The sequence below is a fragment of the Cryptomeria japonica genome, chromosome 6 (genome assembly GCF_030272615.1).
Source record: "Cryptomeria japonica chromosome 6, Sugi_1.0, whole genome shotgun sequence".
NCBI lineage: Eukaryota > Viridiplantae > Streptophyta > Pinopsida > Cupressales > Cupressaceae > Cryptomeria > Cryptomeria japonica.
In genome coordinates, this window is record NC_081410.1 from 574,558,334 (window position 1) to 574,630,422 (window position 72,089).

At 36.4% G+C, this 72,089-nt stretch overlaps 2 protein-coding genes across 2 annotated transcripts; both read left to right on the forward strand.

The window, feature by feature from the left end:
- The first annotated feature begins 35,298 nt into the window (after positions 1 to 35,298).
- On the forward strand, positions 35,299 to 36,002 carry LOC131062920 (uncharacterized). Its single transcript, XM_057996664.2, has 2 exons — positions 35,299 to 35,452; positions 35,545 to 36,002. Exons 1-2 carry the CDS (start codon positions 35,299 to 35,301, stop codon positions 36,000 to 36,002), a joined length of 612 nt encoding a protein of 203 aa, XP_057852647.2.
- A 7,698-nt stretch (positions 36,003 to 43,700) lies between these two features.
- LOC131062929 (uncharacterized) lies at positions 43,701 to 45,737 on the forward strand. Its single transcript, XM_057996670.2, has 3 exons — positions 43,701 to 43,812; positions 44,823 to 44,987; positions 45,072 to 45,737. Exons 1-3 carry the CDS (start codon positions 43,713 to 43,715, stop codon positions 45,539 to 45,541), a joined length of 735 nt encoding a protein of 244 aa, XP_057852653.1. The 5' UTR covers positions 43,701 to 43,712; the 3' UTR covers positions 45,542 to 45,737.
- The last annotated feature ends 26,352 nt before the right edge of the window (positions 45,738 to 72,089 follow it).

Sequence of the window (72,089 nt, forward strand, 5' to 3'; positions counted from 1 at the left end):
ATCAAGACTGATCAGACAAGTATGATAGAGATCTGAAAAGGCACGCATAAACACAGGTTTCCAGAGTGGTGAAAACAGATATTTGTATGACAAAAGACAAGGACTATACGACAATGAATAGGTTACCAGACGATAAATTGGATTACTTGTATGAGATATTGTTTTAAGTTGTCAAAAGTTGCAGTAAATGGCACAGACTCGTATGACAATTTAGGTGTTATCAAATGAGAATTCTCACAAGACAGTATGACAAACAAGCATAAATAGGACATTAGGATTCTGACTCGTACGACACAAGACTGGACAAAGGACACATTTTTGACAGGAATAGGGTTTTGACTAGTGAGTTTTGATGTTTTGATTATTTTTCTAATTTTAGTTGATTGTTCAGGGTTTCAGTTTCAATTTCAAGGACAAAGACATAGTAAACACGCAAGATGCAAAATAAATTCAAGCACAGCACACTAATCCTAAGGAAGTTGGCTGAGAGAGAAAACCTTTTCTTGGAAACTTAGGTACATACCCAATAGATAATCAGAATACGGATGATGAGTCTCACATAATGGATTCTCAATGTCATATTAGCCGACTCCAAATGCTAATGGGAGCATGATATGGCAAGTATCTTAGGAGAGTTACTATCTCTCTTGCACAAAGATTATCCCCCTTTCGAAGGTGAGGTAGGTAGCTTTTATCCTAGAGTTCTTAGCAATGGTTTTCATTCAAAGTTACCCCTTAAAGTCGTGCAAGCATGATTGAGGCCTATAGCCCAATAAGGTACCAAGCAATATGTAGTCACACAAGCATGATTGAGATCATGAGGCCCTACAAAATGCCCAATATGAGAAATCTCAAAGAGAAAACTCAAATAACTCCGTCCTCTGAGACTTTAATCTCAAAGAGGCCTATTTATTATAGTCAGTCGGAATGCTTCGATCTAGATATACTCACTTGGGTCATTCTCACAAGGTGATTACTTTTTCCCACTGTGATAGGCCTAATAAAGGAATACAAATCTCAAACTAGAAAAGCTTCAAGGTTCTGGATTTCTGATTGTCTATGCAAACAAGAGAATACTCTCCTACCTTTTAGACTTTTCTCAAACAAGAAAAACATATTTTTTCATTTATCACATCTCAATTTAGGTGCCTAGAAAACAATTAAGAACACACAGAGTTTGCATGAATCTCCTTAGGCAACCTGCAAAAACAACGGATCAGTAGTCATATTGATTTTTGAGAAATAGATTATTTGACAAGTGTAAGTTTGCATGATAGATTCTTTTACGAGCGTTCTGCAAAAACTTGTTAGGTTGTCCAAACCATGAGATAAATAGAGAACATAGAAGGGTTAGCGTTAGCATCAGCAAATTCATGTCAGAAAACCCCTAAAAACCCCCTTTGTTTTTCATACGAGAGAGCAGAAAATCGTACGAGTTTTCTCACCTAACCATACGATAATTCTCACTGGACCATATGACAAAAGATAAATACTCGTATGAACTTTTGCAAAGAATTGTACGGATAGAATTCAAAAGATGAGAATTTGATGTTTTGCGAGCTGGCCAAAAAATTGAGTTTCCTGCCCCATGGTGGGCGCCAAAAATGTGTGTGTGAAATTTGGAATCTGTATTTGAAACACAAACACTCAATAAGTCATTGCATGCATGGTTAGTTGATCAAAATCAATAAATGTAAAACCATAACAAATCGACCTATTACCTCCTAAAAGATGCGAGTATAGACTTTCTCTCAGATTTATCTAAGCAATACCAGCTACTAGACTACACCAAGAAGGAGGATTTAATCTATATGAATGTAGGATTAAGAAAATTAAGCTAGATGTATGCAAGATTAAGCAAATTAAGTTAGATGGATGCAAGATTAAGCAAATTAAGCTAGATGGATGCAAGATTAAGAAAATTAAGCTAACATGATTAAGCAAATATGCAATAAACTAAGAGGCAATATTCTCAATGTGCGATATTCTTAATGACTAGAACAAAACTAGCATGATAACAATAAAATCTTTAGAATACTTTAATTCAGAGATGAGAGCCTGAATTTATAAAAAAAATCCAGAGAGAAAGCGACAGTCGAGATTGATTCATGATGAGCGGTCAAGATTCTCCAAGAGGAAGCACAATCCAGGTGATTTGATGTGATTAGCTACTTTCTTCAGTTTTGAAGGAAATAAGATTGAGCTAAAATTGAAATAAAATCAGAAAAACTGGTTTATTCCATTTTCCTTTCTTAAAGAAAGCTTTCTTTGATTTATCCCCTTTTATTCAATTTTGCTCCCTTTTTTGAAATTTATTTTTCAAATTATCTCAAATTAATTCCTTTTTGATGATTAATTCCTTTTTTTAAAATTCATTCATTTTTGATGATTTAATGACAAATTGATTTATTAATTAAATATGCTAGGATATTTAATTAAATAAATAGGATAATTGATTAAAGAGATTTCGATGATTTATTTAATTGAAGTGATTAATTTTCCATGTAACATTGATGATTTAGAAATAAATTAATTAGGTGCTCAAAATTGATTTAATTGCCTTTGGTTAGGACCTTAGTGATGTAGTTGAGATTAGGGGCTCATGGTTTAGATGAACATTTTTAGGGTATTACAATAGGCACCTAGATGGTCTCAAGAATTTTTTTTTAAATGGTGATTTTTTTTACAATTTATAGATATAAAATATAAATAATTATTTTTTATTAAATATTATTTTTTTGTTGTTAACTTCTAAAATATTATAAACTAATAGATGAAAAATATATATATTATTAATTATTTGAATCACAGTCTCTTATATTTTACCTATTTCATGTTTTCAATAGATTAAAATTATCTCTAATATGATTAAAAACTATATTCATTAGTCCACAATATTTTAAATAAAAATGAAATCATGTATCAAATAGGAACATGAGAGTAACTTTGCACTATTTAATTTTTTATAATCAAAATAAATTAAAAAAGTCATATAATTCCATACTTACATCACATTAATAAAACAATAGAATGATAGATATTTTAATATTTAGACAAACAATTTTAATTCTAAGACCTCAAAAGTTCATTTATCAATTGTATGTCTAAATAATGTGAAAAGAAATTAAACAAAACATAAATGAGACAAGTATTGAAACAAAAATAAAATTAAGATTTAGAAATGCAAACTTTGCCCTCTTTGTGATGTCACATCTTCCTCTAATCCCAAGGATTTTGAAGATCAATAGATGTGGCTCTCAACAAGAAGAATCACCATCAAAATGACTACCTAAGATATGGGCACCTACATGATTTATGATAAATGCAAGATTGATATGATATGATGCTAAGATTATGCTAAAAATGATATTCTAAATGCTAATTACTAGAAATGATAAATGCAGATTTGAAGAGAGTAACAATGAAAAATTAAGCTAAGTACCAAGTCTTGATTAATTGAAAATGAGGTGCTTTTATAGGATTTCAAGGGCCAAAGCTGAGGTGGTAGAAATCAACAGTCAGGATCTGATCTAGAGATATCAAGGGATAAGAATAGAGAAGTTGGAAGAGAGGTTGGAAGGAGGGACACATGTCATCCCTAGGGTGACAAGTGTCCAAGGATTTTCAAAAAATTTCCCATGAGAGGGCAAGTGTCAAGGGGTAGAAGACATGTGGTCAAAATGTCATGTGTCCTTAAGAGCAGGTAAATGCTCCAAAGGGATTGGAAAGAGGTTAGGATGTGCAAGTTGGAGGGGATAGGGTTGGTTAGACCGTAGGTTAGATTGAATGGGTTAGGTTAGAGGGTGATTAGGCTATGTGGTTAAAGTTAGAAGCCATGTGATTATTTGAATTAAAAATTTAAATAATTGGGAATGGATAATTTAATTCAACAAATGATTCAATTCAACAAATGATTTAATTTGTTTATTTAATTATAGGAATAGGAGAAATGAATTTAATGGGGGGGATTAATTAATTAAGATTAATTAATCAAATGGGATTTATTGAAATGAACTATATAAATAAATCCTTAGATTTATTTACAAGTAGAAGAATAAAAGGGGAATTAATTAAATCAATGTGTATTTAATTAATTATAAAGGTTTATCAATTAAATCATTGCATATTTAATTAATTATGACCGATTTTAGGTGTATACTTCAACTAATAAAACTAATGAATACTTTAGCATTCAAATAACAACTATTATATTCCTCACCAAGGTTCTAAAGTATATCCACAATGATGTGCAAAGGTAGGATGACCTGCTTAAGTGGCTTTTTGAGCAATGAATGTTGCTATTAGGAAGATTAACAAGCAAGAGGCACTTGTAGAAGCCAAAGATAAGGCTAATAACTAGGTTGAGAATGTAGAGGAGGACAGAGTCTGGAAGGTGGCCAATGATTTTGTTGGCCTTGTGGACAATTGGGACAAGATGAAAGGGAGAATCGATGACCTAGATGCTAAGATGAGAATGACTAGAATGAAAGCTAAGTTGGATGAAATTTGGTGTGCCCAGGAGGCCTTGAAATCTAAAATTGAGGTCGCTAACTTGGCCTGTAAAAATACGGCCAACAAGCATAACTCCTTTCTTCAGGCTATCCATACCATCCAAGTTGAGTGAAAGGAAACTTGCAGCCATCTTTATGACAATTTCCACATAACCCAGTATAGATCTTAATCAAATCAACACATAGAGTCCACATGCAAAGAATAGACAACATACCCATGAAAAAGACAGAAGACATACCTTGGGAAAACCCTCATGAGGTAAAAACCTAGCCTCCAAAAGCATCATCCACCATGTGTCCATTACAATACAACTATGTCCAAAGCTTCTGAAACCCAGCCATAACAAGCCATCAATAAGCACTCCATGTGACCAAGCATGAATCCACACATCCTATGCCACGCTTCCTTCACAAATACTAACCTAGCTAACTGACCAACCCAAACAACTACCCTTGTGGTTGCTTTTATAAACACAAGCTCCCACAAAACCACCAAGTGGTATTACATCAAAACCATGTGCCCAAAACCATGTGACAATAAAATAATAATATTTTTCCTACCTACCCTTGACGCACATTTAATATTGAGTACTTCATCACAATTACACTCCCCAATATTAAATAAGTACAATATAACAATACCAATGTGTCAATACAACTCATCAAGTGGTTACAAGAATATTCCAAGGAAATCTCTACATGTTGCACGTCCATCTAGGTGCTCCTAGGTGCAACAATACAATATGATATTATAATATAATTCCATGTCCACCTCACACAATAATAAAACATTATTATGAAAGGTGTACAATACCATTTTCCCAACGGTCTCCCACTTGTTGTATACATTGCATAAGGGCCAAAAAGTAATTTGTCACATGAACAAGAGACTGGTCTCTCCAAGCACATATACCATCATGTAATCTAAGTGCTCAATGTGCTCCATCAAGATACCTGCAACAAGAACAAAGTAACCACCATCTCATACATGAATTCTCTCACCCTCCATCATGCCACTGCCATTGGCCACAAAAAAGGCCATCCAAAGAGAAAGCGACACAATTTGTCGCAACAAATGATAAGTCCTACACCAACTGATATCCGAACACAAGCACTAATCCAAAGCTATCCAATGCAAAGGTAGTTGTTTACATAGATGAAATAACACCCACAGCAAGTACTAACACATCAACTATACATGCCTCCAAGGCATACAAACCAAGTGAATAACATCTCATCAACATATGCAACATGTAACATGTAACCATAAGCCCCAAGTGCAATACCTGCCACGCATGTACACAAAGGAACTCGAGCACTACACATGTAATGTCAATATCATAAATGAATCCACTAATAGCGTATCATAGAAGTGTAACCATGTAGTATCAAGAACATCCACATCCATATGAACATGATGTAAACTGATAACCTACAAGTACCACTCTTACACCATGTCTCCAACATTCTCCCATGTTCTCCACACAAACAAAGGAAGGAGATGAAGGAACCACCATGTCAACTCCCACATGGCATATCCTAAATACAAACTAATTAGCACATATCTCCAAACAACCTCAAACCAACTTAATATGAATACGAACATCCAAGAAGATAACTGAAACAAAGAGAGTAACACTACAAATCAAATCATGTAGTATGTCCTTCTACACACACCTCTAGATGCTAACTGTGTCAAGTATGATCTCCTCCATAAAACCCCACATGAAAAGAATAACAACACCCAAACACCATTCATTCCCTTGGACCAAACAAATATATATAACATGTAATCAATCATGGATGTAAGCCTCATAACCAAGAAGATCAAACTAAATATCCATTCCCAATCTCAAGGGAATATGCCCAATAAACTACCTCCCAAACTAATATCAATGACTGCCACCATTATAATAATAACTCAAATGCACAAGGAGATAACCAATGCCATGCATCTCTCAAACTGAATCATCTAGAACTAACCATCTATTTGTAGCTCAAGGTCCATATCCATGAAAGATAAGCATAAATGTAATGCACCTGAATGGAAGAATGGGAAGTACCTCTCAAGTAGTAAACCGCCGAGTAGACCAAAAGTAGGGAATGAGAATGATCATCAAGCTATCCAAGTCATCATGACTCACATTCAAAACAATCTCCTCTCAATCCATAAACCAGGTGAATGCTCCTCGGACTTCTTGTTGAAATAACAACCTGCCTCAACACATGCCTCTAATCACAAAAGGCCACTAGCATCACCAACATCCTCCAAGTATCCATGAGTACCTGTAACCGATAAACCCATGCCAAACTCCAAATGCAACCCAACAATATCATGAAATATCAAGCAAAAGATCATGTACCCCATACAACAGAATAATCTAAGATCAATGTCAAAGCTCCAACGGCCGAATCAGGAACATGCATGACAACATATCTAATCCATCTCAAAGAGATAACATACCTCATAAGAACATATCAAATAACCATATCATGCCAAAACTGTAAATGTGCATCAAGAGTGTACCATGACATAATATAATCCATCCAAACAAGGATAAACATGTCAAATGAAAGCATAAAACCACATCTATACCAAGAGCTCTGTGAGTCCTCAAGATGCAAACATCTCTTAATAGTGTTCCCGCAAATGCAAGAGAACCCTTTTGCAACAACGGAATCTAAGGCATACTCCAACATCTGCACACAAAGAAGATCATCCACCAACCAATATGGTGAATACACATCACTGCTACAAGCTCCCACTGAACCGTGATACCAAGCTCTCCATAGCATCGTGATAAACCATCTCCTAAATGAAGAACATCCAAGTCTACACACATCAACTAAAATGTCAATAGTAACAAGTAAACCATGAACTCCATATCAAGAAGATACAACAACTGCCAATCAAGAATCTATCCTACACCACCAACTCATCACTGTCAAAAGCTCCCACTAAAAGTGCATCAATAAATAACAAAACTATCATGACATCATGATCAAATACATGCTACAAGTCCCAATCCAACTATCCAAGTACCATAATAGCATCCATCCTCTCATCTCAAAACAACCATACCAATGCACAAATGACCACAGACAAGTTCAACTAAGAAGTATGCACCACAATGATTCAAACCTGGTGGATATAGATAGTCCACATTTAAGCCATCCCACTGCAACTAGAAGGTTGGTCGTAACCTACCAATCACATAGCTTGTAGATCCAATCACTAAATATGCAAACTCATTATCACATTAGTAAACTGCAAATTGAGATATCAAAGAGAATAATCCATGTAGACAACCATGACTCAAACACCAAATCACCATCCGATCTAATTTTCCAAACATGTCCACAAACTAGTACCATAGTCAAAGAAACTAAATAAGCATCAAGGGAGACAAGAACAACCTCCTAATATCAAACCAAAACACCATAATCATGACAATGTCGTGTCAATGCAAAACATGTACTTGCATACCAATGACACCATAATCATCACCTATATCCAAACTGTCACCCATATGAAACTCCAAGTCTCAAACCGAGTCCAATCATGTCCTCAAACCAAGAACAACCTATGCACCTATAGCCATCAAAGTCCAACTCTAAAACACGCATGTAAACCTCTCCATACCCATCAAACTAATACAATAATAGCACCAAACTGAATTACACTAAACACCCTCTCCAACACCTATTCAAAAATTAAAAATCGATTCCGCATGTAAAAGATATGACCAAAACTGCATCAAGGAGGGTATCAGGCTTCCAGGATCCCAAAACATGTCAAAACAACAAAATCACTAAACCAAACTTGTACCAAACGGTAGTGCTCAAAATTACCTCTCCAATGAGTATAAGAAGCCGAAAAACGGACTCCCCGGGTGAAAGTTATGCCAGTTGGAAGAAAATGTCCAATTTCGCTATATGAGAACACATGGACTTAAAAAAAATTCCAATATCCCAAAGTCCAAAAATATTTTCCAATTGGACTTAATTTAATTTTTTGATTTTTAATATATATCTCTGAGTGGGGCCCGCTGGCCAGACCCCACACACATCTCCCAACTGGTGACTTTATAAAATTATTTATATTGCAAATATTAATAAAATGGCGGATTTTTATTTAATTTAAATTTTATTAAAAACATTAAATTCAGTGGTTTAAATTTTAATAGCAGGCAATTCTTTGTTTTGCGCCCAAAGGGCGGCTCATGGTGGTGGGGCCACCGATAAGAGGGCTTGGCCCTGTTGGCACCCACCACCAGTGGTACCCCGACCATCGTTTGGTGGGGGCAGGGTACTGACCGATACCCCACTGTTGATACCATACGGTTCCGACAGTGTGGCACCTGTCGATACCACTATCTATCTATACAGACAGTGCGGTAGGGGTACAGAAGTTGGGGGTGGTGTCCTGACCCCTCCCAAAATATAATTTTATTTTTTTTTAATATGCTTTTAAAAAGCACCCCCCCCTCCCCTATCATTATTTTTTTTTAATTTTCTGTAGGGAATTTTTTTAATAATTCGATGGGATTTTTTTTTTTCTGAGACCCCTTTACAGACAATATGGTCATATGGTTGTACCATCTAAAAAAAAATTCAAACTTGGGCCTTCGACACCAAAATAGGACAAATTATATATCATTTTCATCTCTCGGCCAACCTGAATCCATCCATGAAGTCTATTTTGTCTCACGGATCCATTTATGAAAGCTCACCCCCAAAACCCTCATTCAAAGCATTTTTCAATGATGCCCTAGATTGACTAAAATTCTTCCAACCCCAAATCTGCAAACAACCCATCATAATAGCAAACCCAAATAACATAGATCTGCAATAACAACCTACAAAACCATATATGTTTCCTTGTCTTTTCATTCTTTCATGCATTCATGGTTCCAACTAGGGTTATAAACACCATTAAACCAATAGCTCTGATACCACTTGAAAGGAAACTTGCAGCCATCTTTATGACAATTTCCACATTACCCAATATAGATCTTAATCAAATCAACACATAGAGTCCACATGCAAAGAATAGACAACATACCCATGAAAAAGTGACACAAGATATACCCTAGGAAAACCCTCATGAGGGAAAACCCCAACCTCCAAAAGTGTCATCCACCATGTATTATCCACAATGCATTCATTACAATACAACTATGGAAAGCTTCTAAAACCCAGCCCTCAACAAGCACTCTATGTGACCAAGCATGATTCCACACATCACATGTCATGCTTCCTTCACAAATGCTAACCTAGCTAACTGACCAACCCAGACAACTACCTTTGTGGTTTCTTTTATAAACACAAGCTCCCACAAAACCACTAAGTGGTATTACATCAAAACCATGTGTCCAAAACCATTTGACAATAAAATATAATATTTTTCCTACCTACCCTTGACCTGGACATTTAATATTGAGTACTTCATCATAACTACATTCCCCAATATTAAATAAATACAATATAACAATACCAATGTGTCAATACAACTCATCAAGTGGTTACAAAAATATTCCAAGGGAATCTCTACATGTTGCACGTCCATCTAGGTGCTCCTAGGTGCAACAATATAATATGATATTACAATATAATTCCATGTCCACCTCACACAATAATAAAATAATACAACAATAAAACATTATTATGCAAGGTGTACAGTTCACCATTTTCCCAACACTGAGCTCAAAAAGAAAAGAGAGAAGAAGTGCAAGCGGATGAAATCCTTGATCGTTGGTGTTGGTCCTTTAGATTCTATGGTGAATGCCACCCTAGATCCCGCTCTCGTTTCTTAAAACTTTGGGTTTGGGCCTTCTAAAAAGGTGTCCTTTTCTAATAGTCTTAAATTTATGTCAAGATTAGCAGGATAAAAGTTTCCCCATGTAATTGGCCATCCCTTTGTGCCTTTAATGGGTGGTTTGCTGGTTTTGGGTGTTCTCTGGGTTTTGTTTTTTGTTTTATTTATCCTAGTATATTAGTTTCTTTGTTGGTTCTCTAGTGGCTCTGCTAGTTTTTCTTTGTTTTTGTGGGGGTTTTTGACTGGTTGCACATCCCTCATGCCCCCCAGGTGTCGCTTTGTAGTTATGTAATGGTACAGACCTATCATGTTTTTATTAATGAAAACAATTACTGATGCAAGAGAATGCCCGGTTCTTGGCAATCTTGCATCAACCAAAAATATTTATTTTCTGTTTGTTTTATGTTTTATAGTTTCAACATTTCATTCTGCATTTTCTTGCATTGGCTCATTAGATCTTGTGGAGTTGGATTTTTCTTGAGGACATGATCATAGCCCTTGTTCCTGAACCATGGAGCATTTGGATCATTTTCAGGCAAGTTATCAATTCTGAATTCCGAGACAGTTTTCTAGCACCAGAACCATTTGGACTTATTTGCATTGGTGAATCTACCAGATCCCTTCCATAGCTTATGGAGCCTTGTGCGTTTATTCTGATGTTCCTTGGCGTGTGGTCGACCTTCCTTTTGATCTGCACTTCATCCTTTGGATTTTTTGGAGGAATCTCTTTGGCGAAGACCAACCTATTGGTTTTACACGTTTGGTCTTGTTCTTCGGAATTTGATTCCTTTTGGGCCAACCAGATCCCCTTGGATCGTATAAATCATTGTGATTGAAAATTAGAATTCAGTGAGAAGGAAATAAGATGGAATATAGTAGACAGATCTTAGGTTTGCAGGTCTGGGAGTGACCTGTTCTGTAATTAAGCATGTTTTTAGCAAGCCAATGAGCCGAATCTTGTAAGCTGGATGTTATCGGTTATCTATAATCAGTTTTCATGATCTAATTCATTTAGTTCTGCATTGCCTCCATCATAGTCTCTTGTTTCCATTGTGTTTACTCTTGTTGCCCGGTCCAGATTGATCTCTTTGAGGTCCCTCCTAACCAGTTACTGCACCAATTACTAATAACAATTTTCATGAAATAATATTCCTATAATTAAATATGAAAAATATATTGTAATAAATAAATAAATATGAAAAAATTATTGTAATAGATAGAAATTTAAACCAATAAGAATTGTTTGTAGAAATATAAACCATGTATGTAGAGAAGCACAAAATTGCTTCATAATTTCAAACGTCTTTCATAAATTTTCAGTCTAATCCATCCTCCATTTGATCGACACATGAGAAACAACACATTGCAAATCCCCTAGAACTTCACAGCTAACATTGAAGATGCCAACATCGTAATAGCTCCTTGCTCTCTTTTCTAAAGTGCATAAAATCAGTTAAGATGCATGAATATTAGGCTCAAAGATCGGATTAAATCTAAACATTCCTCTATATATATTCCCAAAACCATCAAACTTATTGAAATAACCACGAAGAAGGAAAATATCACATCATCCTATCAAATTCTAATTACAACCAGGTCTAAAATTTAATTGTATCTATTTGGATCAAAAATTTTACAATCTTATTGTCGAGTTTCACGGATCCACTATTTAAATGCAATGTTTAAGAGAGTTTTATAAATTTCCTTTTTAAATTAATTGCTCAATTTTTTAATAAAAATATACCATTTCATTTATGTAAAAGTACTAAATAATATTTTTATTAAAATTATTCATATTTAAGCATTGAATGAATAAAATTAAAAGATATTTATTTTTTAAATAAGTGACATTTTTATAATATATATTAAATATTATAATTTTTTTTTATTAAAGTTTGCTCTAGCCAAATACCAAATAAACCTTCAATCCTCTTGTACAGTTAAACCCTATGCTCCCTCCATACCCATATACACAAAATTATTCTCTATTCAATCCATGGCTGATTGGTTCATATTCATCTTCTTCATGAAGAAACATTAGACATATATTTGTGTCATTTTTGTCTTACTTTATATTTAATATTATATAATTACTATCTTTGTAGGATATCTCCAAAGTTCCCCTCCTAGTGTGGTATCCCTCTTAGTGCCTTTTATTATTAAATATTATTTTTTTAAGAGAGAGCACTCCAAAATAGGCTTAAAATGAGCTAAGAGAGAGCATTCTAAAGAAGGGCCCAAATAGATTATGAAATTGTATTTGAGGATGCAATTTACAACACTACATTAGGAAATATAATAAAAAGGATCTTTGTTGATTGTTTTTTCCTTGTATAATTTAACCAGGATTTTTACCTAAATCTATTTGTTTATTGCTTATTGTTTATTGTTTATTGTTTATTGTTTATTGTTTATTGTTTATTGTTTATTGTTTATTGTTTATTGTTTATTGTTTATTGTTTATTGTTTATTGTTTATCGTTTATCATTTATCATTTATTGTTTTGTTTTCTACATAATTTGCACTAGAATATTTCATAACAATCTTTCCATATATTTTTTCTATAATATGAAAGCTTAACCCTAAACTAAACCACCCAATTCATTTCTTTTATTTTGAGGTTTCTTAAAGTTTTCTAACCAAACTTTTAAATCATTGTTCTTAACATTTTACTATTTCCTCCTTAGTTTTTATCATCTTCCATGCTTTTGTTCATACATTAGGTGAGTGGAAAGTTATAAAAAATATTCAATGAGTTCTTTCCATGTTTTATCATGCTTGATCATTCTTTAATGTAGCAACTTAGTGGCTTATCATTGGCAATCTCCAAAAAAATATATAATCAAGTCCATTCATCATTAATTTCAATTCCACTCCAATGAAATCCAAGGTTAAAGAGATGTTTACTAGCATCTTTGGTGTGTTTACCAAAAATAGGGAACTTAATCATATGTGCATCCATATTTGGAGTAGCTAAATATGTTTTTTATTTATTTTGTATGGTTAGGGAGTTGCTATCTATCTTAATTTAGTCTCTAGTCTTGGATCTATTTCTATCTTTTTATAATGACTTCTTTGTGTATTTTCGCTCCTTTTTTACTTGAATAAAATCATTTCTCGACCATTATCTCTTGTCAATTGAACATATAAGAAACCACTTCCTAATATATGTTGCAAATATCATATACCATTGCTTATTGATCTTGCTTTCTTAATCCCAATTAAAGATTCATTATTTATATGGACTCACTCAAAATTCTTCTTGAACAAGATGGTCAAAAATAACCAAGCAAGATGTCAACTAAGATGCTATTCTTACAACTATATCCATGGATCTTGTTGTGGGTGAGATATCTAGTACTACACTACTTGTGTTTTTTTAACAATCTCGTTGTCTCGCTTTATTTGTTTGAAACGATCAACTAGCATACTACATCTCTTATAATAAGAATTGTTTGTAGAAATTTAAACTATGTGCGTACAAAGTACATAATTGCTTCCTCATGTCTAATGTCTTTCACACAAAGAGTTGGTCATCCATCCTCCATTTGACTAACACACAAAAAATAACACAGTTTAAATTCCCTATAACTTCACAGATAGGGAAGAGGGAACAATACATGTGCACCCTAACTTCACACTTCTCAAAAACTTATATAGATATTTCAAATTGCTATCAACTTTTTACAATAATTTACTTGTCAAGTCCCCTACATACAAAGTTTTTTTTCAAGTCCACATGGTCAAATATTCTCAAATATTCTGAGTAATCATCAGATGGGAATATCCCAGTTACCTATTCGGCAGAAGAGGTTGCTCCTGCACTAGCAGTGAGCTCATCTGGTAACTAAGGCAGATGCCTTAGGGGTAGGCAAATTTCATGGAAGATGATGCATATGCCCCAGGAGGAGATTCTGGAAGATGTTCTAGATATTGGAGAGGATTATCTAGCATTAATATATTCAGAGTGAGATTCGGGTTTTCTTGATGGATAAAAGGTCGATTACACTTCATTATTATTCACCCAGCATTTAGAGCGAATTCAAAGTGATTCAAAGCATCGTAGTGCAATCAAAAGATATTCAGAGGTGATCAGATTTCATCTTGAGCGATCACACCGGCATGTGGAAAGATTTGTTAGAGGTTTTTCATTGGCAATATTCTAAAGATATTTTTCTTGAATCTTGGAATCAGGATCATCTTCTGCTCCTATTTTTCATTACAAATCCAACTATAGTAGAAGTTAAGGACCGCCCTAGGCCAATTTTCAAATGGTATCCCCATGTGGCTACCAAGGAAAATTCAGTTAGAGCATTTTCTTGCGTCCCAGAGGGAGTGGTATATGTAGAAGATGTTAGGGCCTATATTCATTATCATATAGAGGACTTAGGCACTTTGGAGATCAAGGGGATGTATATGAATGAACTCATTGGAGAATCTGGTAAAATCAAACCGGCATATAAACACATCAAAGATCTAGGGTTCACTGATATTTTGGATATTCCAGCATTCAAGGATGAGATTGTCAGATATGTACTAAGCATAGTACATGGGGAATTCATATGGCTGGACCGACCTTATAAAATCACTAAGGAAGCCATTCGGGCATTTACTGGTTTTCCATCAAAAGGGCAACATCCGGATAAGAAAGTATCAAATGAATTCATAAGGAAGATCACCAGTGCTACATTAGACAAGATATCGCTGAAGGTGAGCACCATCACCGACACCAACATCAAATTTGGCAGCATGATCATAGGCTACAAGGTAACTCAGTCTAACCAAATGAATTCAGTTTCAAGTTCATGTATTTTGGCCGCATATAGGATGATGAAAGAAAATATCAAGTTAGATCTTTGTGGAGTTATTGATTAATTTAGGGAAGATTAAAGGTGAGAAGAAGGGCACCTTCTGATATGGAAATCTGTTAGTATGCTTAATGTTATACTTTTTAAATGATACCCCCAGTTCTGGAAGGAAGCAATGGGCTTTTGACATCCTGGTAGGAAGACAACATAAGCAATCAATTTCTGCATTAGGAAGTCTTAGAGATGATAAGGCACGGGGTTACTTTAAGGATTTTCAGAAATCTATGAGGTCTAGAATAAGGATACTTGAGCAAATAGTAGAGAAATACTCTATTGACATTTGTTTCATGGTTAAGAAGGATGTGACTCTCATGGAAGCAGTCAAGCCCCAGAAGATTTGGATAGAGGAAATAGGATATGAGGTGGATGCATTAATCCTTGATGCATATGCAAATATTCTACTTGATGCAGATATAGATGAAGCAGAAAAACCTTGTGGAATAGCACAACAAAAGACTCTTGAGGTTGAAACTGAGTTCAATCAGAAGAAGAGGGAAAAACAAGAAGGTAAGGCAAGCAAGTTTGTACAGGAAGTTTCTAAGGACATTAAGGCACTCATTGATGCTATCCCAAAGAAAGGGAGAAAGAGGAAGGATCTGGTAGTTCACATTGAACCTGTGACTATTGAATCTGAACCTGAAGATGAGACACCATTAGTATTCAAAAGGGTTATGAGGAAGAAACCAGAAGAACCTAAAGTGGAAGCAAAGAAACAATTGGTTAGGAAGGTCACCATCAAATTACTGGCACAGAAGTAGTCACCCAAGGCTACACCATCAAGTACATCCGGTACTACCAGAAGGAGGAAGAAGAGTGACATTGATTTGGCACTAGAGACTTGTAATGTAACAATTATTCCACCTAATACTTGTGCTGAAATTGTTGATGAAATTACTAAGGATGGGATGCTGAAAAATGTTAAGTCTTATTATGTTACATTTGAAGATGAAGAACATAGAGAGATAGAGGAAGAAATTCTTCTTTATTTATATATCTATAAGAAAGCATTAATTGAAATAGAAAATCAAATACCGGTAGAGCTATACAACATGTTAGATGCTAGAAGGTTATCTGCAATGCAAGAATACAAACACATTAAGATGCAAGAACTCTTAGCTATATGTGTTGCTATAAATCCTAATGAGGTGGAGAAGACAATAGAAGCTACAGATAGGAAGGTTTTTAATAGAAAACTTAGAATAACTAGCCTGATATTAGGAAGGATAAATGAGATAGTAAAGGAAACATAGAAGGGTTGGATAAAAATTTTGGGAGAGCGTAGAGGATTCTTCACTTCATCGGGGACAAAGACTGATACTATAGATACACCGGTTCAAAGGGAAAGGTAAAGGAATTATGGGTACTCCACCCTCAGTTTTGAAGAATATCAAGATAGTGGAAATTGTGCCACCGGTTAACACTAATATACAGACTCATATAGAGACACAGGTTAATAAGAGAACATTGTACATGATACTAACATTGAGGACACTTGTCCTCTGGATATTAATGTACAGGTTGAGAATATTGTTCTTATAAAGGAACTAACAGTTGTATAGACTGCACCAAGTGGCGAAGCCACTTGTGCAAGTGAGGAGGAAATAAAAGTTAAATCACCAGAGAAAACAGGGGAATCCGATAAGGATCCAGTTGTTGGGACATCATTATGGACAATTGACACTTCTCTAGTGGAAAATAAAAACATCACAGAGATGATTCCCATAGAACTAATGATGAGGGCTACTCAGAAACTGATGAAGGAGGGAACCATGGACAAAGGGATTATAGATCAATCCATAACTATTTTGCACAGATTGGTCCCAGAATGTAAGATTGAGAATGAAGCGAGCCCTTCTGGCAAGCTTAAGATAATAACAGAAGACATCTCTAAATATTTTCAATCATTACAGCAGATCTCTAACTAGCTAGCACTTGAAAAATCCACTTTGGCTAAGAGAGGCACTTTTGATCAGATCATTGACAGAGAGAAGAAAAAGATTGAGGAGAAGTTAATTTTGATGGACTAATTTCACTGACCACATCTATTGATGGACAAATTTTGTCCTTGGAAAATCAAACTTCTACTCTTGAAAAGGAAAGAGATAAGATCATTCAGAGAGCCAGAAGTCTCAGAGGTTTGATCAGTCCAATGTTGGACTCACTTGGTGTACATAAGAGGGAATGCATGGATATGCTTGGTAAGCCCACACTGGCAGAAGTTAATGAGAAAGAATCACTTTCATATTAACTGAGTGGACTTCTATCTATTTCTGGCACACTCAAAACTGGCTCGGATACTTATGTGCACTTATTAGAGAAAGCTTACCCGGAAATCTTGAAATTGGTCAAGCTCCAGTAAGACATTTTTTGAGATATTCAGTGTACAGTTATCATTCTTTGACACTCTTTTTACAATTTTTGGGCATTGATGTTAAAGGGGGAGTAGTATAAATGTGAAAAAGAATGAAGGGTTGCATACATTAGGGGGAGTTACAGAGTTTTTGGAGTATTGGATCATTTTGCATATTCAACTTAGGGGGAGCAGGGCAAGATGAATTGATATTGTGGGTCACAAATCCCACCATATTTTTTCCTCATTAAGTTTTTCCACGTATAAATCTGTGTGTTATGTTTCTCATTCATGTGTTTGGCTTATTGTTTTCATTACTTCTTTCAATTGTGTTTATACCGATATACCAATTGGTGTATGAATGTTTTGTTAAGGCTAAAATCTTCTATTCTAGTATAACATTGATTCACCCCCCCTCTCAGTGTTATTGGTTTCCAACAGGAACACCTAAACTATTCAGCACACATCCCAACCTACCTCATGCACATCTTCAGCAGATGGGAGTCTTCTGCATCTGCACTTTGTCAGCATTACCAGTGGATGTACTTACCGGTAAACACCTTGCTGACACCATGTCATCAGCCTTCAAATGCCTCCATATGTCTACATCTATGGTAACACCTTTCTTTACCACTGGACCAGTTCTGCTATTAACATGTTTGTAAAGGTGACAAACATATCCTTCCTTCTTTGTACCAGCAACTCATCATGTCTACTCAGTTTATCTGGTGCGTATCCCTGATGGCATGCACCTAAGGCAGCTTAGTGCTTCACCAGTTCATTCGGTGGGAGCCTTCAATCACCTGCCTTTAACCTTTTGTCTTATCTTGGAGGACTATGATGCATTCCATGCATAATAGGAGATAAGCTCATTTTACTAATGGGAGTGGTTCCTTTCCATCTGCATCCTGCACTTCACCAATGTGGCTTCTCTGTTTGAGCAGCATATCTTCAAACAGACACATATGATCCAACTGGGACACATTCACTGTCAGTCATCTCTTCAAATGGTGACTGCATCTTTATTCGGTGGGAGTCTTGTTGTTTCACATCCACACAATATATCGGTGGCATGCATATACTTCACCTCTAGTGTTGATGTGATTTTGGTAACATTCCCCCTCTTCATCACAATCAATAGCCCAACATCTTTCTCTCTTGTTGGCTAGCCATAGTGCATTGCCAACATGTCACTTACCGGTCTGCAGTCCTTATGTCTTCAACACAAATCAACTCTAACTCGTGTACAGGTGACTCCAATGGGCATTATGCTAGATGACCTTCTCTTCCTTATCGGTGACCTGCTATGCTAGGTGACAATAGGGACATCACATCCTATATGCATCAATGACAGTGATGCACATACATCTCTTATACCGGTTTCCACCCTATACTAGTTGACATCAATGAAAACAAAATGCCAACAATCTCCCCCTTTGGCATTGATGTCAACACATGTAGTATCCAGCATACTACAGATTCTCTCTCCCCTTTTGTGTGATCCATGGATTCTCACATATGTAGTATGCAACATACTACAAAATCTCTCTCCCTCTTTGATAACAATGGCAAAGGGCACTGACGAGGTTTCTCTCCTCCTTGTATTTACCAGGCAATTTCAGAGTTTTCTCTCCACTTTTCCTCTACCAGATGCTTCTTTTCCTTCAACCATCATTCATTACATCTTCTCAAGTCACATCACTTGAGATGGAGGGCACAACCACGAACTGAAAACAATTACTCAGCAACCAAGTGTATATGCAAAAAGGAACCACGTGCATATACTATTCTGAAACCAATTGAAGGCATATGTGTCAATGAATACAATATACCTGTCGATCAGACTATATCATCTCCCCTTGATATGAAGAAGCTATTATGACCCCAAAATGCTAATACCAAGTGTTGAAGTTAACAATAATACCAATTGTATCTCTTCTAATACCAAATGCATGTTCTCTTGTGCAAATAACTCTCCTTCTTTTCAGATAACACTCCCGGTGGTCCAGTTATGATTTCAATTTGATAGACATTAAGATATCTCACAACCCCAGACACTTCCAAAAATACCATCACAGTCATAGATACTTTCACAGCCTCTTTGTCCAACAAGTCGAATAACCGTTAGAAAAACATGGTTGTCAACTCCCCCTGAGTCATGCATCACAGGTCCACATTGTCGATTGAGTCCAAAAATGAAGCCAACCTACCTCATATACCAGTTGAGCTATGCATATGTGATCAATCTAATGATCTATGATTCTATCATCTCCATTATATCCACCATAGCATATGACATGATCCTAGATGTACACAATGCCATACAACATCACTATCATGTCATAAATCAAACCGGCTAGCCCAAAAAGATGCATGTATACATGATCAACTATCAGGCCATCATATGTCATTCAGGTCTTTTCCAATACCACCTGAGATATAAACACTTCTACATATCACATCGACGGAGTTATTGCAATGATCCTAGACCTCATTGACTTAAATAACCTGGAATACTGGTTAGCATACATATTGGTAACCTACTACACAAACTGGTTACCTGCACTGGTCCATCAACACTATTGAAGCATCTTCCTCTAACTCCATTCCTCTTGTGCTAATTAGCATATGATCCCAATTGTGAATTATCCATCCATTGACACATTCAGTAGTGATTCATCTTTCTTTTGTAGGTGTGTAGACAAGGTAGCCATTACACACACTTATCCTCTCATTTCCTTCCTTCATACTGCCAGCAGCTTGTTCCTCCATTTTTCCTCTTCCACTGAGGAGGTGAATGATAATTTTAGTGTACTACTCCCCCTAAGGTCCTCCATCTCCTTTATGCCTTAGGAGATATCACTTGTGCATTGAATGGACAGTGTCAATCCATGGTCCTACTCTCTTCCTTCTTCCTCCAAACCTTCTTGGTTTCACTCTTCTTCCCATTTTCAGCCCTGGGAGCAGCTCTTACCCTCTTCTGCTAATTTGGCTTTGCATTACCAAAATTTGTAGCATGATCGAATGCATTGCTATAGAAGCACACTGTGTTCATGCCAATCAAGTGATTGGGGGGACCTTCTATTAAACCGGTTTGACCATCTTCTTCTAGTCAAGTTATTGTGGCCAGCTACCAGAACCGATGGACCTCTTGATCCTATAGAGAGATTTCTCCTTTGGTTCCATGTAGGTATTTGTCTCTCTTATCTCCTATTACTGCTTTCATACTTCGCATGTTTGTTCCACTGGTTGTGATAGGACAGAGTGTTCTTCATCTTGCACTAATAACTTCTATGGCCAAAACCATTGCAATTGTAACATGCAACATTTACAAAACCAAGAGAGGGGATATGCATATTTCTACTCTTTGAACCTTTATGCTCATCTACATGATATCTATGGAAACCCATATTGTTTCTCCTAGATCCCTTTTTATATTCTTCTGCTCTATGACCATAACCATTACATGCAAAGCAGTAACCGGTGAATGAAGATTTATAACTTACAAACTTGTTTTGCCATGCATGAGGAGATCTTTCTAGTTCGGCACCTACATTTCTACTTCTTCAGGGATGGACCCTAGGTTTTCTATTTTTTGCATTTCTTTGTCCTCTGGTGGTAGGTGATCTTCTAGACTATCCTCTCAAGTTATTTCTACCAATAAAGTTGTCTCCTCTGAGCTCCCATTTTCCTTTTGCATCTCCATTGTTCCTCCTTTTAGTACCGGTCTTCTTCTTCATGTCTTCACCAGTTGAATTAAGACCAATCATCTTCCTTGGAGCATTTCTAACTATGAAGGTCTAACCCTTATTCTTTCCATTTGAGGAGACAAAAAGAATATCTTTGTTGGGGCCAGCCTTGCTTGTGGAGCATTCATCGGCAGCATATCCTAATCCTCTGGTGTCCTTGGAATGTTTTTGATGATTCAACATTTTGTCCAAGGCATTAGTGTTGTCCTCATACCGGTTTCTTACCTTGAGTTCATTTTTGCGCTTCTCAAGGTCTTTCCTCAAATCCTCCATTTCCTCTTTCTGCTTCCGACACTAACTGTCTTTTGTCTTCACTTCTAGTTGCAACTCCTCACATCTTCTTTCATCGGCATCAAGGACTGATTTCAATTTATTAGTCATACCTTTGGCATCTTCAAGTTGAGTTGTCAACATGTAGGCATTTTTGTTTTACTCTTCAAGGTATGTTCTCAACTGATTACATTCTTTATGAACTAATTTTGTGTAACTCTTAAATTCATTTCTAACAGATTTCAATTCACCAAGGGCACTTAGCAACTCACCTTCTAGATCAATTTTAGCTTCTTCTTCTTCTTCAAATTCTTCATCACTGCCAAACACATCTTACCAGTGGGGTCTGTCTGCCTTGTCACATTCTAATGTGTGCACTCCACTTTATGTCTCTTGTGCCATGAAGAGATGAGTTTCTTCTTCATCATTGTTGTTGCAGTTGTTGACAGGTCTTCCTTTGTTGTTTGCACCATCATTCATCTTGTTTTTGCAGACTGATCCAGTAGTGGTAGGCTCATTTCCATAGAGCCTCTTTAATCTATCCCACAAACTCTTTGCTAACTTGCACTTGTTCACTTGTGAATAAACATCACCAGTAAGTCCATTGAATATGGCCTTCATTTCTTTAACATTGCACATAGATTTTCTTTCTTCCTTAGGACTAGTGGGAGGATTGACATGACTAGGGAGACCATTTATAACTAACATCCACACTTCAAACCCTAGGGAGGATAGGTAGACTTCCATTCTACAACTCCAAATAGAATAGTTTGAACCATCAAACACCGGAGCTAGGATGGACTCAAATTTGACCATCTTGTCCACAAACCAGAATCTACCCAAGTTGGAGAAAGCTTTTCTAAATTGGAACCTATGCTCTGATACCAATTGTTGGACACAAGATGCCACTGAGAGGGGGGGTGAGTCGGTGATTTCTAAATCCTTTAATCTTTTTACCTCCAAGAGAGATTGTTGGTTACCAACCTGAGGATCATGCAAACCTATCGGTAAGATAAAACTAGAAAACATAAATAAACCACACAAGGGGCACATCACATAACACCGGTACATATGAGGAAAACCCAAGATGGGAAAAACCTTAGTGAGAAGTGTTGCTAGAGTCTACTGCTCCAATCCAGCCTCACAATGATAACCTTCGGTTACAACATTTAGGGCACCAAACCAAGGAGTACCACTCCTTCTTTAGGGCACCAACCCAAGGAGCACCAACCCCTGTAGCGAGCTCCAACTCAGTGATCTATCTTGTACATAAGCAATTACAAAAGTAATAGTCTGATTACAAGTGAATCTTGTAACCACTGCATACACTTTATCCTAACAGTTTCTCACCTCCTCTACCTCACCGGTTTACTTATACTCTGCTTTCTATCTCCTTCTCAGTCTCTCTACTCACTGTTACCTTGTCATTTGTCCCTCATAACAAGAGTGAGTCGCCTTGCAAGAATTTTAGTTGAGTCCTTTTCTTTTCCAAAATCTTGTTAAAAGTTTGTTGGTTCAATCCCTAATCCTCCTGTAAATCATTTCTAAATCCTTAGCATTACGTTTCAATGGTTATTTTGAACCTCATGAACCCCTCGAACCATCCTGAAAAGCATTCATAGTGTTCATTTAGGTACCGCGGGTTCTAAGTTGTGTCTAAGTCATTTTCAAGATAACATTCATATTAAGTGTTTTGCAGCAGCTCTATTTCACGGTCGTGGATGATGTTTCATATACTCTTTCTCCAGACTATGAACCGTTTGAACCTAGTTCAAACAGTTCACCAGCTCGGCAATCAACAAAGTTAATCTTTTCCAAATGAAAATCTCCTTGGCGTAGCATATGCTTTGAACTACCTAAACCCTCATGAAGTCAGTTCAAATGGTTCATGAATGTTCAAATCAGGTGGGTCCCATAGAAAAGACTAAATGACATGATGGTGCATTTATTGCTAAGTGTGATGAAGATCTGATCATATCTCGGGTGACGTCAACCAGCCAATTTTTGAAGGCAAGTAATCATTTTTGGGAATTGGCAGTTATGCTAACGAGTGCTATCATGCATTCAATACACACGCGTGATGTCAAATCCCAATGCTTTGGCTCATTTGAGTTGATGGGAAAAATTAATGCACTAAATGAGCTTTTGGCGCTTCATTTGTTATAAGGTATGAAGTGATTTATTTTTGAAACCTGTTCTTCATTGCTGCGGAGTGTTTGGTTGAAGGTTTTTCTATTGGTAGTCGTTCGATTGGTTTCAGCCGTGAAGGTGAGTTTTGATTCCTATCTTCTTCAGTGATTTTTAGTTGTTTTTCTCTCTCATAATAAAATTGCTTGGAGAGATAAGGGTTGTTGGTTATAAATTATGAAGTCCACTCTGCATCTTTTCAGAAATATTTTTAGTCTTGCTTGCACAGAACCCATTGTCAGTGACACATACCTAAAAGGGGAGAATTTGGAAGCCTTGAAGGAAAGGACGTTTAAAGGTATTGATGGTTCTTTTGGTCTAGAAATTCTAAGTAGTGCCCTGATAGAGGCAGCAGCTTTCCCACCTGCTATTCCTTGCCCAGAATTAGTTAGGGAATGCATTGTGCGATATGACCCTATTTCTGAAACTATCAAGAGGGACAATGGTGAAACCCTCCTTGCAATAAATAGGGAAGTCATTTCTTCTGTTTTCAAATAGCCAGATTACAAGTTCTCAAATTTTTCCCCTACCTAATCAATCACCGAGTTCAATGCAGACAAGAGTGGACACCAGAACAATATAGCAAAGCATTGGTTGATAGTTCCTCAGAAAGGTGGCTCTAAGCTACCTAAACACCCCAACAAAAATCACATGCTTCCCCATATTCATGATGTTATGTTGTTGTTACACCGAGTCAGAGGTTCAGCTGAAGCCTACAGCTTTGATGATTAGATTTACTATTATGTGCAACTGGTGTTGGAGGGAAAGCAGTTCCTTGACTGGGCAAAGCTTATTACTGACTCTATGAGAGAACAGTTGAGCATGGCAAAGAAGTTCAAACAAAATTTCTTCATGTCTTCTTATTTGATATATTGTTTGGCATGTACCAAAGAGATCATGGGAATTCCTAGGCAACTTGCTGAAGGGGATGTTTATGTATATAACTTTTACCCCATGCTGCAAAGAGATAATGCATTACAAGATTTCAGAAGAGTGCATAATGCTTTTCTGGGGGACCTGTGCTATGAATTGAAGAATATGAAATCAAAAAGAATGTCTAAAGAAACCCAGGCTTTGGTGAAAAGATATGGTAGCTTCTTTGTTCAATTTCCTTGTTTCTGTTATATAAGGGTAGGTGGTTTCGAAGAAGAACCTTTCAGACTTCCTCATTTTTCTTTAGATTGCTTTGTCCTTGCTAAGATTTGTAGACACTTGTCTATTGTAATTAAGAAATCTCTACCCAAAGATAAATGGGAAGATCATTTCCCTATTCAATTGGGCGCTTTATCTTGTAGTTCAATGTTAGATGCGTTGAGCATAGGAGCTGACTTGAAGAATTTTAATTTCAAATTGTATCAAGGAAGGAATGGCTTTGACAATAAAGGTTTTTCACGGGGCCTTGGTTTGATGGTGCACCTTCCTATCTCACACTTGGAAGACTTTTGGGAGGATTGTTGTGATGAACTTGAAGTGTTCAGGAGAGAAAATATGAGAATGGTTCTTGGACAGATAGTTTCACTACAGGTAAAAATTGATATAAGTGGGATCAAAGAAGATAATCTAGAGCTATTTGAACCTGGGTATCTAGATCAAACTGAACCTGAAACATTCTCTATTAATTGGGATGTGGAAGAAGAAAATGATATACATCTCAGAACAAAAAGAGTCTTGGAGAGAACTGCAGATTGGGTTAATAAAAAAAGAGCAATGAAATCAAGCAGGATCAGTCCTGCATGAGATAGTGTGGTTTCTCTACGTTCTCCAAAAAGCTTTTCTAACCCCACTTCTATGCCTGTTCATGTAGGTAAAAATAAGAAGTCATCTCACACCAAGCACGAGCCTAATCCTGCTTTGAATTGTCCTGCTCCCCGATTTACAAGGTTACGGAGCGTTGTACGGAAGAAAATGGACCTGGTCAGAGACACAGAGGTGAAAGACAAGACCCTCGACCCTCATATTTTTGAGGTCGAAGACCTTGATAGTAATATTGTCAACACCACTGATTCCCATGCAATCATTGTAACCATGATACCGCCACCTAAAGTAACTGGAGGAACAGCTAGCTCAAGCACAACTCCCAAATGGTTAACTACTTCAGTAAGTAAGAAATGGAGCTCGATCCCAGTGTCTATCTCCATTCAAGACATGGTGGTAAAATACATGGAAAAAGGTCCTAAACATAATAAGTTCAAAACAACCACCAGGTTGGACGCTGATGAAAAGACTAGGAGATGGGTTGCTGAAATTGCTTCCTATAAACCCAAGGATGAAAGTAAAGAAATAAATGCAGAAGATTTAGAAGTCACCAAAGTAGATCTGGGAAACATGAGTAGGGACTCTGATAACCACCTTTTCAATGTGATGGCTAAGAAAATTCTCACCAGGTTAGAGAAAGACGGACAAGAGAAAAAGGAACTAAAATGGCACATCAAAGTTTTAGCGCAATTCATTGATAGCCTAGGCTGTTTTGGAGCACTCCCTATATCACAAGCTTCAGAAAAATTTGATCCCACCTCACCAAGGAACAAGAAACTGATGAATCAAGTCCAGTGAGCCAAGAGCATCGTAGGGGCCGTAGAAAAATGGATTAAAGGGGCAATCAAGGATGGCGAAAAATATATTACAGATTCCAAGAAGTTATGCGATGAAATTAAAAACCTCTTTGTGGAGATCCAAAATCAGGTTTTGCAATGGGAAAAGGAGGAGCATAAGTGGGAAAACATATTACCCATGTTCGCCAAGATATAAAAATATGGAGCCACTGAGTTTTTAATAGAAAACTCAATAAAATTGGTAACTAATGAGTGTCAGCTCTTTGTGTTGAAGAAAACCATAGTGTGGCGGGTAATTACATTCAAGGTTGCAATCTCTTATGCCAAAGCCTCCGTTTACGAGCTCGAGGAACTTCAATATAGCTTGGTCAATGATAATAAAGTGGTTAACCCAGATCATGATTGACAACTAGGACTTTATGGGCTGAATACACAGGATGTGATAAAGGCATTTAAATTGCACATGGAGAAAAATAGGGCCAAAGGAAACTTTACTTCTGAAGATATAACACAAATTGCCCGAATTGAATCCATGACGTTCATTGGCAATGATCAATTACCTAAATATGCCGAGAAAATGGTAAAACATAGGTGGGAAAAGGAAGCTGCAAAGGCGAAAACTAATGCCATGAAGAATCCGAGTCAGTCTATGATTCAGGAGCTTACAACTGCCCATGATGCCTGGAAAAGTGGAAGAGAAGATGATGTTGGAGACGAAGCATAATTTGATGCTTATGCTTTATTTTTGTTTTTAAAGGCTTTTCAAAAACCCTTGCAATTACTTCGGGACATTTGTCCCCTAAATACTCTGTTAGTTTTATAACTATTTCAGAGGAGGTCGGGTTTTTAGGGAGACCTCCTCTGTTCTTGAAAAAGACTACTATAAGTTAGATGAGAAATATTTAGAAGGGGTTAGAACAGTAGACTTAGAGATTAGAAAATTTTATTTGTGGGAAGGAAGTGATCAATTTTTCCAGAATCTGAAATTGGAAGGAACTTATGTGTGTATCTTTATGTCTTTGTTGCATGGAATATACATATAAAGATCATATGCATTTTGAGGTTTTAAATCTTCGAGTTTGAATCTATGGAGTAATGTTTCTTTGCAAATATTAATCTAGTCAAATTGTCTGTGATTATCTTTTTGATGGTGAATGTTATTATTAATCTGGAGCTTCTTTTCATGTTGTTTAGAAAGATATTTGTTTGAAAAGAGACTTTGTTTCTCTATTTATTTTTATGAAGTGCTGAAATCAGTGTTATTGAACTTTGCATTGATTACTTCTGATTTTCATGGTGAAGCATCTTGAAGAAAGGTTTTTCTGAAATATTCATATAGTACCAGCCTCTCATCTAAGAATGAAGTAGGCAGCCTTACGTGCTTTTAGGTTAAAAGCATATCAGTTTTATTTAGTTAGATTATTCTCTAAATAACTAATGGAGGGAGTTATACCTATCTAAAATTCAGAGGGAAGTGATGCATGTCACACTTACCCAACTATTTAGTTGAACTTTTGTTTTTCAAACAGGGTAATAGAGCTTTGAATCAATTCAATTAAAAGAAAGACAAAACCTGTTCACTAACACTCACCTTCACCTGTTGTTGGTGATACTGGTTCTACTTCTGCCTATTGGATGAACAGTCAAAACATACACCTATTGTTGGTTACTCTTCTCACCGGTTTATCCTTTCTCTACTCACTACTTGTAAGATATTCTCTCCATACCCATGAAGCTGCTTCACTCTCAACTACCTTCTAGTTGGCATGAACACTGTCTGTTCCTACCTATGCAACTCACTTTGCAGTTTTTTTGTTTTATCTGATCTTGTCGGTTAAGCCTCTATTAAACCCTCTCACCGATTTAACCTTCCCTGCTAGCTCTTTTCTTCAGACTATGAGTTCCTTGACTCTTCTCAATCTTATCTCCTCTTTACTATGCTCAAGATCACTCTCCTTCAACATTCAATGTCTTTTGCCTTCATTCTTATTGCTTACCTTTCTTGCCAAAATGCAACTTCAAACTCTTAGCACGCAAGGTTTCCTACACTGAACACGAGGTATATTAGATCTGATCTGATCTCATTCTACATGAAGATAAGCAACCTGCAATCAATCAAGCATCATCTACCATATCTTCTTCCTTCCAAGGCACATTTGCTAAACTTAGCAAACACAGACAGTCAGTCGGTGAGGCACCAGATCAATCACCATATATGGTTCTGCAAATTGCATCACCATCCTCATTCTACACCTGGTCACTCTGCATCGATTGATGCATCTCATCAATCACCTCTATTCGACCTTCCTCGAGCCACACACCTCTGCAACACCTCCCATGATTTACGAGGTCTATAATTAATGTCGACCAACTCTGCAACAACCTCATCGATGCACACTCCATCTACCACTGCATGCATGTCTACCACCTTGACTCCATGTGGCACCTTTGTCTGCATTCACCTTAGCTCACCAAGTTGGTCTGACTTGATCACCAACAAATTATACACAATAGGTGTGTGCATCATACCAGTTCACAGACCTTGTCGGTTATACCCTAACCGATATGCCTTCAACCTTTCTCTTTGCTTCTCTTCTGGTGGAACACCTAAATTGGTCAGCACACATGCCAACCTACCTCATGCACATCTTCATCAGATGGGAGTGTTCTGCATTTGCACTTTGTTAGCATTATCGGTGGACATACTTACCGGTAAACACCTTAATGACACCATATCATTAACCTTCAACTACCTCCATCTGTCTGCATATGTGGTAACACCTTTCTTCACCACTAGACCGATTCTACCATTAACACATTTGTCAAGGTGACAAACATATCCTTCCTTCTTTGTACCGGCAACTCATCATGTCTACCCGACTGATCTAGTGCATATCCCTAATCTCATGCACCTAAGGCATCTTAGTGTTTCACCAGTTCACTCGGTGGGAGCCTTCAATCACCTGCCTTTAACCTTTTGTCTTATCTCAGAGGACTATGATACATTCCATGCATAATAGGAGATAATCTCATCTTACCAGTGGGAGTAGATCCTTGTCATTTGCATCCTAGATTTCACCAATGTGGATTCCCTGTTTGAGCAACATATCTTCAAACATGCACATGTGATCCGGTTGGGACACATTCACTGTCAGTCATCTCTTCAAATGGTGACTACATCTTTATTCAGTGGGAGTCCTGATGTTTCACATCCACACAGCATATCGGTGGCCTACACATACTTCACCTCTAGTGTTGATGTGATTTTGGTTAACAGTCTCCCTCTTCATCGCAATCAACAACTCAACATCTTGCTCTCTTGTTGGTTGGCCACAGTGCATTGCCAGCATGTCACTTACCGGTTTGCAATCCTTATGTCTTCAACACAAGTCAACACTATCTTATGTATCGGTGACTCCAATGGCCATTATGCTAGATGACCTTCTCTTCCTTATCGGTGACCTGCTATGATATGTGACATCAGAGACATCACATCTAGTATGCATCAATGGCAGTGTTGCACATACATCTCTTATACCGGTTGCCATCCTATACCGGTTGACATGAATGACAACACAATGTCAACAATAAATTTTACCCAAGGATATTGAATAGGATGTAAAATATTCAAATTACATAAATATGCTTCCAAGAAGAAGTTATGTAAATTAAACAAGAGATCCTACATAAAGCACTTACATTTGACAAGAATTTTACAAGTTAAAATATTAATTAAAAACTATATTACACATCAGAAGAACACAAGAAAAAAATTCATACATAATGAACACACAAAAATAAATAGTTAGTGTAGTGTATTAAATCCTATCCCTCTATAATTTCACACTATTTGGGCCCCTTCTTTAGTGTACCTTTACCTAGATCATTTTAATCCTATTTGGGCCCTATCATACCCTATAATTTAACTATCATCAAACACTCAAACCCAAACCTAATTTAACATCACAAACCTCAACATTAATGAATCCCTTCTAGAGGTCCTATTTTGATGGCACTAGCATTCCCAACAACCCTATAAATTCCTTGAAATTGCAGCCAGTGCAAGTGTTAGCCTTCACTATTTAAAATCTAGTTTTGAATTTTATAGTTGACCATTTAATGTTATCCTAAAACTCAAAAATACCTCATGAACCCTATAAAAAGAACCTTTAGTACCTAATATGGCTCTAGCTATGGCAATGGTACAAATAGTGGTGATTTTTTAAAATGGAATGTAAAACAATACACATGACCATAGGAGATTTTATTTGTTCTCCATGGGTATGGGCCACAAGGGCTACTTCAAATTCTAGAGGTTATTGGTGGTATGTTCTATAGTTTGGATGATGTGGAAAATACATATGTGTTTATGTAAATCTTTATGTTATATTTTTATTTTTTATGCTTTTTGTTGTAGCTTTTTGTACCCTTTATAAAGTATTTTATGTAGGTATATTGTTTTATAGATTGTATATTTTAATTATAGTTGTAGGTTGCTCCTTTATAGAACACATTGTCTTAATCTATGTTTTAAAATCATAAACTTTACAAAGATTAATTATAATAGATCATAAATATTTATTTTAGATTAATATTTTAAATATGATTAAATATTTATTAGCATCTTAATCTATAAGAATAGTAAATAGGGTAAGTAGTTTTTAGTATCCTACTTAGCTAACATGAATTAAAATTATATTTCAATAATATCATTACAAGTGTATTTCAAGTTATTTTGGGTGGTTACAATTAGAATTTAAAGCATAAATTTTATTTTACAATATCTATAGACTAAATCTCATCATGCTATTGTAATTTATGCATAAAATTTGATTCATTATTTTTTCAACTCATGATAAAAAAACATGTACCCATTATTATGAAATAAATATAATACTACTATAAAATGCAATGCTTGATAAAAATATAATACTACTATAAAATGCAATGCTTGATGATTTAAATGACGAAATGTATAGAGGAGAAATTGAATCTGAAGGTGATAGGGGCAGGCATTTCCACAACTGGCATATCCTCTTTGAGAAATGGTGTGTTGATTTTTATGTGCAAACATTTAAACCATAAGTTATATGAGCATAATATTTCACAATACTTTCACATTTTGTATTTTCATTCAATGACATTTGATAAATATAAGTTGATGTTCATTGTGTTGGATGTGTTGTACAATTTGAAGTGTTCCACAACCCTTTTCTTTCAAATCTGAACTTCAAGATGGAATGCCCATTCAAAATGATAAAATTTGGATATCACATTCAATTTTATAAATCATCATGTAATTTTAAATTATTTTCAATTCTTTTTCTTATTGATTTTAAAAATCACAATACACTTAAAACTCTATTATCCTCCACTAACCCCAATATTTTCAATTCTTTTTCTTATTGATTTTAAAAATCACAATACACTTAAAACTCTGTTATCCTCCACTAACCCCAATAGCATAGTTTGGCATAGATTAGAAAGTTTGAAATATAATGATCTACATAATATTGTGCAAATCTTTATTATCAACGAATGTAAATTGTTCATGATTGCTAGATATAAGCATAGATTTGTGTATAATTCCTTCTATATGTTAAGTTCATTGAATTCTCTAAAGAACTATCTCGCCCAGATCTTTATCTTTTTGAAAAATCTCAACAGTTGAGAATTGTTGTAATATTAAATATATAATAGACATAGCTTTAAGTGGTTCATCTCAAGGAAACCATTTTCTTATTTTCTATTAAATAAATTTTTATATTATTTTTGAAAGTGGTACTTACACATTTAACAATATTGTCAAAAGGTTCATTTCTAATAGGCTTATATTTGCATGTTTGCTAGTACACTTGATCTAAGACATTGTTATCGCATAACCCCTTATCATCAAGACACATAACTCTTTTGTATTAAAGTATAAGAAAATAATAGTATTATCTACATGTTTTACTAATTGAATTTTGAATCTATTAGTACTTGTCGTTAGGCTAGTACTATTGCAATAGATTTTTCTTAACTGGTTATTATTCAATTGTTCCTTCACATTGTAAATTTTTTATCTTACATTTTATTAAGAAACTATTGTCTTATTACTAACCTTTACAATATATTAGTAATATTGCAATCAGTTTTTCTTAACTGAGTTATTATTCTAATTCAATTACAATTATGCATGCATTTATAATCTGATGCATAAATTTTACATAAGAAATATTAATTCCACTTTTTTTTTTTTTTCATATAATAAATAAAATTTTCTATTATATTTAGTAATAATAAAGATTTTTAATTTTAAATATTCAAATTGTAACTTTTTAATTTATATACCTTCTCATCCATACAAATATATACATACATGTATTAAAGTCATTCTATTTGTTTTCTTTATTTGTAATTTTATTTATAATATTGATAATGATATACTTTTAATTTTATAAAATCAACAAACTATTTAAAATTTTATCATTATTACATATTTATAATTTAATATTAATATAATAGTTTAAATACTATATCAAATATTTATAATATTATTTAATTAAGTTAAATTAACTTATAGTTAATATCATCCCTACTTTCACTTTGTAGTAAATACTTTTAATTTTACTTATTTTAAATTTTATTTTTATTACAAATTTATAATTCAAAATTAATATAATATTATAAATACTATATTAAATACTCATAATATTTTTTAACCAAATAAAAATTAACTTATGATTAATATCAACTATACTTTCACTTTGCTAACCATCAAATAATACAAAAGCAACAGAGTTTGTCATCCTGAAAAATTAGACACAGTATGGTCAAGTGCTATTCACAAAGTTTTTAGCATGTGGCAGAAGTTACATAAATACCATTGGATTAAATGAGTTTGGAGATAGTTTTGCAAACAACACAGAAATGTCCAATGTTTTGGGAGATCTACAGAGGCAAATAGAGGAATAAATCAATTTAGATACATGAATATTAGGCTCAATGATCAGGATCAAATCTTAACATTCCTCTATATCCCATTCTAAAAAACATCAAACTTATTTTTTCAAATAATCTCGTTGAATCGGTCAACCTGATCATGGAGAAGGAAAATCTCACATTATCCTATCAAATCTGACCCTGACTACAACCCGGTCTAAAATTTGATGGTATGTGGACTTTTTTTTTTTTTTTAACAGTATTTTAGAATTTTAAAAGTTAATGGACTGTGCAGTTGGACTGGCCGCCATGATTGATATCCCCCGTAGCATATAATCATAGGTATACCATTATGGCTTCTTAAATTTCATTGGATGATTAGCAACTTTGAATGGGCTTCTAGTGGTTGTTGTAATGGTGCAGCAGAGTGGAATTAGGGTTCCACATCACCAGGGCATGTTTTTGATCATCGTGTAACTTGAATCTACACAATCTTTTCTTCTATCTCGTCGTTTTGCACTAACTAATCTTTTATCTTATCATCTACAATCTACACTAGCATATCTTCTATCTTATCAATCTGCACTACCATATCTTCTATCTTACTAGTCTGCACTACCTTATATTATATCTCATCATCTCTGAATCTACACCTTAATATTTGCTCTCCTTCAAGCTATAATGGAGATGGAGAAAACTAATGGAGATGGAGAAAACTAATGGTATGATGTCTTTTCAATTCTTTTATGCATAGATTCTGCATTTGGTATTGACCTTATCTAGATTATTTGATTGACAGAATATACTGGTCTGAATTATTTTGTCAATTCAGAGGACAATACCCAAAGCAGAATTTGTGGTATTGTAAACACATAACAAATCATATAAAATTTCATTTCACTGAAAATATGTAAGAACCATACAATTTTTTTGGCAAACTCTATGAAAGAGAGTTGTGTGCCCTTGAATTTATCCCATTTGGACAAACTCTGTAAAAGAAAGTTGTATGCCTGGAATGTATCCAATTTGGGCAAACTCTGTAAAAGAGAGTTGTATACCTGAGCCTGTACAATTTAGGCAATCTTGTGAAGGAGTGTATGCCTATAACTCCATAACTCTCCAACTCCTTGCAATTGGATTCGAATTGGGCTTATTTATAAGCTTTCAAAGAAGCTGAACAGCCACCACATTTATGTCTTCATTGGAAGTCGAAAAGACAATCCAGTATTGAAAGGTTATTACATTTATATGAGGACAAAAATTAATTAAAGATTAAAATATTTAATACTCTCACTTATTTATGATCATTACTCCCTTCTTGAAAGGCAATGGGCCCCATTGCTCGATCATCTTCCAAATAAAATTCTGCAATGTAACTTGAAAGTGCTAATGAGACTCTGAAGAGAATAATCGCTTCTTCTTTGATCTATTGTAGCAGCAGGAGCCTGGTTAGTTTGAGGCGTAGCAGCTACTAGTTCCTTGGTAGATGTTGCAGTAGCTTCCTCATTTCCTTCTGCTGAAGACGAAGACAAGAAAGAGTTTGGCATAGTATGGGTAGTGGCTCATTGGCTATAGATGCACCTGCAGCAATCGAAAATGGCTCTGATACCACTGATCTGAATTATTTTGTCAATTCAAAGGACAATACCCAAAGCAGAATTTGTGGTATTGTAAACACATAACAAATCATATAAAATTTCATTTCACTGAAAATATGTAAGAACCATACAAAAAAAATTTGGCAAACTCTTGAAAGAGAGTTGTGTGCCCTTGAATTTATCCCATTTGGGAAAAGAGAGTTGTATGCTTAGAATGTATCCAATTTGGGCAAACTTTGTAAAAAAGAGTTGTATGCCTGATCCTATACAATTTAGGCAATCTTGTGAAGGAGCATATGCCTATAACTCTGTAACTCCATAACTCTCCAACTTCTTGCAATTGGATTTGAATTGGGCTTATTTATAAGCTTTCAAAGAAGCTGAACAACCACCACATTTATGTCCTCATTGGGAGTCGAAAAGACAATCCAAGATTGAAAGGTTATTACATTTATATGAGGACAAAAATTAATGAAACTGAATCTGAAGGTTATAGCTGCAAGCCTTTCCAGAACTGAAACATCCTCTTTGAAAGTGGCTCTGAACATGTTAGGCTTTCCCTGTTACCACTATTGCGAAGTGATAATGAATAATCAATTCGATCTATGGCACAATATTTTGTCTGGTAAGCCAATCACAAATGATTGTTAATTTTCATTCCTATCTCATACCTACAATCATGTAACCTTAAGTAGTATTATGTTGCACTGTTATCAGGGAAGTCTGAAGATTATAAGAGTGTATTTAGTGGGTACACTGCAACAGTGGACGTCCCCTCTGTTACAATGTATCACAAATTGATGGAATTGTGTCCTGAGGCAAAGGTAATCCTTACTGTGCGTGATCTGCAAACGTGGTATGAGAGTTTAAAAGATACTTCTTACCATGATCAAATTGCAGCACATTTAGCCCTGAATAAGTTGACACTGTGGGATGGTATGTTCGGCGGGAGGTTCGAGGACAGAGAATACGCCATCAGTGTGTATGAAGTGCATATGGAAGCTGTGAAGAGTTATGTGTCTTCTCACAAATTACTTGTATTCAATGTAAAGGAAGGATGGCCTCCCCTCTGTAATTTCTTGGGCACTCCTCTGCCTCCCGCTAATACACCATTTCCCCACTTAAATGATAGAGCGAAATTCATCGAACGTCTTTCTACATTTAAGAAAAATTAGTAGAAAAAATTGTGAGGGAGTTTAAGTACAGTATAAGTAAAGAAGTTTAAGGAGACATAATGTGGATGGGTTACTGCATTTATTAAGTATAAATATGAATGAGGTTTTCTTATTGTAAAAACATATATTTTGTTTTGATTAAAGGGGAAAACTGGTTTTATAAGGACCAGAAACCTAGAGTTAACATAAAACAAGAAAGATTAGAAACAATTAGGACATCCACAAAAAGGACACCAACAAGTCCAATAGAGCAGGGCAATGAAGTCCGAACGACAAAAAAAAAAAAAAACAACCTAACAAAATTATAGAAGCTTGCCTAATTTCTCGTTCTTCAGAATGACCTCTTTGTTAATCAACAGAACTTTCTTACTGACACTATCTATAGGGGTCATACCCTTGTCGCAGGACCTAGTTGGGGCACCTCGATGTCCTCTACACTCTTCGAAGGCACCCTAAGAATATTTCTTGTCCCTACAACCGTTGCTTTAGCCTTCTTCACCGTCTTTGTGCTACCCAAAGGGAAATTACCCTAGGAAATGGCATGCAAGACTTCGGGCTGATCATTCAACTTGTGGAGACCTTCGTTAGTGTTATCCATTACTACCTTGCTAACTGCCACCACCGCAGTCAAACTCTGTTTGAGTTTCTAAAAATCATCCTCCAAAGATTTGATTCGCCTTTCATGGTCCTTGAGGACTTCTGAATCTCCCTTCGGCTGATCAACCCTTTCCCTCAAGTAATTAATCTCCTGTAAAATCCCAGAGAACAAGGCATGTTGATGCTCTTGTAAATTTCATAGGCTAAGATTAGAGACTGTGGCCTCTGGGACAGAGGAACCCATCTCCTTTGGTGTAGCCCTACCCCCATTAGTAGGCATATTGAAATTAACATCTTGTTCCTTCTCTCGACCACCCGAATCAATATGGGGTGCCTTTCTCTTTTTCGCAGACACAATAGAAGCATTAGCAACCGGGGACCCATAAATCTTAGACTTCCCCTTCATGCTGGCAACACAAGCCCTAGCCCCCTTGTTCCCCTTCACATCAATACTAGGGTTCGTAGAATCAAGAACAAAATTGGGGTCATCATCCTCGTCCGAGAGCATGATCTTCCTACCCCTAGGATTAGGGTTTTTAGTAGAGGCTGACATTGGGTCCTAGTTTTCATAGATATGATAGGCCTCTTCCTCATCAAAATCCTCCTCCTCATCAAAGGACATATCCCTATAATGCACTCGAACATTCTTCTAAAATTCAATGCTTGACTTAGCCCTAGGGTTCCTCTCCACATGAAGAGCTTTAGCATATTCCATAAACAAAAGCCTTAATCCCTTATGAAGAATAGGGGAGGAAACCCTCTTTGCATGAACCTGAATACTATGATTCAGGGAGGTCGGAAGGTAAAAAGGCAAAGAGATACACTTGTTGTGCCGAAAATGATTCAAAATGACAAAATGGCAACTGAAAAAGACTGCAAAATTTAGCATCCAAAGTGAGGTATCGCATGATGACCTCCAAAATCACCTTCCAAGGTTTAGGGAGCGAATTTTTATCCCAACCACCGTTTGTGTTCTTCCTCATTTTCTCCCTCTCCTTCGGTGTGAGGAAAGTATCAAAAGCTTCATTGGCACATTTTTTGTCTCTGTAGAACTTGGTTCCTTCAATCAAGGTATTGGATACCTTGGCCACCAGATCCTCATTAACTTCCAACTCAATACCGAAGATGCAGAGCACACTATCCCTCCATCCCTAGACAAAAGAGTCAGCGACGAGGGCATCCGACCCATGCAGCATCTCCATATACCCTGTCAACATGCCCTTTGAGAGCTCCTCCCAAACAGCTTCCTTATTACGTCACTTCTCATACACCACCGTGGGTTCCAAGCGGTTTTTGTCGCCTCCCATCGTGTGAGAAAATCCTAACCCCACAGTCTGCAGCACAATAGCAATTAAGATCGACCAGAGAGTGAAGAAAAGGAGAGCCTCCAGAAAGTTTGGCTTAGTCATAATAAAATTCGTCCTACCTAGGACACATTGAAGCTTGTTCGCCTTCACTATTTCCAAGAACCCCCTATGCTTCGCACGCATTCCTTTCATTTCTGATGAGGCTGCAAAGATCTATTGGGATCCGATCATTAAAATCCCACAATGTTATGCTAGCTAATCCAACCCCCATATTGGTCAAATTATCAGAGACCTTATTTCCTTCCTGATACACGTGTGAGATTTGAAAGTCTTCAAAATCTCTCAGGAGCATAAGGCAATCTTCAATGATACTCTTGATCGATAAACTAGGGAAAGAGGACCCCTTTAGACAATTAATAATGTTTAGGGAGTCACATTCGAGCCAAACCCTTCTCATGCCTATTTCTTTACCCAACTTGACCCTAGCATAGGCTGCGAAAGCCTCAGCAAAGTGGTTTGTCTGGGTACCCAAAGGGAGGGCCATCGTTGAGACAAGCCTGCTATTGTGATCACGAACCTCTTCCCCACAACCAACAGGTTCGGGATTCCCCTTCACCGCCCCATCCGTGTTGATTTTGACCAATCTCAATGGGGGTGGGGCCACTTGGTCCCGTCTTTGGGATTCTTCAGCTTGTACAAGGGTTTGGAAATATCCCAATTAATTTTGCACTTGTGAACAATATCCAAATCATCCTTTGAGGGGGTGAGAGTACCAACAATATTAGTCTCATCACAGACTGCCTGAAAGTTTTCTCTGATAGCCAAATGGATTTTATTGGCAACAATATTAGCACAACAAGCTTTATCCCTGAAAATCTGATTGTTTCAGTCCTTCCATAGACCCCAAGCAATATGAGGCAACATGAGGTTCCAAATGCATGAGAGAGCCTGATTAGCAGAAGGCGAGACCCATTGAGACCAACATTCAGCAAAAGAATTGGGGAAGACTTGATCTAGAGACCACAAGTTCCAAAAGTAAGCCCAAACCTCTCAAGAAAAATCACAACTAAAACAAGATGTGGAAGGCATTCTCAAAATCTTGCAAGCACAGAAAACACTGATTGGGGATAGCCATCCCACTTTTTATAAAGATTATCAATAGTTAGGACTTTGTTCTGGATAATCAGCCAAAAGAAGATGTTGATTTTCGGAATGATCATGTGGTTCCAAACTAACCCCCAAAAAGTCTTGGGAAAGAGGATCCAAGTCTACAACTTAAAAGCAAAGGAAACAGAGAAGTTACCATCCATAGAGAAAGACCAAGTAAAGAGATCCTCAGATCTAGACATAGGAATGTGCACAATGTTCAACCACCTTTGAAGAGTCTGTAGAGCGGGATCCACACTCTAGAAAAGATCAAGAATTGGCACAAGTAAGGCAAGAGCTCTCTAATTTTAATGATTTGTTAAAGAAACTCCCACAAGAAAATAAAGATAAGGATCAGCAGATCCAACCATTACAAAGTGCATTATCCAGCTCCACACAACAAGCAAACATTTGCCCCATGCCTTAGCAATTGTACTTTTCACATGTGTTAGGAGAGAATAAATGACAATTGCTTTCTTACAACCTGCAATAAAATTCATTGCAGATTTTGAAAAGTTGATCGCAGAATATAGCATCAAGTTACAAAGTAGATATCTCATCCATTGTTCCAAAGGTTACGGATTCCCAATTGTTGGTTTAGAAGTTATATGTTGTGACAAAGGAGGTCTTAACAACAGCAGAGATAAGTAATAGGAGACAAGTGGCAAAGAGTGCAAAAGAATTTCTTAAGTATAATAAATAATCCCTCAAGAGAAAAGAATGCCTCAATGTCTTGGACTACTAGTGAAACATATGAAGAACAAATTGAGTGGTTAGTCTAATTAGGACTCCCTTCCTCATTTATCCCTAATGGTTTGGTGTTAGTAAAGGATCAAATGAAATAACTATTGGAGAGCAATCAACAGGATCAATCTGCACCTCAAACTCTAAGTTCATCTCCGAGTATAGGAGAAATAGAAGTGATTTTACATCCCATAGACCAACTCGGATTACACATGGAACCTGCATTGATAACATTGAACAATTTCTCTTTTAAAGAGATAATAGACCTAGATTGAGCATTTAAGACCCTATAGAGAAAATCTCATTCATCAAAGATAAAATAGGCATCCTTGTAGTCTGGGTTACCAAAATTGTAATCCTATATATTTCTCTCTCATTTTTCCAATTTTGACAATGAACCAAAGATTTTGGATTCTTACCTCTGCAAGCAGAGGTCCTCGAAGAGTTGCTAAAAGATAATATATTACATCTATCATGGTCATTTTGCAAAAGTATTTTAATATCATAATTTTGATAAGGCTTTGCCTTTCTTTTCAAGCATCTTAAGTGCAAGGCAGCTTTCTTTCCTTCTTTTAGCTTCAATTTATAAGTTTAGTGGGGCCCTTTTATACCTAAGTCCAAAGATTCATTTGGAGCACTTTATGTGTCAGCAACGTGCATGTTCTCCCCAACCCGAAGGTACAGACTCCCAACGTGTTGAGCTAGAGCACCACATGGCAGCTTTGCACACCATTGATGAGTCAGCATCTACCTTTCTAAGTGCATTGCTTCAACAAAAAACCGCATGTCCCCTTAGTGCATAATCTCTTGGGACCAAAGGAAAAGGTTTCAAAACATTACACTTGAGCACCACGTGTCAAGATAATGCATTTCCAAGCAAAAGGCAAAGGGTTTTTATTTTTTTCTATGTGCCTAATGCTTTCAAAACCCATGTGTTGGCAAGGAACAAGCCAGAGGATGTTTTAAGCTTGGAATAGCTTAAATGTTGTGTCATCGAGCTCTATTTTGAAAAGAAGCTCACTGTAGAAGAAAAGTGGATATTATCATGTGTCTTGCTCTCGCAATTTCCAATGAACATTGTAGATATATGGCTTAATTCACCCAACGGTTCCAATGAAAGTGATGGATTTGGATAGATGGAATATCAACAACCCAAGACGAAGCCAACATGATCACCCTACCCAGCCATTGTAACAACTTTCATGATAAAGATATGTAGGAAAAAGGATTGTAGAATCTATTATGTTAAAAAGGAAGTGCTCTATTTAAACTAGAAAAAATATTAGGGGTTCATCACTTCATTTGTAAAAGACATTTTGAAAGAAATAGTGACCATTATTGCAACTTTCATATCTTAGCATGTTATGTTCTTAAAATATATATGATAGATACACAAATAAAAAAAAATTCTATGTGTTTTTTTTAATATTGCGATAACTGATTGGTATTAATTGGCTTTCATAGTTTAGTTACACTTATTAAATCCAATATATTGGATCTTTTTCCTAAAACTCTTTCAATTTGCTTAAATTTATAGAGAATCAAATCTATGTTATGCAACATGTTGAAAAGATCATTAAGAATTTATGAGTACGTCATCTATAGAGAATCAAATCTATGCTATGTAACATGTTGAAAAGATCATTAAGAATTTATGGGTGTGTCATCTTAGTTTAGGTTATTTTGTGCTTTTTCTTCTTTTCCCTTTATCTCCTCATAAAAAATGAAGAGCCAACTTCTAAAACTCTAGAGATCATTATGTAAAGCACAGAGTCCCACATTTGCAGAACTTCCCATAGATTGTATCTCCTAAATGCCAGTTTTAGAGATTAATAGTATGTCCTAGTATGTCCTATCATTTGAATGTTATGTCATTGTCCTCTCGTAATGATGGGGTAGAAAATATAAAGTAGTGTTTTAGTCAACCTATTATGTTTTTATTCTATGGTGTTTGTGTAAGGTTTCTAAATACCATTTACAGGGTAGTTTATGTAGTTCTTTTGTTCAGTATTTTGTATATATTATTTTATAATTGAAGGGTCTCTCTGTAAAACCCATTATCTTAATCTATTTTTTCTTAAATTAGAAATTTTATAAAGATTAGTTTTAATAAATCCTAAATGTTTATTTTAAGTTAACATTTTAAATATTGTTTTATTTATTAACATCTTAATAAACACAAGAGTAAATAGGGTATTTAGGTTTTAGTATCATACCTAGCTAACAAGACCTAAAATTATATTTCAATGATATTGTTACAATTGTATGCTAGGTTGTTTTGAATGGTTACAATTTTAAATAGAAAATGATACCTAAGCACATAAATTTTATTTTAAAATATCTATAGACTAAATCTCACCATCTCATTATAACTTAAGCACAACATTTGATCAATCATTTACTCAACCCATCAATATAAAACATGCAATAGTTCATAAAAACAAAAACTAATAAAATATTCTAAACGTGTTATTAGATTATCAATAGAACATATAAATAGTTCCAATAGAAAGCATTGGAAGAAATTATTTTGATGAAAAATATAATTGTATAGTGATTAGCCAATAGGACTATTTGTATATGTGCCTATGGGCGAATAGAACTAGTTGTATTTGTGCCTATGGGCCAACAAATAGCACCTTTAGATCATCATAACATCAATAACGTAAACTGGTTATTAATGATTTTCTATTAACTTTTCCTTGTGTGAAGAGAAGATAAATATATAATTATTGATTAGCAAAATTATATATATATATATATAGTAGGTCCTTTAGATCATTTTGCTAGCTAATAAGATGGAAATATGTAGAGATATAATTAATAATCATCATAACATCAATAACGTAAACTGGTTATTAATGATTTTCTATTAACTTTTCCTTCTGTGAAGAGAAGATAAATATATAATTATTAGTTAGCAAAATTATATATATATATATATATATATATATTAGGTAGTGCAGAGTAGTCGATGATAATGTAGAATAGTAGGTAGTGAAGGGTACGCAATTGCTAAGGATGGTTAGTTGTAGGTTGTAGGGACCCTCATCCAAACTTTGCAATCTTAACTAACATCATAATCCTGACTAAGATCATAATCTTGACTAAGATCGTAATCCTAATCTTATCTTTAACCCTCAAACCTAATTCTTACCTTGAGTTCAAACAAAACATAAACTTCTTAGCATTATGCAATATATTCACAATGAGTTCATTAAGTGTTAAATTATTAGCTATGAAAAAAATGAATCTGACCCACACTAAGCTTTCAAAAAATTATTATAGAGTAATTTGTATAAATTAATATAATTATTGAGAATGAATTGTATCTTCCATTATATTATTCAAATATATTTTACTATCAACCTAACCCTTGAATTTTTATTTTTATTTTTGATACAAGCACTAGTTTTATAAATGAGTACAAATATTTAGACGTGTGATCTGTGATCGGATGATTTCATATATATACTATAAAATACTATGGAAGGCCCAGAAATGGAATCTGTGATCGGATGATTTTATATATATATTATAATCGCGTGTCCTGCACTACTTACTCTTCTACGTTATTAGTCCGTAATATTTTCACGGCATTATTTCACAATTAATTCATCCTCGAAAGTCGTGTGGCAAGATTTTAACCTATGCTTTGTAATAGTTTCATATATACATTGATTTTTGGTTGTGTTTCTCTATTTTCTCATTGGTAGGTGGTGTTTTTCTTGATGGTATTTTTGTTTTTTAATTAACGAATTTGGGAAAAGAAATATCGTGCAACGCGTGGTTTGCATGATGGAATGGAAGACACGACGTTTGTTAAAACAGTTCACGTGTCCTGTCTGTGCTAAGCCAATCTTTGGTAGCATATGCAAACTGTTTATCAAACTGTTTATCTACCTCTCCGCCTACCATGGATGAGGTGCAGATCGCGAAGCAAGGGTGTATGAGATGTGGCAACAACGACAATGCTCTTGATGACCATTCTGTTCTTAACGCTTCTTGTAATCTAGGTCAATCTCTATCTCTATCTGATAAATAGTAACCTTGCGTATGATCAGATTTCATATTTTTTTAGTTTTTTTTAGATATTAGTAAATGGTATTTTTGAAGGTCTTCAAGGGCATTTTTAGTTCTTGAAAGTGGCGAGATTTCGCCTACAACTCTTGGAGAACTTTCAAACAAGTTAAACCGTTCGTAATTTCGAGTCCCTAGTAGAAAGTTATGCCTAGTTAAAATTAAGATAAAATTTCATATAGTTTTTTGAAATTTTGGTAGGTTTTAGATTTTATTATGTAATAAACAAATGTGATTGTTGGACTTCGATTCTCAAGGGCTTTTTGTGACCCTTGGAATCTCATGAACTTCTATATGTTGAATTTTCGAATGGAATAGATTACTTTTTGGTTTGCTTCAATTCTATGCTTTCTGGTTCTTGTAAACAGAATTTACAATGTCGCAGGTTCTCACTCAAATGTTGTCATCCAAATCCATAATTCATCCGAATCCATAATTCGAATCAACATAGCAACTTATTTGTAAGCCTTAATTTGTATTTACTTTGGCCTAACTTTCCCCACAATGGCTATCGGTATAGTAGGAAAAAACTTCAATGCACATCAGTTACTTCTTCTCTCTGCAGATCTGTATTTTTACCTACAATATAGTAAAAGCTATGAAATAACATTTCAAGTACAAGAAAATGTCATAATGTTATGCTGCCTTATTGGTTTCTAGGTGATTTTGAAATTGTATTCACCATTTCGATTGTATTACACGTAGTTGTAGGAGTACAATCATTGGAGCACTTAGCTACTATTTCAATTCTCTTTGAAAACATGTTTATAGAGCATAGTGTAATTTCTGATGTCTGGATTGAGCCGCCTTAGTTTACGCTTCATCATTGGTCTAGTTTAAGCTTTTTATGGAAATGGAGAAAATAAACGGTATGATGTCTTTTACATTCTTTTCTGCATAGATTGTACATCTAGTATTGACTATATCTGGATGATTTGATTGACAGAAAGTAGAGAGGAGAAACTGAATCTGAAGGTGATAGGGGTAGGGCTTTGCAGAACTGGCACATACTCTTTGAGAGGGGTTCTCAATATGTTAGGGTTTCCCTGTTACCACTATAGCGAAATGAGAAAGAATAATCAAATCAACCTATGGCTCGATATTTTATCTGGTAAGAAGCCAACAAATTAATGTTATAATTCTTCATTCATTCGTATTAGTCATGATATGACCTTAAGTTTTATTGTGTTATCAGGAAAGTCAGAAGATTGGAAGAGTGCATTTAGTGGGTACATGGCAACAGTGGACTTCCCATCTATTACAGTGTATCGTAAATTGATGGAATTGTGTCCTGAGGCAAAGATAATCCTTACTGTGCGTGACACCCAAACGTGGTATGAAAGTGTAAAAGACACTGTTTATCGTGCTTACAATACACCTGGTGATCAATCTCCATCACAACTAGTCCTGAGTAGGTTGAAAATGTGGGAAGGTTTGTTTGGGGGGAGGTTCGAAGACAGAGAATACGCCATGAGTGTGTATGAAGCGCATGTAGAATCTGTGAAGAATTATGTGCCTGCTCATAAATTACTTGTATTCAATTTAAAGGAGGGCTGGCTTCCTCTCTGTAATTTCTTGGGTGTTCCTCTGCCTCCGGCTGATACACCTTTTCCTCACTTGAATAAAACAGCACAATTCATCGGATGCCGCTTTAAAGAAGCATAGTATCACAGATGTAGAGAAAGTTTTAGGGGAATAGAAGTACGGTTTGTGTAGTGCAGTTTCTTGAATAACATTTTAAGTGGGACCAAACATAATGTGATGGGCTGCTGCGTTTGTTAAGTATCAATTTTCCTCTCGTCTTAGGTTTTTGTTGCAAGGGTGCTTATATAGGATTGCATTGTGTAAAAAATGCTTTATAAATGGAAAAGTTCTCTATTCCTGCCATTAGTTTAGAATAGAAAATAATAGAAAAGGTATATACTTACATCTAAAGATTTAGAACTATTATTAGTAAAATAATTTTTTGGGTCGGTAAATTTATATTATATTGTTAGAAATAAAGTCTGCAACATACATTCAGCTTCGGTATGAGTTTCAAAAAACCACAAATTCTACAAATCTTCATACGAGCATTTATCACCCAGAGTTTTATCCCATGATTATATTATCAATCCAAAAAATCGATATACAATATTCGGCTTTATTACAAAAATTTACAAAAAAGAAAGCCCTCCCAAATCACTATTCTTGTCCTTCACCCTGCCAATGGCTTGCCTGCATCGCCTCGCCTCGCCTTTGTCTCCTTCTAGAACCCTAGCCACCCATTGCGCCACTCCTTCATCCTCGTCCCCTGCGGTTCCCTTGTAATTACTGATTATTATCCTCCTATCTTTGATAGATTATTTGAGCAACAAATATTGGAAAATAACACAACTATAATTTCACAAACTCATATAAATGCACAACACAATGAACACAATATTTTCGGTCAATTGTCCCTAGAAAAACCCCGAAGGGAAAACCAGTACTGTAGATGAGGAATATATATTAACTACAGCAAATCAAGAGATACAAATACTTCTTGCCTGTTACTGGCAGAGCTTCGACGACCTCCCAATTTCTCTTGTTGAGATTCCACTCCGCTGCTATCCCAACGCTATCACTGCGCCCTTGCTAACATTGCAAGACTACTTGCTAACACTGCAAGTTTCTCCACACAATTCATTCATTCATTCATTGTTTTCCAAATGCCCCCTGACACCCTTATATACTACTCTCATTGGAAAATCAACGGTCGAGATTAATTCTCAATCAACGGCTGAGATTAAAACAACTAAACAACCCTAACCAAATTGGTTGCTAGAAGTTTCTAAAAAGAGTCAAATAATTAATAAGAATTGTTTGAACTCTAACTACATTTGTTAGCAAACAATTATTTACTAATTATTTAGCAAATGGACAAACAGTTGTCCAAGCTAACAAACTAACAAACTAACACTCCCTCTTAGCGAGGAAGCTATTCTACATGACACCCAACTTCTCTCTGAAGAAGATGAATTTCACCTTCCCCAATGCCTTTGTCAGAATGTCTACTACCTGCTGATCTATAGGTATAAACTGTAGCTGAACAACTCCATGTTGTACACAATCTGTGATGAAGTGATACCTGATGTCTATATGTTTCAACCTATCATGAAACACCGGATTCTCAGTCAACTTAATGCAACTCTGATTGTCATAGTGTATCACTGTAGTCTCCACCTTCTAACCAAACAAGGCTACTAGCAACTTCGAAGCCATATAGCTTCACATGTTGCCATGCTAGCTGCTATGTATTCCGACTCTGCAAAACTCAGAGCTGCAGGCTTCTGTTTCCTACTGAACCAAGAGACAACTCCTGATCCCAGACTAAAACAACACCCTGAAGTGCTCCTCTTGTCTGTTGTACTGCCTGCCCAATCTGCGTCAGTATAGCCCATCAACCTGATTCCTTCACCTCGAGCATATCTAATCCCATACTCAATTGTACCTCACAAATAACGTAGCACATGCTTTGTCGTTGTCCAATGTACTCCCTTTGGCTCAACCATGAACTGACTCAGAGAGTTAACTACAAATGTGATATCTAGCCTGGTATTGACCAAATACATGAGAGAACCAATCAACTGCCTTTATAAGGTGGGATCTACATCCTTCTCCCTGGATGTATCTACCTTCCTCCAATTCATGATCATAGGTGTAGACATGGCTTTGTAATCTTCCATCTTGAACCTTTTCAAGATTTCAATGCAATATTTCCCTTGTCCAAGGAAAATCTCTCCATATGTCTGCCATACCTCCATGCCTAGAAAGTAGTGCATAAGTCCCAAATCCTTCATCTCGAACTCTGCTGCAAGGTCCCTCTTGCACTCTTATATGAGCCCTAGTGAACCTGTTAGAAACAAGTCATCCACATATAGAACAAGAATGAGAATCTCACCCCCAACCACCAAGTAGTAGAGATTAGCATCCGCCTCACTCTTCACAAATCCCATTTCCTGCAAGTAACTATCAAAGCATTCATACCACGCTCTGGGAGCCTGCCGTACAAAGCTCTCTTTAATCTACACACATGGGTCTCTTTGTTGTGTGCTACAAAGCCTTCTGGTTGTTCTATGTATACCTCCTCTTTCAACTCACCATTGAGGAACGTTGTCTTGACATCCATTTGATGGATCTGCCATCCCATTTGTGCTGAAATTGAGATTACAGCTCGTATAGAAGTATACCTGGCAACTGGAGCAAATATCTCCTCATAGTCTATTCCCTCCTTCTGAGAAAACCCTTTTTGCCACAAACCTTTCCTTGTATTTCTCAATGCTACCATCTACACCATGCTTGATCTTATAGATCCAACGTGATCCAACCACATCTCTATTCGTTGGTCTAGGCACTACCTCCCAAACATCATTATGCATAATTGAAGTATACTCCTAAACCATAGCATCTTGCCACACTTGATGTTGTGCAGCCTCCTGATAACTAGAAGGTTCACTATTTACCAACTGACTAACTAATGCAACATAGTCATCAAACTTGACTGGTTGTTTCCGTTGTCTACTACTCCTCCTAGGAGTACCCACTAACTCCTAAGTATTTCTTTATGTCTGTTGAACCTTACGGTTGTTGCTACCAACTGTAGAAGATGAAATATCAACCTCCATGTCTTCTTGATGCATCTCTTCTTGCACCTGTTGCTCCATACTCTGAGAACTCTCACCTCCTAAGCCTATGCTTGTACTAGTAACTGTACTAGAGCTTTGCTAACCTTGATTTGGTTGAGTGATCCTTGGAGCTTGTGTTGGCTACTCACTCTAATCATCTGCTGGCAAATCTCTAGACCTTCTAAATGCCTTGTCCTCCATGAACTTGACATCATGTCGAATAATAATCTACCTGGTCCCTGGAATGAATATCCGATATGCCTTTGAGGTTTCACTATACCCCACAAAGTACCCTCTTTTTGTAGTCTAATCTAACTTGGTACGTGTATCCTTTGGAATGTGACAATATGCCAAACTCCCAAAGATCCTGAAGTGACTAACATCTGGCTTCTTCCCAGTGAATACTTCCTCTGGTGTCATCTTCCCTAGTGCCTTATGTGGAAGCCTGTTCTGTATGTATACTGTCGTACTACATGCTTCTGCCCATAAGTAACGGGGCAGGTCCTAATCATGTAGCATATCCCTTGCTGCCTCCGATATGGACCGATTCTTCCTCTCACCAACCCCATTCTATTGCAAGTTGTAAGGAATAGTCCGCTCTCTCTTGATTCCTTCCCTGGTACAAAACTCTTGGAATTCATTCCCTTTGTACTTGCCTCCATTGTCTGACCGAAGAACCTTTATCTTCCTTCCTATTGAGTTCTCCACAAGAGCCTTGAACTCTTGGAAGCAACTGAAAACCTCATCCTTGGTCTTCAAGAAGTATATCCAGGTCTTCCTGGAGAAATCACCAATAAAAGTACTAAAGTACTCATACCCTCTGAGAGATTTTGTTGATATTGGTCCACATAGATCTGAATGTACTAGATCAAGAACACCCTTGGATCTAGTGTCACTCCTTGGAAAAGTTGCTTTCACAAACTTCCCCAACACACATCCCTTACATACATCATCATGCTCTGTGCTCACCTCTGGAACACCAGTCACAATCTCATGAAGCAATTTAAGTGCTCCATGATGTATATGGCCCATCCTCCTATGCCATAGCTCTCCAAGATCTCTAGGATTATTGTTGCTCATGAATACCTTAGGAGTATCAAACTACAACCTATAAAGTCGACCACTCCTAACTCCAATAGCTATGGGTGATTTCCAATCCTTATGCTTAATCAATACATTTACCCCTCTAAAGAGTACATTGTACCCTTTGTCCTGAAGGACAGATACAAAAATCAAATTCATCCCTAAGCCTGGAACATGCAACACATCATGAAGAGGAATCATCGTACCATTCTCCCTCTGAAACTGAACAGTCCCTTTCCCAACTAAGTTGAGTTTGGACATGTTTCCCATAGAGATCTGAATTCTGGTGCTCTCCTCCTTATAACTGGAGAAGTATTCTCTAACTCCTATCATATGAAATGACGCCCCACTATCTATGTACCAAACACTCTGTGAGGCTGAGCTAACCATACACGCTATGAGTGCAAACTCATCTTCCATTCTATTCGAGAGCTCATCTGCACTTGTTGAAGCTGCAACTTGCTTCTTGCCTTTCTTGTCATTCTTCTTCCTTTCTGAGCAATCGCTGACATAGTGGCCAAACTTGTGACAGTCGTTGCACTTGATCTTCAACAAGTCTTTCTTCTTCTTCTCGCCTTGTGGATTTGATCCTTTGTTGGACCCCTTCTTTGCTTTTCCTTTACCCGCTAGGGCAACGTTCTCCTGTTCTGCCTCACTTTTCTGACTCTTATTGTTGGCTCCATTGACAAGGCTTAGTCTAAGCTCCTCCTGAGTGAAGTCACTCCAAAGTCGATCCCAACTTGGTAAGGTGTCTCGTCCATTCACAACTTGAACAAAGACATCCCACTGCTTAGAAAACCCATTTAGGGCTATTCGTACTAGCTCATCATCACTTGGTTTATCTCCAACAACTGCTAACTCATCCTTGACAAGTCTGAGTCTGGTGAGGTAACTCGTCACGTCTTCTCCCTTATTCATTCGGTTATTCCTCATCTTTTCTCTGAGAATCAGCTTCCGATTAGTGGTAGCATTCTGGTACAGATTCAGAATGGCATCCCACATCTTCTTTGCAGTATCTAACTCAGCAATATGTGGAACTATATGGTCCTTGAAACCATCAAGGATTAGCCTCCTTGCCTTGGAATCATCCTTCTTATATGTTGCAAGCTGTGTTGCATCTATAGGTACAGTCACAACAGTGGTAACATATTCCTTGATACCATTCTCTTCTAGCAATAAAGAAATTTTGGCTTTCCAGACACCAAAATTAGAGGCTCCATCCAATCTATCCTGATCTCTTAAACCAACTGAGGCCATCTCAAAGTTAAAGAAAATAAAAATTCTAAAGAGGTTAAACTAGGTTTTATAAACCCTTAGTTTCCTTCACCTAGGGTAAATCTCTTCTACCCTTAACTTAGCTCTGATACCATGTGAAAAATCTATTACAATTACTGATTATTATCCTCCTATCTTTGATAGATTATTTGAGCAACAAATATTGGAAAATAACAAAACTGTAAATTCACAAACTCATATAAATGCGCAACACAATGAACACAATATTTTCGGACAATTGTCCCTGGAAAAGCCCCGAACGGAAAACCAGTATTGCAGATGAGGAATATATATTAACTACAGCAAATCAAGAGATACAAATACTGCTTGCCTGTTACTGGCAGAGCTTCGACGACCTCCCAATTTCTTTGCTGAGATTCCACCCTGCTACTATCCCAACGCTATCACTGCACCCTTGCTAACACTGCACCCTTGCTAACACTACAAGACTACTTGCTAACACTGCAAGACTACTTGCTAACACTGCAAGTTTCTCCACAAAATTCATTCATTCATTCATTGTTTTCCAAATGCCCCCTAACCCCCTTATATACTACTCTCACTGGAAAACCAATGGCCGAGATTAATTCTCAATCAACGGCTGAGATTAAAACAACTAAACAACCCTAACCAAATTGGTTGCTAGAAGTTTCTAAAAAGAGTCAAATAATTAATAAGAATTGTTTGAACTCTAACTACATTTGTTAGCAAACAATTATTTACTAATTATTTAGCAAATGGACAAACAGTTGTCCAAGCTAACAAAATAACAAACTAACACTACCCATCTCTCCAATAGCTCACCACCATCTTGAATTAAGCTTTGACAAGTCCATCATCTCATACGGCAAACCAGAAGCAAGCACTAGCTCCCAGTCATTTACAGTGTCTTGAACTACTTACCATCCTTCCAACCGCCACCCAATCTCCCAAAGCCATCACAAACCCTCAACCCAGCTCTGCATATTCAAGGAGCGCATCAAATCCCTACCTCCATTCTAGTTTCACACACCTCTCCATTATCCTTTTCACCTCCGAAAAAATAGCACATTCCAACCCCTAGCACAGAACATAGAAGAAATTTTTGTATTCATACATTATTTCTGGTTCACGAGAATGTAGTCATAGTTGAGCACCTGACGAACTTGTAAAAGGAAAAAGGGGTCATCTATGGAGAAAACAATCTTCAGTCTCTCAATTATGATTTTGCCCCAAAAAGACATCTACTGCTTTGAAGCTTTCAAACTAAAGTTAGCCTCCATTTTTAGATGACATCTTCACCTCTCACCAACCACATTCAAATGGGTGCCACCCCAGGTATATATCGAGAATCATGTTTGCACATCTCCCATGACAGTCATAGATGGTAATAAACGCTGGAGTATGCATATCGATCGGGCCATCAATGCAAACCAACAAAATTCACCACGTTTCTACTCGTTGTCCTTCCTTACTTCATGGCATCCACCAAAAATGGAGATGAGTAAATGAGGTGTATGTAAAACTCCAACACATTTCACCAACTGTTCATCTTGCCACATCGACCGCCAGTTTGGACAAAGAATCTACCAATGCATTAAATTTTTAAGCCTTCTAATTTCTTCCTAATGATTCAGACCAATTTATCCATTCTCCCTCCATTGGCAATTGCATTGATCATGATCTGGAATCACCTTCCACATGCAACTGATTGATTTTGATTGATTTTGAGCCTTTTCGTCAAGTCCACTGTCAACATAGCCGCCTTTAGTTGGTTCCTATCTCCAAGTGTTTTGAATCAATAGAAAGAATATTTCCTTATGAGTCTCGAGCGACACATCAAGGCCCGTCCAACCCCTGAGGGTCCAGAATTCCCTTTTGAGGCGCCATCAAAATTTGCCTTCACCCACCCTAGCTCTAGTTTGGTTCATTGCACTCCTTCTCTCCTCATCCTAGGATCAACCCTAGCTTGCCCATTAATTTGAAATATAATGTGAAACTGTAGATACTTCATATAAAGAGTTTAAGATGAAAAAATAATTATTCAATTTAATTAATAAAGTAAAATTATTCTATTACATTAAATTTGACTCTTTTGTAAATTCGTCTGACAATACTAAAATACAATAAAAGCATTCATAATTTTGACCATGATCTTTGTGCAACAAAGCTTTCAATGCGTAAGTAATAACTTCAAATCAACTATGAACCCAATTATAGAGATCCAAACACAACTAAAAGAATACCTCTAAATCGGGAAGACAATCAATTGAGGAATTCTATAAGGGATAGAAAAGGGAGAGAGGGATAGTGATAAAAGGGGGAGAGATACAAATAGAAAGGAGGAGAGATAAAGAGATGAAAATAGCACTTGACATATAATGGGTATGTCGAAGAGGTGGTATATTTTTCATACATGAGGTAAATTGGTGGACCATTTAGAAAATGATGTTGTTTGTGCAACTAAAGTATCAATAAAGAAGTAATAGAGATAGATAAAGAAAAAGGAGATAAGGATAAATAAAGATGGAATATATATATAGAGAGAGAGAGTGTGTGTGTGTTTAATTATAATATTATATAAATTAATTTAATTATAATTGATAAATAAAAAATTAAATATTATATATTATATAATCAATTTTAAACATTATGAATAATCAAAATTATTTGAAATTTAATTTTAGATTGAATAACTATTTTAAAATATTTAAATATAATTGTATTTATAAATAACCAAATTTAAAATGTTAAGATTATAAATTTTTTTAACTATTTATTTTAATCATTATTATTTATTTATTTATGTGTTTTTTTTTAAGCAAGTTCTTCTTAGGGGGCAATACCCTTTCTATTGATAGCCAAAAAATAATTACATATTAGTCAGAGCCATGCTCTCAGTTATACATATACATAATCCCATTGTTATTTCAACCACCCTCTCCATCACCTCAACTGGAATAATACCCTCATTCTCCCTTATATACCTCTCGAAGTTGTTGAGATCATAGTCCTTCATCACCCCTTCCTTGAACAAGAATCAAGCCTTCAGTGTCTTAACCTTCTTCTCTGCAACGTTCAAGTTGAAAAATCCCAGTATACACTCTAATTTTGGGGCTTCTTTGAGGTCATCAAGTCCCCTCAACACTTCCTCATAAATGTCCTCCCTCGCCATTCTTCTCACATTCCCAATCACTGCAGAAGGTTTACCAACCACCTAGACAATCAGGTCAAACAGTTTGTCCATCACCATGTCATCATGGACATGGTCGTTGTTCCAAAAATCGACTCCTAGAATGTGAATAACCGAGTCTCTTTCCTTGCCATTAGCCTTGTTGAAGAGGTGATTTATCTTCTCCTTTGATGCTTTATGGATCCCCTCCTCCTTGCTACAAATGCATTTGACTCCAAAATACTTTGTCATATTCAACTCCTCTATCAAACCTTCAATAATTTGCAATCCCTTTATCTCCTAATATAACAAAGTCTCCTATTCTAGAAACAACTCCTTTGCCACCTATCCCATCCAGTTACGAAAACTCTCTGCTCGAAACCACTAATCCAAAATCTGAGAAGATCTATCCATACTCACAGGCAATTGTCAAAACAATTTGCTTCAAAATCGAGATCTCCATTGCAGGACGGAGGCACTTCCAGTCCACGTGTAGTGTGAGAGCAAATAGCCTTATCTGATTCCCTCGCATGGATGTACTTCTTTGTCCCTTGCCACAATGTTTCTAAACTCGTCCAACGGATCTATCACATCCACCTCAACTACTTTTCTTCCTTTAATGAGATCTACATGTGCCAACCAATCGGCTACACTATTTCCTTCCCTATAGTGTGAATGAGACTATACTTCGAGAACATGTTCAATTTATCTATGATCACAAGAAGCCATTGGCTGAGTTTCCAATTGTTGAATCTTGAGTTCATCACTCCGTTTAAAACCACTTGTGAGTCCCCTTCAATGAAAACCTTTGAGATCCCATTGTTCACACACATATATAATCCTTTATCTAGACCACATATATTTGCCTCGTTATTGGAGGAAATTCTCAAAAAAACAATCACTTCTTCAATCATTCTACCCGAATCATCCCTCAAAATAGCACCGTATCTTGCTTTTCTCGGGTTCCCTTTGCTAGCCCTGTCAAAATTTATTCCTTCTAGACTGATATTAACAATGCTACATGGGAGAGAATCCTCTGACCCCCATATCTCTTCCATTCTTTTGTCCCATTTGGAGAAATATTTCACTCATTTCCCTAGAAACTTCCCCTTTACCACCTCAACAATCCCCATAGTGATACGCTCAATAATGGCTTCCTCCTTAAATTCCTCCTCTCTAAAGACCCTCCTATATCTTTCCTTCCATATTTGTCAAGCTACCATGGAAGGTCCAGTCACCCATAAATCTACCCGTTGTGAGTGTTTGCACTCAGTTGGTCATGCTAACAAGAACTCTAAAAACATCTTATTCCTAGCCGATCTCCATTCCAACATATTGAACAACCAATCCCGCATCTCACCACCAATGGACACAAAAATAAGAGATGCTTCACATATTCCTCATTACTTCTGCAGAGAAAGCAAGTATTTGGGCCTACGATTCCAATCGTTTTCAACCTATCTCCTGTCAGGATCCTCCCATGGAGTACATTCCACAATATTTCGTTGGCTTTCGGCAATACTCTTATGTCCCAACACAGTGTCGAAGGTCATTTCAAATCTTGGTTCCTTCTCCTTAGAACAGCTCATATCCCAAGTTAACCTTGTATTCCCCAGACTTGGTTGCACACCATATTAAAGAATCCTCCTCATCTAAAAAAATGACAAATCTGTTATCCAATAGCTCTCTGATCAGTTTATAATTCTCCTTATTACTAGGACCAATAGATTTCCATCTGACCTGATTCAGTCTCTGAGGGGTTCCCTCAATGTAGTCAGCTACATACTCTCCCATATTTCCTTCGACCTAAGCCACCCAATCCTTATCCTCAATACATTATATTAAAGCAGGTTCCCCATTCCAAAAGTCTCTCTAGAACCCGGCCTTCTTCCCATTACCAATTTTCTAGGACATATGGTCCACAATAACCTTTCTACTTTCCTAGATGAATCTTTAGATAGTCGAGCCTGAATCAGAGTTGGCCATAGAAAAAATCCTTTCCAACTCATTTGAATCAAGATATTTTTTCTTCATAATCTTGCACCAAGGTCTTTGAGGATACTTATATATCTTCCAAGCCAATTTGGCACCCAATGCCAAATTTTGTAGATCCATTTTCCTATGACCTGCTCCTCCTTCTTCCTTTACCATACATGCAGTGTCACATTTAATAAGTGGAATCTTCCTAACTTCCTTCGAGCCTTCCCATAATAATTTCTTTAAAATCTTGTCCAATGCTCCAATAGCCCGAACTAAAAGCTTAAAGCACGACATACTGTAAATTGGTACTATTGAAAGCACAAATTTTATCATTTGAATCATGTCTGCCTGAGAAAGCCATTTGTTTTTCCAAGACGATGCTTTGTATTGACATTTACTAATAATCCCCTCCCATAACAGTTTGTTACTTCATCTCAAACATAGGGGCACACCCAAGTATTTTGAAGGAAAGGAAGCGATCTGAAATTCCTAGATATTAGTGATATGTTGTTGTTTCCTTTTGTTAGTGTTTACAAATAATAGATGAGACTTGTTTTTATTCATGATTTGACCTAAAATCTCCACATGTATTCCTCCAAAGTTTCCTTGATCACCAACGCTTCCTTCTCTGAGGCCTCCCTAAATAGAATTGTGTCATCTGCAAATTGAGAATGCATGACCGACTCTAAGTCTCTATGAACCTTGACTCCCTTCCAAGCTCCTGACCTACACTTCTTCTTTATGCTTCTACCCAACACTTCTGCCATTAAGACAAATAAAGATGGAGACAAAGGATCTCCTTGTCTCAACCCATTGGTGCCTCTGAAGAAACTACAGGTAGAACCATTCACCAACATAGAAAAATGAGTAGATAAGATGCAATGTCACACATCTACTGAAAAAACCAAATCTCTCCAGAACCTGCAACAAAAACTCCCAATGCACTCAATCGTAAGCCTTGCTCACATCAAGTTTTACCACCATCCCTTTCATATTCTCTTTGCCCATCAAATGGAGTTTCTGAGGCCAGGATGATATTGTCTATAATTTCTCTGCATGGATTGAATCCATGCTGCTCCTCTTAAATGAGCTTATGTAGAATCTTCTTCAACCTTAAGGCCATGGCCTTTGAAATAACCTTATAGATCAAGTTACAAAGGGAGATAGGCTTGTAATCTACTATCGAAACACAATTCTCCTTTTTGGGAATAAGAACAATAATTGTATTGTTAATTTCTCTTACCAATCTTCTCTTCTTCCAAAAATCTTCCACTAGCCTCCAGATGTCCTCGCCCATGAATTCCTAGTATTTCTCAAAAACTTTTGGTGTGAATTCGTCTAGACACGGTGCTTTGTTGGGATGGAGGTAGAATGTCACCTCCTTGACTTTCTCTAAAGAGAAAGGCTTTAACACGGCCTCATCTTCCTATGAAACATCTTTCTCTATCACATCTAGAGCATGTAACCTGTTGGGAAAACCTCTGCCACCTGAAGATCCAAGTAGGCTTTCAAAATGCCAAATAGCAACCTACTCAATCTCATCTCCTATCACATACCTTTTCCCAATGTCATCCTCTATCGCTTCAATTTTATTGATTGATCTTGTAGCCTTAGCCAAAAAATGGAAGAACTTAGTATTTAGGTCACTAGCCGAAATCCTCATTTCCCTGGATTTGTCTCGTCAATAGATCTCCTCCCTAGCCATTATTTCCGATAGAGATTATTGCAACATTTCAACTCCTTTTCTTTAAAAAAATCTTCATTGGTCATACCAGATCAAATCACCTTCTCATTAAGAGAGGCGATCTCCTCCTCTGGCCTTAGTTCTTCTGAGAAGATATTCTTGAACAAATCCGTGTTCCACCATTTAATTTTGCCCTTTAGATACTGCAAACGTTTAACAAAATAGTAACTAGGCATACCTTGGAAAATTTTGTTTTTCACCCACCACCTTTTTAAATGTGAATGAAATTGCCCATCCCGCCAACACATACTTTGAAATTTGAAATTGCCTAATGATCGAGACTTACCAATCTCCAACTCTAACTGAGCAGGGAAGTGATAAAGTACAATCTCTCTGAAATGTTGATAAAGTGCAATCTCCTATTCATCCAAGTAATCTAGTCATTTTTGGGAATGACATCTATTACATCATTGTTTGCAACAAAACATATGAAGTCTTCCATAATTATGTTATACTTTCGCAATCCACCGACTTTGTCATTCAGGTCCAGAATGGCATTAAAATCACCAACAACCACCAACCAATCTTTCCAAATGAAGGAGATGTGCTATGAAAGTTCATTTTATATGCTCGCCTTGTCCTTTATTTTGATTGGACCAAATACATTGATCAAAGGGATCTCCTAGTTACTAGAGAAAATCTTCACTTTACAAATCATCCAATAATCAGACAGTTCTCTAGGTGAAATCTTAACCACGAGGGGATTCCATAAAATCCCCAATCCGCCTGTAGAGCCCTTGGCTTCCTGGAAAAAACCCACCCATCTAGAGCAATACAGAAAAAAAATTGAGGGACTTATCTAAATTGAGCTTGGTTTCCTATAGTAGAATCATGTCATTAGAGGTTTTCTCTAACGAACGCTTAACCAAGCATTTCTTGTCAAGAGCTAAAAGACCCTGACATTCCATGTAATAATTTTCATTGACATCCAAGGGAGGAATTACCTCCCTTGGATCTTCTCAAAAATTCAACCACACTAATAATCCCTTTCTCCTCAGCCCTATCCTCCCATTTTTGTTTGTTGCTCCTTCTCCCTCTGATACCTTTGGATCTCCCCAAGAGAGTATTAGCAGATTGTCTAATTGATCTCAGGTCAATGACATCCAACTAATATTCCTCGACAAAATCCTCATCCAACCTCACATCATATTCCACCTTCGTGTCTGATAGACCCTTTTGAACACCCTGCGAGAGACCAATAACTTTATCCTATTCACAAATCCTGTTAATGGAAGCTTAATGTCTGGGGGTACCCAAGAAATCATCCTTCTCATGATCATCTAAATTAATGCCTCCTTATTTTGGGTCATAACTATTGGTATTTTGGTATGGTTTTGTCATTGATGTCAACACCTACTAAACACTTATCAACTCTGGCACTTTTGGAGAATCGGCAACATTCACTGGCAAGCAAGTGACTCATGCACAGTCACCGGTATCTGGTACACCGGCAAGATATAATGATCACCGGCACTTGGAATAATATGGAAAACACTTGGTTATGTCAAAGACATTGTGTGGACACTTTTTTTTGGAGTTTTGTTTATTGGCATATTAGCATTTGCATATTTGTTGTTACCGGCAAATAGGTCCAGGCTACACTGGTAGGTTTATCTTTTCCAGATCAGCACGGCACGCTATGGAGATGATTAATTATTGTTGTAAATGCATTAAGAAGACATGTTGAATCGGTTATTGCATCGGATATTGTATTGTTTATAAAATGTTCTTATTGTAATATCTTATGGTCTTAGGTTATGGTATAAATGTAAGATCTTATTTGTAAGATCAAATGTGGAATGCGAAAAAGGATTGTGTGAAGGTATATGCAAGAATAAGTAGAGCTATACACGCAAACATCATTTGAAGATTGAAGGAGGGTTTTTGTGAAGACAATCAGAACTACACCGGTACTAAATCTAGCATATGAAGATGCTATTTTGTGCAGTACATTCTTATTGGATTTAACCATCCAACTGTAGTCAGTGTGAATCCCATTTTGTGATAGAGCAGTGAGCTCTAGGCGCTTGGCCTTTCTACATGTGTAGACCCCATTTATGTACACTTACTATCTGCAGTAGTATCATCTGATTGTGGGTAAGGTTTCCCACCGTGGTTTTTCCCCTTACAGGGTTTCCACGTACAAATATTGGTGTTATGTGTTGTGGATGACTTTGTCTTTATGTTTCATGCACTAATCCTTACTGGTATAGCAATTAACTGTTAAAACTGTCTACCGGCATATTAAACTGTTTTACCGATATTAAGCATTAAGTTAGTCAAATTGTTTTTGGTTTGAATTTATTTGACAACTGATTCAACCCCCCCTCTCAGTTGTCTCTAGGACCTAACAATAACCATCGCCATAATCGACTCCTATCTCCTATTCTTCGAAATCCATCTCCTCATCGACCTTACAAAAATCCAACATTTCTCCCTCAAGTAAGACCAACTCCCACATCTACCACAAGGACGATTGTCAATTTCCACTTCAACAAACTGCATCCAAGACCTACCATCAAAATGCAAACACAATTTAGGGGTAACCTTTTTAATAGCCGCAATTTTGATTCTAGCATACAATCATGAATCATTCTCCACCAGCCCTTCATCTATTTCTAGGAGGGTCCCCAAAGTTCTGCCATTTTTTGCCAAACTACCTTAACCCCAGTAGTCAATCGAAAAATTATACAACCGAATCCAAATGGGACGGTCATAGGTTACTAATGGCACTAGATCAAAATTGGGAAACCAAGGTTACATATAGAGGGGATAATAGTCAAAAAATCAATTACCATGGAGTGGAATCCTCTCTTTCTCCTTCACTTCTGCAAAAATGACAATAAAAAAACCTTTCAGTACGAATTCAATCATAGGCTTGTGTTGGCATTGTGTTGTCATTGATGTCAACCGGTATGCAAGTTGATGTTACCGATATGCAAGTAGGAGTATTGGAGATTGTTGGTATGTTGATGTTAAGTGGTAAGTATGTCAACCGGTAAACAAGCAAAGAAAGTATGTCAACCAGTAAACAAGCAAAGAAAGTATGTCAACTGGTAAACAAGCAAAGAGACAAATTGAAGGGAACCAGTTCGTGTATACTAGTAGTATGTTTGGTCGGTGACCGAGTTTGACAAGTGATTCGGATGCCGACAAAGATGACACATGGACTCTAGGTGGCGAACATGCAATGGTAGGTGAATAGTGCATCAGTGAGGTAGTTGCTGATTAGGTAGATATTAAATGCAAGATTGTGGAAATCATGAATCGATTGCAAAGGGTTGCAGCTTGAAGCAGATCAAAAGACAAAGATTTTTTGGTGTTATGATCAAAGCAGGACATCTGATTGCCTTGTTGATCTGGAGAAGAAAATAGCTAGATCATTTATTGTGATCAACAAAATCAAGGCCAATGAACAGGGTCCAGTTTGCTAAATACAGTAAACATGCATTGGAAGAATAAAAAGGAGAGAGATTTTTGTTGATCTTTTGCAGGTTGTTGATTCAAAAATATGAGATCCGATTTGATACGGATTATGGTCAGTGAAGAAAACCCTAGGCGTGTAAAGTTTAAATTTTTGTTTTGGTGGGAAACCATGTGTATAAATGTGCAAATCAAATACTTAAGCTAATTGATGAGAAAGTGTGATTATGTTGGGTGAGAGCTTATCAGTATGAGCAGTGATAGCAAAATATTGAAGTGACTGAGTGTTAGAAGAAGAACCGGCAAGAGGGGTTTAATCGGAAAGGTTTAAGGTAACCGGTAAATAGTCACAGAGTATAACAGTCTATCAAACTAGCAGAGATTGAATCAGTGAGGTAGCAGCATAGAGTGAAGGAGAGCAGAGAGAGTGTCAAAGGAGATCGAGCAAGGTAGAAGCTGAGTTGAAGAGGATTCAGAGAGTGAGAATAGAGATTTGGTAGAGAAGAAGCAGTGTGACACAAAATAGTTCAACCGAAAGAGTGAATTGTTTGCAGGGGTTACAAAAATCATTTGTAACAAGGTTCTCATCATTGTATTGATTTTATATCTCATTGTATTTCACTAAGTGGATGTTCAGTGTAGGGGTTGGTTCTCCTTGAGTTGGTGTGAGAAAAATAGATTAGGGTTTAGTGCTCCTTTGGGTAGGTGCCCATAAAATGTTAGGGGTTGGTGCTCCTTAGGTCAGTGCCCCAAACATTGTAAAACTGTTATTTCACTGTGAGGGTGGATTGGAGAAATAGATATCCAACAGCATTTCTCACCGAGGTTTTTCCCACATTGGGTTTTCCTTGTATATCTAGTTTTATGTGATGCGGTCTTGTGTGTGATTGATTGTTAGTGTTTTTGTTATTCTACCAGTTGCACACACTGTTTGAAATTGTTTATATCACTGATTCACCCACCCCCCCCCCCCCCTCTTAGTGATATCTCATGTTCTACAATTGGTATCAAAGCATTAGGTTCCCTATTGGTCAAATATTTCTCTAGCTTGGGTAGATTCTGGTTTAAGAACACAATGGCAAGGAATGAATCCTCCTCCTCCAAATCTCCCATGTTTGATGGTGCCAAGTATGCATTCTGGAGAAGAAGAATGGAAACTTGTCTATCCTCCCTAGGTTTTGATGTTTGGATGTCTATGAAGAATGGGTATACTATTCCTAATGCTCCCCCTACAAATCCGGATGCTAAGAAGGAGTATGAAAACAATTCCAAGGCCAAGCATGTTATTCTTAGTGGATTGTTTGATAATGAGTTTGTTAAGGTTATGCACTACTCATCCACCAAGGAAACTTGGGATAAGTTGAAGAGATTATTTGAAGGAGATGTTAAGGTCAAGGAGGCTAAACTGCAAACACTAAGAGCTCAACTTGAAGGCTTGAAAATGAAAGATGAAGAAAATATTGACAATTATCTTCAAAGAGTTGATGAAACTGTGAATAATATTAGAGGCCTTAGAGAGGATATATATGATGAAGTTATTGTTAAAGAGGTACTTAGATCACTCACATCTAATTATGATACAAATTCTCTGAAATAGAAGAAGCCAGTGATTCTAAAAAACCTTTTTAATGGATGGGTTATTTGGGTCCCTACCTGCCTATGAGATGAGAACAATCGGTGAAGAAACTTCAAGGAAAGAGGTTGCTTTCAACTCCATCAAAAAGGATAAGGAATAAATTTCTCATGGAGAAATTAATGAAGACTTGGATACAATGGTAGAAAACTTTGTAAGGAAGCTTAAAAGAGGATCCGGCAAGTACAAGGGAAAATTGCCTTTCAAATGTTTTAACTATGGTAAAATAGGACACTTTGCTTCAAAATGTCCATATGGTAAGAATGATGGAGAGGATAAACAAAGCACCAACAAACCTACGGGTAAGGATAAAAAGAAGAAAGCCTATTGACAAGAAAGAAGAAGCTACTAGAAGCAGAACAACCTATATACTTTTGAATATGATGCTACATATGAAGAAAGTGCCTCAGAAGATGATTGTTGTGAGGATGAAAGAGAAATTAATCTCTTTATGACACAAGATGAACCAGTTGATGGAGCTAATGAAGATGAAGATATTGAAGTTGAAGTGGACTTGGAAGGTGAGCTCATAAGTTCTCTTGAGGAGTTGAGAGAAACAATAAGGGAACTCAAGAAGTTTAAGTATGCTCTTGTAGAAGAACAAGATCGTTTAGAGAAATCTCTGGAGGAGTCCAAGAAAACAATTTCTGATTTGAAACTCTGGTTGGAAGAAGCAAAAAGGATATGTGAAGTTACATGCTCTAATTTAATAAAGAAGGAGAATGAGCATTAGAATTTGGAAGATAAAATTGTAAGGCTCATAAAGGAGCTTTAAAAGAGAAAGAATGAATTGAAGATGAGGATTAAATATTAGAGAAACACTGAAGCCTTTGACAAGATGTTGATTAATCAAAAGCACTCAAAAGATACCGAAGGTATAGGATTTGAAGAGGGACAGAGTTCCAACAACAAAGACACATCCTGCAAGGAGATACAGTTTACTTCTTTAAGTGAAAGTAAATAAAAACAAACCTTTACAATCAACAAAGCTACTAAGAAGAAGATCTATACTGAAGCTACAAGAAATCAACTTGTGAACTGGAATGTTCAAACCTTGAACTAAAAGGCTCACTCATTGTATCAGAATGCAGATCCTAAAGAAAAGGCCAAGGTTGATGATGAAGGGTTCACTAAAGTCAATAACATGAGAAGAAGACACCCGGTGAAACAAAGGTTTGTCAGTCCAAAGAGAAAAGAGTGGTATGTACCCAAATTCCATGGTTACTGTCACCAATGTAATAAGTTTGGACATAGAATTGTTGATTGTAGTTTGATGCATAAGCCCCCTCATAGTTTTGAAAGTAGAAATCTGTTTGCTGCACTCTGGGAGATGAATGTTATTTGTTATCAGTGTAATGGTTTTGGTCATAGGATTTATGAATGTAGGAGAAGTATGCTAGTGTCCTACAATAGTTTTTCAAGTTCATCTTTCAATGTCAATGTGAAATGCTATCATTATCAAAATTTTAGCCACATTGCAAAGCTTTGAAAACTCAAGACATCTAAGCAAAAGAAGTCAGTACCGGATCAGAGACCGGAAGCAAAAACAGACTAGAAAATTGCAGCAGACAAGAAGAAGGAAGCCAAATAGGTTTGGGTTGAGAAGGATAAGAATAAATCAGAATCAAGTCTGATTGTCCAAACTGCCTTGCATGCAGAAAGAAGAAATTTATGGGTAGTTGACAGTGGTTGTTCTAATCAAATGATCGAAGAAAAAAATAAGTTCATCAAGTTTGAATATTGGAATGGAGGTTCGGTGAGGTTTGGAGACAAATCATCCATCAAGATAAAGAGAAAAGATACTCTGAACATAGATGGAAAATTGAAGGGTCGTGATGTATACTATGTGGAAGGTCTAAAGCATGATTTTCTAAGTGTGAGTTAGATGTGTGATAAAGGATACAAATTCACTTTTGACTCTACCGGTTGTCAGATAAGGAATCAAAGTATCAGATAGATTATTGCAGAAGGAAAAAGGACATATGGAAATGTGTACAATCTAAAGGAATGCTTTGAGTCCCAATGCATGATGGGACATGTAGAGAAGAGTTGGTTGTGGCACGGAAGATTAGGCCACATAAACTTTGACAATTTGGTCAAAGTAAGAAATAAAGGCTATGTGAGAGATATACTACAGATAATCAAATCGGCAAGCACCTTTTATGATGAATGTGTAAGACGTAAGCAGACTGAGGTGACCTTCAAGACCAAAGATCATAATACCTCAAGGCCCTCAAAACTTGTGCATATTGATCTGTGTGGACCAACCAAAATAAGAGCTTTAGCTAGTGAAACATACTTCATGTTGTTTATTGATTATTTTTCAAGAATGACATGGGTCACCTTTCTACATGAAAAATCACAAGCATATGAGAGGTTCAAAATATTTCAGAAGATGGTGAGAAGGAAAGTGGATGCAAGCTGAAGCGTCTGAGATCTAACCGGGGTGGTAAGTTCACATCAAATGAGTTTGAAGACTACTGTGAAAGAGATTGAATCAGAAGACAGTATTCAGCCCCAAGGACACCACAACAAAACGGTGTTTTAGAAAGAAAAAACTAGACTATCAAGGAGATGGAGAGAACAATGTTAAATGAGGAAAACATATTGGATATATACTGGAAGGAAGCAGTTCATACTACTGTATATACATTGAACTAGGTTTAGCTGAGAGTAAATAGCAGAATGATACCTTATGAATTGTTGTATGACTATAAGCCATCAGTCAAACATTTCAAAGTGTTTGACTGCCTTTATGAAAGTCTTCATCAACTCTTACATGCACACTCTCAACAACTCTTCTCAGTCTTTTGTTGTAGCATTTGTAGGCCTTATTGTGAGTTGAGTAACCCAAGAAAATACCTTCATCACTCCTGGAATCAAAATCACCTAAACCATCTTCATCTCTCTTGATGAAGCATTTACAAAAATCACTCGAAAGAGAAGATTATAGGAAATAAAAATGATGATGTGCAAACTAGAAGAAGACTTGCATGGAATAATGAACAAGTGAATTTTTGCCTCATGACTAAAATGGAACCCAAAACATTTAATGGGGCTAGCAAAAGTGAGAAATGGATGGATGCAATGGAAGAAGAGTTGTAGCAGATTGAAAAGAACAAAACTTGGGAGTTAGTTTCTAGACCAGTAGATAAGAATGTCATTGGTACTAAATGGGTCTACCGGAACAAGATGAATGAAGAAGGTAAGATTGTTAGGCATAAAGAAAGATTAGTGTGCAACGAGTATTCTCAAGTAGAAGGAATTTATTTTGAAGAAAAATTTGCACCGGTTGCAAGACTTGAGGCTATTAGAATGTTCTTAGCATTCTCTGCCTACAAATGATACAAGGTATATCAAATGGACGTTAAATCTGCCTTCTTGAATGGTAATTTGGAAGAAGAAGTCTACATAGAACAACTGGAAAGTTTTCTATTGCATGTTGATGAAACTTTTGTGTGTCTATTGAAGAAGGCATTGTATGGTTTGAAGCAGGATCCAAGAGCATGGTATTTAAGTTTAGATAAGTATCTTTGGGAGAAAGGTTTTAGAAAGGGAAACCCATATAGTAATCTATGTGTCAAAGCATATGGACATCACATGATTATTGTTGTTGTGTATATAGATGATATAATATTCAAAGGCAACAAGGATACCTTGTGTAAAGAGTTTGTTGATCAGATGCAAGCAGAGTTTGAGGTGTAAATGCTTGGAAAGTTGTCATATTTTCTTGGTTTGCAGATTTCACAACAAGATAAAGGAATATTTCTCTCAAACCAAGTATGCTAGAGATATGTTGAAGAAGTTTCAGATAGAGGACAACAAACTAGTAAGTTCCCCCATGATGACTGGATGCAAGTTGAGTAAGGTTGATGTGTCACCGGAAGTTGATCAGACCCTATATAGATCCATGATTGGTAGTCTCTTATATCTTACTACCTCAAGAATAGATATAGTGCAAGCAGTATGTATGGTGGCAATATTTTAGGCTACACCTAAACAGTCACATGTGGATGCAGTTAGAAGGATCTTCAAGTACCTACAAGGAACACTTAATTTGGCTTATGGTATCCAAAGAAAGGAAATTTAACCTTACAAGCCTAAACTGATGTTGATTGGGCAGGTTGCATTGATGACCGAAAGAGAACAAGTGGTGGAGCATTCATTTTAGGTAACCGACTGGTTTCATGGCACAGCAAGAAGCAGGATTCAGTCTCCTTATCTACTGTTGAGGCATAGTATATTGTTGTTGCTACATGTTGTTCTCAAGTGTTATGGATGAAGCAGACCCTCAAGGACATTTAGGTAGAAATATCTGACCCCATTCCTATCTGATGTGATAACTCAAGCGCAATCAGCATTTCAAAGAATCCAGTTATGCACTCAAGGACAAAGCACATTTTCATCAAATACCATTTTCTCAGGGAGAAGGTTGCAGAGAAAGAAGTAAAGGTAGAATATGTCCCTACAAGTGAAAAAGTTGTTGATATCTTCACAAAACCTTTACCAGTAAATATATTTGAGTATCTAAGACACAATTTTGGAGTTGTCCCACCAGCTTTTTGCACTTAAATGTATATGGAGATTTATGGTTTAGGGGGAGTTCACAGCTATACATATTTTGACTCTTGAACCATATGTTGTACATAGAGGGAGTTCAGATGTTTGTGTTGCAGTACCAGTAGTTGTGGGATTAGATGTGAAGACTGGTATTAATTCTAGAAGTTCTGCTACTTGAAGTCAGTATCACGCATAGAGGGAGAGTGTGTACCACCAACAGGTTTGAGGTTTGAAGAATTTGTCTATCTACAAAAGTCACAATCATCTTGATGGGGAGAGTAACTTCAAAGGGGGAGAACTCGATCATCATTCATTGTCTACAAGACAACATTGTGATTTTTATAGTTGTCTATTCAATTTGTCTATCATCAAAGGTATGGCAAGGAGACTGAACTAGAGTGAAGTTAGTGTTGTTAGGATAACCAGTGGACAACTAAGAGGGGGGGTTAATCAGTTGTCAATAGATTATATCAATTAATCCACTTTACAACCTTTAACTAGAGCACATAAACATTAAATACCGCAATAGCAGAAACAGATACTGGTAGAAACAGATACCAGTAAACAATACAACTTAACAAAGAAAAAGTTAATGAACACAATGCAACTATACTGCAAAACACCATGATTTGTACGTGGAAAACCTGGTAAAGGGAAAAACCATGGTGGGAAGCCTACCCATAGTCATATGATACTTCTGTAGAAAGTATGTAATACAATGAGGGGCCTACACATGCAAGAATGCACACTGCATAGAGCGCACTGCTCATTACAAAGGAGTCTCACTGACTACAGAGAGGTTATAACCACCTCAAGATAAATGGACAATAATCCAATAGAATGAACTACCAGAGTTAGCATCTACCATGTCTGATTATAGTCCCAGTTAAGCTCAATACCAGAGGCCTTAGACCTCTTACATAAATCCAATTCGATCTTCAGTGATCAACCAAATCCTTTGCCTGAATGATATTACATTATTTGCACATTACATTCCTTTCCCATACCCATTGACATGATCTACAATGAGTTCTTACATTGATTTATACAAACCCTAAGGCCTAAATGAGTTAGGTTGGCCACCTAAAAGATATTACAATAAGATCACTACATACATCCATATTACAATGATATGTCAGGTCGGCTTTAGACCAAAACAATATTAACCAATCCATAAATCATCTCGGTAACGTGTAGAGAACATGTTAACATGATACCGGTCCATAACCTAGATAGGTACCGGACCTATTCTAGGTCCACCATGCCAAAGCGATGTCTCTAACCAGTCGAAGCATGATCAAGGATCACCTTCTGCATCCTGAATTCCATCTAGAAGCCGCACCAACACCACTTATGCATCCTGTCAAAGATTCTCAATAAAAGCTCCATCGGTAAAACCTTAAACGCTTATCGGTATAAGCTTACTAGAGTGTATGATGGCATTCGATCACCAAGTCAATACCAACTGACCAAAACATGCTTCAGGAACATGTAACACATAAAACCAAACATACTCCATTGATCCAAACATGTCGAAAGTGTTCAAAAGATAGTCCCTTCCATCGGTAACACTAGATCTTCTGTTGGTAACCAAAACTTGTCTGCCGATAACCAAAACTTGTCTACCGGTAACCAACCATAACAGCTAGTGTCGGTAACCAACTGTAACAGCTAGTGTTGACATCAATGACAAAACATCAATGCAACACATAATCAATCTCCCCATAATCAATTCTTCCATATCGCCAACAATCTCCCCCTTTGGCATTGATGGCAACACTAGATGTGAAAAAGAAAACATCTAAGTCCCAAGAAGTGCCAAACAACTCTCATGAGAAACTAACTCCCCCTGAGGAGTGCAGTCCAAACTGAATCTCTCCCATAAACATTATTTTTCATATATAACTCTCCCCCTTTGACATCAATGCCAAAGATATGACATAGATATCAAAAATCCTATGAATCTTAAAGTTGACTACTCCCATTGAGTATTAGCACCATTACATCAATCTGGAGCAAAGGATAAAGTTGTTGATCCATACCGGAATGATGCACTGCACAATCAGCTACGTTTTTGTTGGAGGGGTAGATACCCCTAACCTATCTCTTAAATATTAAAATGATTCTTTAGACAACGGTTTTGTGAATATGTATGCAATCTACTCTTTAGTGTTCACATAAACCAATTTGACTTCCTTTTCTTCCACCTTGTCCTTTAGAAAGTTATACTTTATTGATATGTGCTTAGTCTTAGAGTGAAATATTGGATTCTTAGATATGTCAATAGCTGCAAAGTTATTGTAATAGATAACTATCAGTTCTCTACAATTTACCCTGATATCCTTCAACATTTTCTTCATCCATAGGACTTGTGTACAATTAGTTGTTGCTGTAACATATTCAGCTTCTGCAGTAGATAAAGAAATGCATGACTATTTTTTACTGATACATGAAACCAATTTCTTTCCAAGAAAGAAATCTCCACCAGAAGTGCTCTTCCTTTCATCAATATCTCCTACCCAATCTGAATCTGTATATGCACATAAAGTGAAGTTATCATCTCTAGAATATCATAAGCCATATTATGTTGTTCCTTGCAAATACCAGAATATCCTCTTTACTGCACATTCATGATTTTCTTTAGGATTACTTTGATATATTGAAATGATACTTACTACATTCATAATATCTAGTCTAGTCTGAGTTAGATATAACAGGCCACCAATCATAGACTTATACCTTATCGAATTTACCGGTGCAGATGTATCTTTGATAGATAATTTCTCACTTGTCACCATAGGAGTACTTACAGGTTTGGAATTATCCATACCAAACTTCTTCAACAATTCCCTTAGATACATAGTTTGATAGATAAAGATACCTTTGTCAGTTTGAGCAATCTGCAAACCTAAGAAAAATCTCATTTCACCAATCATGGACATTTCAAATTCATTCTTCATATTATTAAAAAATTCCATGCACAATTTATCTTCTCCTCCAAAAATGATATCATCAACAAATACTTCAATAATCAAAATATCATCATCAGTGATCTTGTAATATAAATTACTGTCACCATTGCCTTTAGTGAAACCAAGCTTCAAAAGATATGTATCCAACCTTGCATGCCAAGCTCTAGGAGCCGGTTTCAATCCATATGATTCTTTCCTAAACCTACAAACCATATCTTTGTCATCTGTTAGTGAAAATCCATCAGGATTCTCAACGTATACTTCTTCCTAAAGCTCGCCATTCAAGAATGCACATTTAACATCCATTTGATAGACCTTATAGTTCTTATATGTTGCATAGGCCAGAAATAGTCTCACAGCTTCAATTCTAGCTACAGGTCCAAATGTCTCGCCATAATCAATTCCTTCCATTTGAGAATATCCTTTACAAACCATCTAGCCTTATTTCTTATAACTTGACCATCCTCATTTAGTTTATTTCTAAAAACCCATTTAGTTCCAATAACATTCTTATTTTTAGGTCGAGGAACTAAAGTCCAAGTCTCATTTTTCTCTATATGATCTAATTCATCTTCCATAGCCTTTAACCAATGTTTATTTTTACAAGCTTCAATAACATATGCTGGTTCAACTTGAGAAATAAGACATAACTCTTCATTTGCCAGTCTTCTTCTTGTCATGACTCTCTTATTCCTATCTCCAATGTTTTGATCTTCAGAATGATTTAATCTTACATACATTGGTGTCTTCTGAACTTCAGGTTCACTGATCTGATCATCAGTCACAGTGAATTTTATGATTGTACCAGTGTAACTATCTCGGTGTCCTATACCGGTAGAGCCATTGTCGATTCAGTTATGATCATTTCCACTTTCGGCTCCTTGTCATATGATATAGATTGATTTTAGTATTGTTCATCCACTTTCACATTTGTGCTCTCCACAATCTTCTGCAATCTTTTATTAAAACATCTATATGCTTTGCTCTGATTTGAATATCCAAGAAATATTCCTTCATCACATCTAGGATCAAACTTACCAATTGAATCATCCCTTTTGATATAACATTTACTTCCAAAAATTCTGAAATATTTAACAGTAGGTGTATGTCCAAACCATAATTCATAAGGAGTCTTACTGGTTTCACCTTTGATATGAACTATGTTTAATGTGTAGACTGATGTACTCACTGCTTCTCACCAGTAGATGTGAGCCAATTTGGCTTCCATCATCATGGTTCTTGCTGCATCCAAAATGGTTATGTTCTTCCTTTCCACTACTCTATTTTGTTGAGGAGTCTAAGGTGCAGATAATTGTCTCCTGATTCCATTTGTCTCATAATAACTGTTAAATTCATGAGAAGTGAACTCACTACCTTGATCTGATCTTAGATATTTTATTTTTAGTCCAGTTTCAGTTTCTACATTTTCTTTAAAGATCTTGAATTTCTCAAAAACTTCGGACTTCTCCCTAAGAAAAGTCACCCACATCATTCTAGAATAGTCATCAATTATTAGCATGAAGTACCTATCACCTTGAAAGCTTCTAGTCCTTCCCGAACCACATAAGTCAGTATGAATTAGATCAAGAAAATAATTAGATTTATCATGTATGCTATTCAAAGAAGTTCTAACTTGCTTTCCCAATTGACATTCCTTACATACCGGATTATGAGGCTTCATAATCTTAGGTATATCTCTAACTGCCTTTGTTGAACTGATCTCAACAATACAATCAAAATTATCAT

Excerpts from the sequence above, each read along its gene's own strand:
- LOC131062929 (XM_057996670.2), top strand. The coding sequence starts at position 43,713 with ATGGATGAGGTGCAGATCGCGAAGCAAGGGTGTATGAGATGTGGCAAC. Across the intron at positions 43,813-44,822 it reads TAACGCTTCTTGTAATCTAG|AAAGTAGAGAGGAGAAACTG; the intron begins GTCAATCTCTAT and ends TTTGATTGACAG. Across the intron at positions 44,988-45,071 it reads ATGGCTCGATATTTTATCTG|GAAAGTCAGAAGATTGGAAG; the intron begins GTAAGAAGCCAA and ends TTGTGTTATCAG.
- LOC131062920 (XM_057996664.2), top strand. The coding sequence starts at position 35,299 with ATGAAACTGAATCTGAAGGTTATAGCTGCAAGCCTTTCCAGAACTGAA. Across the intron at positions 35,453-35,544 it reads ATGGCACAATATTTTGTCTG|GGAAGTCTGAAGATTATAAG; the intron begins GTAAGCCAATCA and ends CACTGTTATCAG.